At 36.4% G+C, this 72089-nt stretch overlaps 3 protein-coding genes, 1 non-coding gene and 1 pseudogene across 6 annotated transcripts; 3 read left to right on the top strand and 2 right to left on the bottom strand.

Moving 5' to 3' along the window:
- Positions 1–4122: 4122 nt before the first annotated feature.
- LOC105162328 (uncharacterized) lies at positions 4123–5930 on the top strand (annotated as a pseudogene).
- A 16594-nt stretch (positions 5931–22524) lies between these two features.
- On the bottom strand, positions 22525–25211 carry LOC105162279 (transmembrane 9 superfamily member 11). Its single transcript, XM_011080284.3, has 2 exons — positions 25055–25211; positions 22525–24794 (listed from the first exon to the last, which is right to left on the bottom strand). The coding sequence occupies exon 2, from the start codon at positions 24770–24772 to the stop codon at positions 22796–22798; it is 1977 nt and encodes a 658-aa protein (XP_011078586.1). The 5' UTR covers positions 24773–24794; positions 25055–25211; the 3' UTR covers positions 22525–22795.
- Positions 25212–44681: 19470 nt separating this feature from the next.
- LOC105162281 (adenylate kinase family protein) lies at positions 44682–56841 on the top strand. 3 transcript variants are annotated; one of them, XM_011080285.3, is made up of 20 exons: positions 44682–45020; positions 45149–45190; positions 45693–45794; positions 46736–46864; positions 46937–47071; positions 47908–48054; positions 48862–48936; positions 49026–49119; positions 49486–49535; positions 49656–49784; positions 50424–50459; positions 50531–50611; positions 50687–50825; positions 53197–53276; positions 53391–53456; positions 55439–55468; positions 55549–55658; positions 56033–56170; positions 56277–56306; positions 56565–56841. In XM_011080285.3, exons 1-20 carry the CDS (start codon positions 44826–44828, stop codon positions 56587–56589), a joined length of 1833 nt encoding a protein of 610 aa, XP_011078587.1. In that variant the 5' UTR covers positions 44682–44825; the 3' UTR covers positions 56590–56841. The 3 variants fall into 3 exon arrangements, with proteins under 3 accessions (XP_011078587.1, XP_011078588.1, XP_088736627.1); XM_088880501.1 differs by having other exon boundaries at positions 44933–45049; XM_011080286.3 differs by lacking the exon at positions 50531–50611.
- Positions 56842–59603: 2762 nt separating this feature from the next.
- Positions 59604–62682, top strand: LOC105162282 (sugar transport protein 7). The gene is made up of 4 exons (XM_011080287.3): positions 59604–59951; positions 60048–60367; positions 60538–61164; positions 62077–62682. The coding sequence occupies exons 1-4, from the start codon at positions 59807–59809 to the stop codon at positions 62524–62526; spliced, it is 1542 nt and encodes a 513-aa protein (XP_011078589.1). The 5' UTR covers positions 59604–59806; the 3' UTR covers positions 62527–62682.
- A 758-nt stretch (positions 62683–63440) lies between these two features.
- LOC148788144 (U6 spliceosomal RNA) lies at positions 63441–63543 on the bottom strand. Its single transcript, XR_016065648.1, has one exon. It is a non-coding gene; the product is annotated as a U6 spliceosomal RNA (small nuclear RNA).
- Positions 63544–72089: the final 8546 nt, after the last annotated feature.

Genomic DNA, 72089 nt, shown 5'->3' with positions numbered 1-72089 from the left:
TCGTGAACAAGGAGTGGAGGTGGTCTTTCACTTCCTGAATAGCGACCTGAGAAGGACCAGTGATCAATATGTCATCCATGTATACCAGCAACGCCATTGGTCCTGTGGGTGTATCTTTCACAAAAAGGCAGTGATCATGCGCTGACTGACGGAATCATAGGCAGTAATTCGAAGAGTGAATTCCACATTCCATTGACGAGAGGCTTGCTTCAACCCATATAGCGACCTCGTCAGCTTGCAGCTCAAATGTGGTTCCACATTGTACCCCTCAGGTGGGGTCATATAGATGTCCTCCTCCAAGTGTCCGTGCAAAAAAATGTTGTTGATATCTAACTGTTGTAGAGGCCACCCACGAGCTGCAGCAACTGCAAGAAATAATCGCACCGTCACAGTTTTACCAATTGGAGAAAAATTGTCCACATAGTCAACCCCTTCGACCTGCGTGAAGCCTTTTGCCACTAATCGAGCCTTATAGCATTCCACTGTCCCATCAGCTCACAGTTTGGTTTTGAAGACCCATTCGCAACCAATTGCTCGCTTTCCCTCGGGCAAGGTGGTTAGATGCCAAGAATCATTTTTCTCCAAGGCATCCAGTTCGTATCACATCGCATCTCTGCTTTCTTGATGCTCAACTGCCTCTAAGAACGACCTAAGTTCCTGCAAAACAGAAAACGAAGCCAGAAAAGACATATATGCAAGGTTGGTAAGATGAGGAGTGGAAGATGATCTAGTATTGCAAACGAAATCATCAAGCCAGGCAGGTCTCTGGGTGTTCCGAGTGAACCTACGAGTAGATTGCACAGGAGGTGTGGTAGGCGAAGTTGGAGTAGGGGAGTGATTAGTTGGAGTGGATGAAGTAGAGGGTGGAGGAGATTGAGGCTCATCGATCAGGAGATCAGCATGAGAAGGTATGACAGGGAGTGGACAGGTCGTTGAGGTCTTTTTGAGACGGCGTAAGGGCATTGACTTTCATAAAACTGGACATCTCTAGATGTAAAAATGCATTAATTCTCGAGGTTGTATAACTTGTATGCCTTTTAGGTTGTGGCATAACCTATCATCACACATTTGAGAGCTCTAGGTTCAAATTTGTGTTTATGAGGATTAGTATTGGTGGCATAGTAAAGGCACCCAAAGGTGCGAAGATGATTATAAGAAGGTATGGAATTATGAAGAAGTTCGAAGGGAGTCTTCCAATGGAGAAGTTTAGAGGGCGTTCTGTTTATCAGGTAGGTCGTGAGAATGGACTCGCCCCAAAATTTTGTGGGTAAATAGGCTTGGAACAATAGAGCTCGCGCAACATCAAGCAGGTTACGATGTTTGCTTTCAACCCTACCGTTCTGTTGAGGAGTATAAACACAGGTAGTCTGGTGAATTATTCCAAAGGTACTACAAAGGTCGCGATAGCTAGAGTTGAGGAACTCAGATCTGTTATCAGATCGTATGACCTTGATAGTTTTGTTAAATTGGTTATGTATAAGGCTAACGAATGTTTTTAAGGTACAAGCAACCTGGGACTTATGGTGGAGAAGGTAAGTCCAAAGACTGCAACTATGATCATCCAAAATAGTTAAAACATAGCTACAGTTTGAAAGTGTGGGGGTCCTATAAGGACCCCAAAGGTCCACATGTATGAGGCTGAAAGGAGCAGTAGATTGAGGTTCACTACAAGTGAAAGGAGTTCGAGATTGCTTTGCTTTATGACAAATCTCACAAGATATGTTCAACGCATCACTGTTTAAATTTATTTCAGGAATATGTTTCGACACTTGCAATGACTGGGGGTGACCTAGTCTATGATGCCAAAAAAAAAACATTACAATTGTCAGAATTGGAAGAGGTGGCATTATGACAGTAGGTCGCAGGTTGCAAGCTTGGAAAAGGAAGCATGGTCAACGGCCAGTTGCCTGATAAGATACAAGCCTTTGGAAGGGAACCCTATAACCAAGTTTCTCTTAGTAACCTGGTCCTGCAAAACACAACTTGCCTTAGTGAATTGGAAAAGGTAAGATTTATTACCTCAGAGTTGAGCAACAGAGAACAAATTAACGAAAAAGGAAGGTATGTAGAGGATATGCGTGAGTGCGACCTCATTGTTCAAGTGCACCTCACCAATATATAGTGCATTTTCTTTGTGCCATCAGGTAGAATAAGAACAGGTAGATTAGGGTTTGTGGTCGAGGAGAGGAGAGGTCGTTTGTGGTTGAAGAAGAACCGGTAAGTTTAAACTTTTTTATGTTTTTTGAGAAATTGTTGTAATTCTTGCAGAGATTACAGAAATTTTTCTATTTTAGTTTGCAGAGATTACAAAAAAATTAATAAATTAGAAACTTCAACTGAATCTACCAAATTTTTACATGGTTTTCTATCTCTTCCTCAATGGGTATCTTTTTAGATTCCTCCTCCAACAGCGCCTTCATTTGAGCATGCTTGCAGTGGCATCTTTACCACCATAATAATTTCAGTGCATGAAATTATTATGAGGAAGTGCATGCCTGTAGTGGCATTCTTTACCACTATTTGGGCAAATCCAAAACCAACCATACTGCTTCTTTTCAATTGCTTCCAGAAACAATTTGCATACCTGCAAGAAAATGAGAAGAATAAAAAGAAAATTTCAGTTTGGTTTTGAGATAAAAAAATAATCATGGAAGAGCATATGTATGTTTTAAATAACAAAACTTAATTAGGAACCTATAAAACAAGTATATGATAGAGCATGCCACCAAGCTAAAGTGAAACAGGAACAAAGTATTCTAATAATCAGATAATTATCTTTCCTATGGGTGGAAAAACTGCTAGTTAGCATGCATATTGACTATATGCGAACTTTTTATTAGGTATTCTATTTGCTCTTCCAGAATTCATTTGCTATTCTCACTGTTTGGTATTCTTGGTCCCCCCCATTGTTTGCGTAATACTGTTTTTGGTCCCCCCCTCCCCCAGTGTTTGTGTATTACTGGTTTTGGACTCCCCCTCCTCGAGTGTTTGTGTTTTACTGTTTTTTATCCCCCCCCCCATTACTGTGTATTACTGGTTAATCATAAAAATTTTTACAGTTTCTATAATACTTCATTGTTAATTTTATGTATTATGACTAAGTTAATTTCTTAATTAATTTGCAGAAAATGGTTTTGGGAGAACTATGCAGACTTTTTTGTGTGGTTAGGTGGGCTCATAGAATGGGTACCAACCATTAGATATGTTGGGGGTATACTGTCTTTTTTCCAGGGGTTGATAAAGAAAGATTATTCTATGATAACCTAAGAACAATGTACACTAAAGCTGGGGGTAAGGGTAGTAATGTAGTAATTTATTATTCACTTCCTCAACAAACATTACAAATGTCCATAAAGAAGTTAGAAGGGGATGAGGGTATTAGAGAGTTATTAAGAGATTATAAAGGTTGTAATGTTATATCAATTTACATTGAAGAAAAAACAGGCTCTTTGTTGTCTATAGATGTTAGTGGTGATGTCCTTCATTGTGAAGAACTTGTGCCACTGTTACAATATAATGTTGAACAAACAGGAAATCAGGAAGGGATTGAGGCTGAAAATGAGAGTACAGCGTTTGTTTTTTAGGGTGTAGGGGTTGAGGGTGATAATGAAGGTGTAGGGATTGAGGAAGGAGTTGAGGGTGATAATGAGGATGTAGGGGTGGAGGATGGGGTTGAGAGTGACAATGAAGGTGTAGAGGGTAAAGAAGAAGGGGTTGAGGAAGGGGCTGAGGGTGATAATGAGGGTGTAGGTGTTGAGGATGGGGCCTATGGTGAAAATGAGGGTGCAGAGGGTGAGGAAGTAGGGGTTGAGGAAGAGGAAGGAAATGATGAGTCAGATTCTATTCATCATTAGTTTTTGATTGCCCTTCATAGATGTTAGAGGATTTAGAGGGTCTTTGGGATGATGATATTTTCACTAGTAGGCCTGAAAATTACACAAGAACAATGCTAAAGACTCTAAGGTCTTTAATGAGAGAAAGAAGGAAAAAAAACAGCAAAAGCAACAAAATGAGAGGGATGAAGGGACTAGTAGGGGAGATGGACAGTAGTTCACTGATTGTGAAGATGAAGAGTTGGGTGATGAGGGAGATGGGTGTCCAGTGTGGGATGAGGTGATGAATATGGCTGAACTAGATTTGAAAGTAGGTATGAAGTTTGAGACAAGAGCCAATTTTAGGGATGTGCTGAGGGATTGGGCTGTGAGGAGGGGATGGGATTTGAAGTTGGTGAAAAATGAAAAACACTTGATAATTGCAACATGCAAAAATGGGTGTAATTGGAAGTTGAGGGCATCTTCAGTCATGAAATCCACAACATTTCAGATAAAGTCTATTAAGGGAGAATATACCTGTGCACGTAAAGTTGAAAATAAGCAAGTCAATTACAAGTACATTGGTAAAATAATTAAAAAGTTTGTAAAAGACAATCCAAATGAGTCTTTTCAATCATTGAAGAACAAAGTCAGAAGAGAATTGCAGATTGATGTTTCAACTCATAAAGTTTATAGCGCCAAAAAACATGCTCTCAAATTGGTAACAGGTGATGTGAAAGAGCAATATGCAAGACTTTATGACTACTTTCATACAGTAGTCAAACATAATCCACGGAGCTCTATAATAATGAAGCTGAACAAAGAAGTGAATCCACCTGTTTTACAAAGAATGTATTTTTGCCTGAGAGGCATGAGAGATGGTTTCATTGAGGGGTGTAGACCATTAATTGGATTGGATGGGTGTTTTCTGAAGGGGTTATTCAAAGGGCAGTTGTTGGCTGCTATTGGGAGGGATCCAAATGACAACATTTATCTAATTGCTGTTGCGTATGTAGAGGTTGAGAAATATGATAGTTGGGAGTGGTTTTTGAACCTTTTGCTTAGAGATATAGGCTTACAAAATGAGAGGGGATGGGCCTTGATTTCAAATAGGCAGAAGGGGTTACTAGAGGCCATTGCTGAACTGGCACCTAGGGCTGAACACAGATTCTGTTTAAGGCACATGTATAATAATTTTAAAGAAAAATTTAAAGGGCAACAACTAAAAAAGATGTTTTGGAAAGCTGCATCAACTTACAGTGTTAACCAACACTTGAAAACAATGGCTGAGATTGAAAAAATGTACCCAAAAAAAGATGCTGAACAAACACCATACGAATGGTTGGCTGAAATACCTCCAGTGCATTGGGCAAGATGTTTCTTCCCAACTAAGACAAAGTGTGATGTGCTTATGAATAACATGAACGAATCCTTCGATCATATTATCCTGGAGGCAAGGGAATTACCAATAATTCAGATGTTTGAATGGATAAGAAATAAGTTCATGGGAAGAATTCAAGTGAAAAGAGAGGGGATGGAAAAATACGAGGGGGTTGTTTGTCCTAATACCATGAAGAAAACTGAAGTGCAAAGGCTGGAAAGTAGAAACTGCTTTCCTTATTGGGCAGGGGAAGACAAATACGAGGTAATGCATTTTATGCAAAACCACATAGTCTACCTCAAGGAGAAGTTTTGCAGTTGTGGCATGTTTCAGCTTGTGGGATATCCTTGCTGTCATGTCATTGCTGCAATTGATTATCATAGGCTGAAAGTAGAGGATTTCATTGATAATGTTTCAAGAAGGAAGTGTATTTAAATGTATACAGCCACATGATCCACCCAGTGCCAGGGATGCATGATTTTGAAGATTCAAAGATGGGAAAAGTAAAGCTCTTAGAAAGCAAAAAAAAACCAATATCTTCTTCAAGTAAATTGCTTAAGAGACAACAACAAGATGCTCCAAATCAGTCCTCCCAATTTAAGAGAAAATGTTGTGCAGAGAGAAATCCATCTATTTTTTCACTGATCAAGGGTTTGGCTAACTCATATAGGCCAGGACAAACCAAGAAAAAAGATGGAAATACTGATGGAACATCAAAGCCCATAGGAAATGTATGAGGTGCAATTGTGGTTCAATTTTGTCCTTTTTGTGATGTTTTGGTGATGGATTTTGCAAAACTGATGGTTGCAAATTAGGATTTTTGGATGTATAGTTGTTGGCATGGAAATCTAGTTGTAAAATGCTTCAGTGAATGCACTTTGTCCATTTTGAAGTGAAATGAAATTCATGATGGTTGTTTTTTTTTTATGTTTTTATTGTCGGAAAATTGTGATGATGCATTGATGCATTTGCTGTTTTTTAATTGTATTATAGGTTCATTAACATTACACTATAAATTGTCTAAATTTTTAGATTATTGACATTAATATGTTAATAAAAAAGAATAAACTAATTCTTTTGTTATTACATAAAAAATTTAATATTGGAAAAATTAGTGTAAATTAATTTTTTGATTATTTACATTATTATGTGAAGATGTTAGTATATATTCTGCATATTGTTCTAATTTATTTTAATTTTTTTGATTGATATGTAAAATTATTAAAATTTTGGAAATTGGTCTAAATTAATTTTGTGATTATTTTACATTATGATGTAAAAATATTATGGGAATATTGTTGTAATTCATTTTCATTATTTTTGTTAATATGTAAAAGTGTTAATATTGGAGAAATTGGTCTAAATTAATTTTGTGATTATGTACATTATTTATATTTATTAATGCATTATTGTTAATATTGCATTAAATGATCTAAAAATCTTTATTAATGTGATTATTATGTAAAATTTTATTAAATTACATAAATAATTTGTGTAATAACACATAAATTTCATAAACTACACAAGTATTGCGTAAATGAAAAATAAATTGAATGAGTTTGTGTAAATTTGTTAAATTGCATAAATTACCACAAATAGCATAAATTACATATAAAATTTTAAAAATTACCAAATATTACGAAAATTTCAAAAGTAATTTTTTGAAAATATTTTTAGAAAATTTTCAAAAAATATTCTGAAAATATGCTCAAAAAATATTTTATGTGTTTTTTCTGAAACTGTTTTTTAGAAAATATTTTAATAAAATTATGCATAAATTTCAAAAAATACAAAAAAGTTATAGAAGAACTTTAAAAAATACCAAAAATTTAAAAAAAATTATGAAAATTTAAAAATTAATTTTTTGAAAATATTTTAAAATAACAAAAATTCGAAAAAATACAAAAAAAAAAATTCTGAATTTTTTTCCTTGAAAAATTGAATTTTTTTATGAAATATTTTCAAAAAAAATTCAGCAAATGTATTAAATATTTCTTGTTACATTTCAGAAAATGTTTTCAAAAAGATATTTTCAGAAAAAAATTTCAATGAAAGAAAAAAATAAGGTGGGGGGTGGATATGAAAGAAATGGGGTGGTGGTGGTGGGGGGGGGGGGGGGAACAGCAAAAATAGGAGGAAATTGGAATAATGTTACCTTAGGAGGTCGTTGACGGCGGGAAAAGGGCAGAAGGGGGGGGGGGGGGAAGGCGGTCTCTAGAGGTGAGAGCAACAGTCGCAGAGGAAGGGAGAGAAAGGGAGGAGGAAGGAGAAAAGGAAAAAAATTTGCCAAGTGTTCTATATATATTGATTTTTGGAGCGGACTCTGGAACAGTCGTTTTTAAATAAACCGTTCCCACGCCCATTGCTAATATACAAAATGATGACGTTTTTGTTGACGATCATTTACTAAAAAATCGTTCCTATTTAGTAACCGTGCTAAAGACCCATTTCAAATAGAACAAGACGATGTCATTTTTGTAAATTAACGAGACCATTCCTAATTATAACAAACCATTCCAAATTGTGTCTCAAATTTAATTTCTCAAAAAATTAAGAAAAGTAAAAAAATATAGAAAAAACCGTTCTAGACATTAATGATCAGGAAAAAGTAGACGAACAAGCAATTAAGGCAATTGAAAACATATATTGTTACGAATAAAATTTGACAGCTGTTCAAAAGATCAAGTATATTTGTATGTACAAAATTGTTAGTCTTACGTAGATGCAAATAACATCTTATACTGTTGTATTGGATCGCGTAATCAGAACATTAAAATTTTATCAGACTGTTGGATATTATTAAATCGACAGAATAATACATTCAATGATGTTTCACATTTTTGTTATACGAGTCCTAAGATATCGCATCTGATACACAATCAACGATGTTAAAAATGATGCAACTGTCCATCAGACCATTTGATTTTAGATCGGACCGCTAGAAATGTTCACATATGGTAAGTATTGTTATACATTTAAATTTAGAACTAATCGGGGTCTCAAATGTAGAGATATCGTAATTGGGAACAAAATGAACAAGATGTGGACATTCCTAGGCACAGACATAGAAACACATTTAGGAACGGGTCTAGTAAAATGTTTTAGGAACAGAGTTTTCGACACATTTAGGAATGGTCCTAAGTAATGTGAAAAATAGAAAAATCGTTCCTAAATTAATTTTTCCTCCAGTTTTTCTTTTAGCACGTAATTAAATTTCTTGGAACAGCATTAGAAACGGCCAAGTTTAACTAACCGTTCCTACGTTTTGGTTTTTCCTCCATTTTTTTAAATATCCTCCATAATGAGGAATAGTTGTTGGGACGGGCTATTATTTTTTAACTGATCCTAATTAGAAAAATGTCAAACGTAGGATCCGTAATAGGAACAGGTTTGGAAATTTTGTTTGTTCCTACATACAAAAATATCTTACTTAGGAATAGTCCTTGGAACGATTATGAAACTTCTAACAGTTCCTAAATGGAAAAATATTGTGTGTTTAAAAAAAATAAGCTTGAAAATTATACTTCTATAAGTTTAAAAATACGTAAGCAAACACTAATTAATGTCAATCATAATTACTGTCTCCATCAGTCTCATATTCTCGTCAAAGCTATCTTCGTCAAAGTTGTCATCAGTCTCGTTGGCCACTGGTCGGGGTGTACCTTCTCCTTGTTGAGTAGCAACAGAAAGATCAAACCACTAATTGAATACCATTTGGGTCATGCAGGTCAAAATTATGGTATTCCATCGCAACTTGTGGAGTAGGTATTGCCTCATCCTCTTGAATGACTCTTCTTGCTCTTGTTTTGCAAACAATCATCCAGTCCACTTTGTCTCTTTTCATGCTAGGGTACTCTGTGTAGTAGACTTGTACTGCTTGCTGTGCCAAGATGCATGGTTCGTTCTTTTGGTATAATTTCTTGAAGTTTACATCAATGAGGTGATGACGAGGATGTACCTTCGTACCTCTCACGCGATCAACCTAGCAGCATCTAACCAGAATATCTGCATGTTTGGAATAAGTGGGTAATTCAATTGAATTATCTCTTCGAGAATCCCGTAGAAGTCCCAGTCCATGTCGGTACATGAAGAGCTTTTGACGTACACCCCACGGTTCATAGTGGACTTCCCTACGTTGTGCACTTCAGTGTAGAAGTTGTAGCCATTTACAAAATAGAACGGGAACATTGTGATCTCAGCTGTAGGACCGCAATAGTGCAACTTCAAAAGCTCGTTGTCCGTGTAATTCAATTCAAATTTAACCTGTGTTGAGAATATTATAAGAGGAACCATATATTAACAAAGTACAATTAACACAATTAAAAACACACAACTTACACAACATTTGAACTAATCCTTGAACTGAGATGCTACTAGCTCATCAATAATAGGGTCCTCCGCATGATGGTGCTCGTATAATTCATTCAAAAAGGACCTATTCACATATCCAAAATTAATAATAATTAATGTGAGTACGCTACATCGAAAAAATTTACACTTGTAGTATAGCTCGTAGTATAGCGTGGCTACTTCACAGTTGGTCAATATGTACGTCTCAATTATGTTGTGTTCTGCACCATTGAGACATCTCTTCTTTGATGCACCACTAGCTTGACCAGGGTAGTTGAAAATAGACCATTGGATACGAGTGTCGTCCATACAAAGGTCGTCATTTCTGTGTGGCCTGTTCCATTTGCAAGGAATCTGGGCCTCAAAGTAGTGAGTAGTGAAGAGGTTGATTTTTTCTATAAGTAAGCCTCTAAAATTGATGCCTCGATGTGTGCTTTATTTTCAACCTTCATTTTCAAGCCTTGAAGGAATCTAATAACCAAAGAGATATTAGAAACATAATGACACTATAACTATTTCAAAAAACTAGAATAACTCGTGTAACAATTACCTTTCAAATGGATACATCCACTTGTATTGCACAGGTCCTCCCACGCGCACTTCATATGATAGATGAACAATTAGGTGCTCCATTGAGTCGAAAAAAGCTGGCGAAAATATTTTTTGAGATTGCACAAGATGGTTGCGACACTACCCTCTAATTCTTGTACCTTGTTCACATCGAGCGTCGTCGAACATAGCATCTGGAATAGAAGGTTGACCTCGGTCAATGCACTCCACACCGGCTCAGGAAGCATTTCACGAAAGACAATCCATATCAACTTTTGCATGAATATGTGAAAATCATGATTTTTCATGCCGTGAAGCCTCATCTCCTTCATGTCGACATAACGGGCCAAATTAGATACGTAGCCATTAGGAAACTTCATATGATTAATCTATTCACATATCCTTCTCTTCTACTCTTTGGTCAGGGTATATACTGCTTAGGGCATCACGTTAGGCCTTCTTTCATCCACCTCAAGCTCCGGTTGACTACATATGATCTTGAGGTCCTTCCGTGCATTCAGAGTATCCTTCATTTTTTCTTTTATATCAATCAAGATATTGAATATATTGTCAAACACATTCTTTTCAATGTGCATGATATCAAGATTATGTCGTATCAGATGGGTTAACCAGTACTCGAGCTCCTAGAAGATGCTTTTCTTTGTCCACTTATGCTCTGTACCGTATCAGTCCAGGAGTGACAACGGCACCTCAATTGCAGGACTGAACTCTTCAGCCCATTTGGGGAGCTGTTCTCTTATCAATCTTGGTCGTGCAACCTTCCTCTCTACTCAATTCTTAGTGAATGCTTTCTTGTTCCGACGGTAGGGATGGTCCGGGGGGAGGAACTGTCTATGGAAGTAAAAGTAACACGTCGTCCCTGCCATTCTGTAGGTAGAATGCATGTGTATCTTCCATACAAACTGGACACCTCATAACACCTGGAGAACTTCATCTAGATTCAATCCTGTAAGTGGTTAGGTCGTTCACAGTCCATATCAACGTGGCGCACATTGGGAATGTCTCGTCCTTCACAATATCGCGCGTCAGTACACCACATGCCACAAATTCTGCAACTCCTCGATCAATGTCTCTAAGTAAACATCGATGAGTGTTTCAGATTAGAGGGATCGGGGATCACCATCGTCGGAAATATATACTCTAAACTCATGCATAGTCCTGAGGGGAGATTGTATGGTGTAAGTATAAGGAGCCAACACGAGTACGTAAGCTTGTATTGCCCGTGCGATGCGAACCCATTTGTGCACAAATCCAGTCTAATATTACAGGGTTCTGCTGCAAAATTGGGATATGTCCGGTCAAAATGCCTCCATTCCTCTGCATACAACCTTTGCAGGCGAAGGGTAATCTGCAGGTACCTAAGAATGATATATTGTGTTCTTGCAATTAGGATTTCGTTCCCTGGTCGGCTTGTACCTAACTTCTCACAAAACTTGCAGTAGTCCAGATCAATGCCGTCCTTCCAATACAACATGCAATCATTCTTACATGCATCAATCTTCTCAATAGGTAAGCCCAAGTCTCTTATCAATTTCTTCGTACTATAATAATCCTGGGGCAGGGTGTGGTCGCGCAGCAATATATGACCAGCCCATTGCGATATTCGATCATATATATGCTGAGAAATATGGCCCTCTACTTTGATATTCACCAACTCAGCTACAGTCCCAATTGAGATCGGGTGCAACTGTTCTACAATGGCTGCTCAGCAGCTTGCACTACATCGTGAAATCGATCTGCCAGCCCAGATACATAATCATAGGGACCCCTACCATAATATGTACTAGGTCTTGCATCAGTAGGATACGACCTCATATCATCCTAGTTATAATTTGAAGACCAGACAAACAACCCAACGGCATCAAAAACCATCCTCTGCGCCTAATCCATTTGCATCGCATCACCCCAAGGCGTACTCATCCCCTGCATAACATGAGAAATGGGAGTTTGCTCCTCCCATAATGGGAGCGCCATTACGGCCTCAAAATACTCCTGCACCCTCTCCTCGCCATGAGAAGTCCAATTATAAAATTCTGGCATAAAACCTTTCATAAATAGGTTGAAATTTACCTCGTCCGTGGTTTTGAAAATTTTATTTTTGCACTTTTGACAAGGACACATAATTTTCTCACCATCCATATATGAATGTTGACACTTCGCCCATTCTATAAATGTACAACACCATCCTAAAGCTCCTGAGTAAGACCCGCCCTATTCAGGAGGTTCTTCTCATACATCCATCTCCTCAACTATCTCAACATGATGATTAGTCCTACACACACACAAATATATATATATATATATATATTATTATAATATTAAATTTAATTAAATATAACAAAATTACAATAAATATATAATCAACTGACAAATAAAGGGTTGCAGTTATTACCTGATCAAAATAACTCAAAATTATCAATGATAATTCAAGACATAATTTACAAACAAGAATTAAAAAATATTAGTAAGAAGAAAATTTCAAAAGAAATTTAGAAAATAAAGAGAGAATAAGAAGAATTGAAGAAGATAATGAGATTAAATAGAAAATAGAAAGAGAAGAACACATTTATATAGAAGAATTTGGAGCCAGCTTAGGAATGGGTATAAGAACACATATCTAGCCGTTAAAAAGTAGCAGATTCTTGCTTTTGGAGCGGTGTTGGAGACAGTCTTTGAAATAACTTTTCGACCGTTGAAATATAACCATTGATGATCAGTTGGAACGGACTCACCAACACATAGAAAATATAACTCATTTTTCTGAACAGGTTTTGGCATATTCTATTAACAGTGTACAACGACTGTTCCAAATTATATCTCATTTAAGAATACATTTTTGAATTGTCAATTTTGGGGCATATTTTCCAGCGGATATCGAAGTGGTTAGATTGTTTTCGTTCCTAAATCTAATATAGTGTTCCAAACTGAGTTCCAAAGATCTTCCATTACCATTTTGGCACGGAATGTGGAACGAGTGTAGTAACTGTTCATTTGGAACTCAACTTGGGACAGTTGAACCGTTCTAAATTTATAACCCAAAAAAAGTATTTCACCTGATCTCATCTTTTAATATCCATTCCTCAAGTGTTCCAAAGACCATTCCAAGATGGAATGGGTGTCCTGACGGTGCCAAATCCCTCCTTTTTTTGTAGTGTTTATATATCTGCAAAATTTTCAAACACATAATATTATTTTTTTGTGGGGTGGGAAATTTGCAAAAAATCCTAAACTTAGATATGTAGGAGGGCATAAGAAAGTATATGAGAAAGTGGACATTGAATATCTGGGTATGTAGGAATTAGGAGAAATGCATCAATAATGTGGGGGAGAAAAGTTATTGCTTAAATTTTATTACAAAGATCCTAGCTTACATTAGAATGGGACATAAGACAAACTAAAGAAGAATATCCTGACACTTGTTTGGTTGATTTACAAAATTGTCAGAGAGGCTTTGATGTTCCAGTATATGTTTATGTAAAGGAAGAGGATGTTGAACTTCTTCAAGTCATAGGTAGTCAGGGTAATCCAATTGAAAAGGAACAGGGGAAGAGATTATATACTTATTAGAGGGAATAGACTTTGAGGAATTGGGTGGAAATGAGATTGAGGGTGATGTGAGGAAAAACTATAAGGGGCAAGGATGGGGGGATTGAGTTTGAGGGAGTTTAAATGAGGAAGGACTGTAAGAGGCAAGGTATAGAGAGTTAAGGACTGGACGGGTTGATTTTGAGGGAGGGGGAGGATTTGGGGATTGATGAGAATTTGGCTAGCTCATGTAACAATGAGGTAGAATATGTGGCTAAAGTTCCAGTTGAGAATTTCACTTAAATTCCAGAACAAACGTCTGAAAACATGACTAAGAATTTCACTAAAATTCCAGTTCAACAAAATGCCGAAACCATGACTGAGAATTGCACTGAAAGTTCAAATTCAAAAGATGACTAAAAACATGTTTTCTGAAATTCCAGTTGAAAAATGTACGGAAAATTTTTGGATGAGTCCTCATCAAAATTGATGATTCATCTAATGAGGACTATGTGAATCTGATGAGGGAAGTGATAGTGAGGCCCTAGTGTGGTTTTAGAAGATATTAAATGTGAAAATCATGACATTTTCTTGTCCAAAAACCCAAGTTAAAAAGAATTAATGATGAAATTGAAAAGAGTGATGAAAGATAAAAAGAACAAAAAAAATCCCTAAAATATTTGGAACTGGAGAACATGAATGGGCTAGTGATGATGGGAATGAAGATGGTTTGGTGAGCTAGGAAATTTTGAAGAATCTGATACTGAAAAACACCCTGTTTTCAATGAATCCTTTTTAATGAAAAATTCAAATTCAGTAGTTGGGATGAAATTCCAAAATGCTACATAGTTTAGAGTGGTTTTGAGGGACTGATGCATAAGGAATGGGGTTGACAATGAGTTCTTAAGAAATGAGGTTGCAAGGGTGACTACAAAACGCAAAGTAGAGGGTTGTGAATAGAGGATCCATGCCTCACCAATAGAGGATAGACCTACAATCCAAATTAAAACATTAAAAGCAAGCATACATGTGCAAGGACCTATGAAATAGGCTTGCCAATGCATCATATCTCGCAAAAATAATTGAAAATGCAATAAGAAATCATCCTACAAAATTCTGTTCAACAACTGAAAAATAGAATTCTCTCAAAATGCAATGTGGATGTGAGCAGATTTAAGGTGCATGAGGGTCAAAAAAGAAGCTTTAGAGAGAATAATGGGGGATGATGCCAAGCAATATGAATTGTTGTGGGACTACTGTGGAACAGTCAGACAATGTAATCTAGGGTCTAAGCTTATACTTACAAAACTGGAAAATTATGATCCTCTTGTTTTTGAAAGAATGTATTTCAGTCTCTGGACATTAAAAAAAGGGGTTTATGGAAGTGTGTAGGCCAATCATTGGCCTTGATGGCTATTTTTTTAAAAACAGTTTATGGGGGCCAGTTGCTTGTGGTTGTGGGGAGGGATGAGAATGATAATATGTTCTCAATTGTTATGGTTGAAGTATAGGTTGAAAACAAGGACACTTGGGGTTAGTTTCTAGGTGAGCTTTTGGATTATATGGGGAGATGGACACTAGTAAATGGTCTTTCATATCTGACAGACAGAAAGGTCTTATTGAGCTCTTAAAAGACTTACTGCCAGAAGTTGAACACAGATCGCATGTATGAGAATTTCAAAGTAAAATTCAAATATGTTGAATTAAAAGAGTACTTCTGGAAAACAGTCTCAACTGCTAACAGAATGGAATTTGAGGGTTCAAGAAAAAAATTGATGAAATTGATTCGAAAATCAAAGATGAAGTGGAAACAGCTTTTGAATGGCTAAGAAAGATAAATCCACAACATTGGGCAGGATCAGGTTTTCCAGTTCAAAGCAAATATGACATTTTGGTGAATAGTTTATGTGAAAGCTTTAATAATTACATAATTGAGGCAAGGGACAAATTAATTAGAAGTATGTTTGAATGGATTAAAACAAGGTTGATGTCTAGGTTGCAAATAAAAAGAGAGATGGAAAATTATGAAGAGTCAATTTGCTCTAACATCTTAAAAAAGAAAACAAGTAACAACATGCTGCAAAAAAAACTGTTTCATTAGGTGGTGTGGGGGTGCAGAGTATGAAATTGACCATTTCTTGGACAAGTATGTGGTTATTTTAAAGGAAAAAAAACATGCAGCTGTGGAATGTTTCAGTTAACAGGTTACCCATGTTGTCATGCTTGTGCAGCAATTGGGTCAAAAAGAGCTAGACTAGATGATTATGTGGATGAGCTTTATAAAAAGTCAGTATAATTGAAGTGTATAATGACATGATACATGTTGTTTCTGGGGCAAACGATTACATAAAAACCAGATTTGAGCCCTTTAAACCTCCAAATATTAAAAAGAAAATGGGAAGACCTAAGAAAGTTAGGAGAAAGGGCTCTAATAAGCTGCATCAAAGGCATCAACAAGTGACACATACCTGCAGTAAATGCCTTCAAACGGGCCACGAAAGGGAAGATGCAAGAATCAAATACATCCTAAGTCTAAGCTCTTCAAGATTTCTGCCAGTTTTTTAATTTTTTGTACAATTTTAACTTTACAATTTCAATTTGTTATATAACAAATTTGTTTTTTGCAGGCAAATGTTGTTGAATCTGAACCTGAAAAAATCCCATAGGGATCTCAAGCTTCCCCCCTTCCCCCCAAGCCAGGAGCAACCAGGTGCAAAGGTAATTTAAGCTCTTTTTAGCATATTTACTTATTTTCAACTGCATTGTGCTCTTTTTAGCAAGCTGCACCAAGAGAAACAAGACAAAGCACATTACAACCACTTGCACCAAGATCTGCAACCCAGGTGTGTTTAAGTTTTTTAAATTATTGAAATCCAATTGAAAGAAAAAAGGAATAACAGAATTTAGTGAAATTGTGTCAATGTTTACTGCAGCAGCAAATAAGCTATCAAGGCCCCAGAAATACATCGTTATTCGGGAATGTTACTCCAACAAATTCTTCAATACCTGCAATTAGAAAATACAACAAGAGGTTAACTATTTCACAAGTCTTAGTGAAAACGAAGGAAAGACAAAAAAAAAAAAAAGACAACAAGAATAGTTTAGAATTCTGAAGAAGATTGTAAATGTCCTGCCTTTCGTAAATGGTCCATTTTTTTGTAAATGACCTATTCTTTTTTGAAATGGCCTATCTTTTGTAAATGTGGATTTTTTTAATTCACTCAAAACTTGTTGTAATATGGCACACAAATTTATATCCGGCTGCAATCTGTTCTAATGGAATCCAATTTTATGTTTTTGTCAAATTTTTTTTAGTGTTTGTGTTCAACTTTTTGCACATTTTCTAGGGAATTGACATGTTTTAGCGCTTAGTGTTTGTGTTCAATTTCTGGCAATGAAATAGCTTCTGGATATTCAAAGATGAAGTGTTTAGTGTTCAATTGTCAATTTTAGCTTCTGGAACTGACATGTTTTAGCGTTTAGTGTTTGTGTTCAATTTTTTAATTTTATTTTAGTGTTAAGTGTTTTTTTTTTTAATTTCTGGCAATGTAAAAGTGTCATTTTGTAGTTATTCAAAGATGAAGTGGAAACAATTTCTGGATATTTACTTTTATTTTCTTGTCACCAAAATTCCCAAAAATTAAAATACTACAAATTAATACATGACACAACATACATACTACAATAAAGGTCAAAACAATTCATTCAATACTTAAACATCAGAGTTTTACAAATTTAATTTACAATGTCTTTATTTTAATTTCATCAACAAAAATAACACTAACACAAAAAGAACACTGCTAACTCTAATACAAAAACTGTCAGATGTTTCTTTTTTGACATTAACATCAATAGATGCACAGATCTGCAATTCTACTTCCTCACCATCACCATCTTCTAAATCACACTGCTCCTCAAAGCCATGGAAAAATTCCTCATCGCTGTGTACTTGAGCATAAAATTTTAGAAGAAACCTATTTGGTGCTCATGTAACTCTTTCAGGCTCCACCCAGTGAAAAAATTTACAAACTTGATGTCTTCAACAATAATATAACTTGCCTTTTAAGGGATTTGTTTGTGACTCCACTACTCTAATTTCAGTCTTCAAATTGTACCCATATAAACGCGTAGTTGAAAATCTCAAATCTAGTAACTGTGTTCTGCCTTGCTTTGCTTTTTCAAAATGACGAGCTTGACATTTTTTCTCTTTTTTTGAGAAAAAACCACGAGAAACAAGTAGAAGGAGGACATAATTATAAAAACACAATATAAAAATAATATACCAGCCGCAAGATTCACGCGTGTGACACACCTTAGACATACAGAGATCTAGTTGCTATACTAAAAATTCCACAAAGAGATAATTTGATATTGTTATGAGTACATGAGGGTAACATGTACATTCCCCATATAAAAGGAGGGCCTGCATTTTTCTCATTATCAATATAGATAGATGGGTCTCTGTGTGTCTCTCTATATAGAAGAAACACATACACACACATGGAGATAGAGAGAAAGGGGTGAGGTTGAATGCGATGCAAATACACACACACATATATATATATATGTAGTAGTTGAATATATATTTACACATGTGTCTACCATACCAATATATAAAATGCACTACAAAATAATAATATTAATCTATGTCTATATTATTATAATAGTTATAATTTGCTGACAATTTAGGTATATTAATATAAAAAAAATATGTACATGATAAGGGTAGTTTACAAAACATTCATATTTATAACCCAAAATTTATCATACAATATAAACAACACTTTACATATTTTTTAATTACTCAAATCATCTATTATACTAAAAGCTTAATTGCATTTACTGTCCTATATAAAGGAGGGGTGGTAAAATAAGAACAATATATTTGGGGTGGGAAATAATATTTCATAATTAAACTCATTTTGGCAATAGGAGGATTCAAGCCATCGAATTTTTCAAAGTGATCGAAATTTATTGAGGTGCATAAAATTAGATTTTTTAGTTTGGTATTTTTTATCTTTTATCCAGCAAATAAGTGCTGACATGGAATATTAATTATCTTTTATCCGCCACATAAGCGTTTACATGAAAAAAAGTGAAATTACATGAAATTAAGGATAAAATACATTTTGCCCCCTTGAACTATTCGTCATGTAACATTTACTCTCCTAAATTAACAAATGTAAAACTTACCCCGTTGATTGGATAAAAAGCCCCTCATGCCTTTTAACAATTATATTATTTTCAATATATTTTAGTATTTTGCACATTAAATCATCATCAAATTATTTTTTAATTATTTTTATTTAATAAGTGAAGAATTTACATAAAATGTGGAGTATAAATTAATATATATATATATATATATATAGTAGTACACAATAAATAATATAACCAACAACTCATATATACTTCTTTAAAAAAATTGACAAATATATATATGCTTAATAAAAAGTTAACACTTTTAGAAAAAATTGAATAAATATATTTTATCATATTCTTTAAAGAAAATATGTCAAAAACATCGATACTTAATTGTTCAGTTTTATCTAAAAGAATAAATAGTTAATAACTTAATTTTATCACCAAATTAATAAAATCTTTTTATGAAAATTTCTTGTGTATTCATTATACTCATTTATTAGTTAACTTTGAGTCTGTAAAAAAAAATTAGAACTATTTAACTCACTAATTATATTTTACTTTATTATAAATAAAAGATATTTTCCAATTAAAATATTTTAATTAAACTTAAAGCAAAAAACTACTAAAAACAAGAAATTTTTTAAACTATATATATATATATAATATAAGGGCATATTGTCTAAAAATTTAATCGTGGGGGTAAGTGTTATATTTGTTAGTTTAGGGAGATAATTGTTATATAACAAATAGTTTAGGGGGACAAAATATATTTTACCCTAACATTAATTTTGAATTAATATTATTTTATATAATTATAAATTATAAAAAAAAAGTTATATTTTTATATAATATAAATTAAAATAAAAAAACTAAACCCCTGCCCCTCGTCCCCAATCTATCCATCCCTCAACAGTGTTGCCACCCCGTCCCCCTAGAAAAGGAGGCGACGATGGCAATTGTCCAAATCTATAAATCTAGAAGATCATTAACTATGTTTGTTTTTATTTTCAAGTTTTTTTCGAAATAAGTTAAAACATACTCAATGTTTGTCATCATTCAAAAACATCTTATTTAAGTGTTCTTTAACTGTTTTAGCATAAATACATACATATATATACACATACATATACATAAATATATATAAAAAATACATGATTTAACAATGAATAGTAATTTTTGTCCCCCAAATACAACATTAGACATATAATACTTATTTTAAATTATCTCCAAAAAACAAATCTAAACATACATACTATCTCTAACACACACTTATTTATCTTTGTTTTTCTCTCTCTATATCCACAAAATACAACAAAACACTTTGAAAATAAATCCAAAAACATTATGATTGTCATCCAAAGTACGTTGGGTGACAACGATGTCGCCTCATCCACATCACCCTCCTTTAGGGGCTGCGGAGAGGGGGGAGGGGTTGGCGGAGGTTTGATGACGGAGTGAGGGGTGGTGGGGGGTAGGTCATTGGTTTTTTAATTAAATTTATACTATATAAAGGGATAAATTACATTTAGGCACCCACTTTTCATTAAAAATAAAATTATACTTATACCTTTTTTTTAAAAATTTCGATTTACACTTGATCTCTTTTCGTTAGGGTTTGGATAAAAAATGCTGATGTAAGTAAAAAAAAAATTATATAAATTTTTTATTTTGTCCCTTATTTAATATTATTTTATATATTTATATTTATAAAAAAATAAATTTAATATATATATATATAGTAAGGTTAAAAAAGGAAGAAGGAACAAGAGAAAAAAAAAATTACCTAAAAAATCTGAAAATGAGATTTTTAAGAGAGCCTCTAATCTGGATCTAATTTTTTTACTTTAAAAATCCAAATTTAACTTTATGAAAATTTGTTTTGCATGCACTCCTGACAACTTACGTGCTTCAGGTTCTAGAGTTTGAATATTAACAGTCTTTTAAATAAGTAATTAATTTTATCAAATTAATTTATATATATAATTTTAAAAAATTAAATAATACATATTTAATAATTTGATTTTTTTGACGCTTCTTTGGTTCGAGTGAGAGGAAAGAAAAGGTGAAAGGGAGAGGAAAAGCGAAAAAATAAAAGGGAAAAAAGGAATAATAGTTTTATTTTAAGTTGTTTGGTATGATTGGGAGGAAAATATATCTCGAATATTTCCTCTTGTTTGGTAATTTTTATCATTTTATAATTTTCCTAATACTAATTTTTATAGCACAAAAGGGAAGAAAAACAGATGAGAAAAAAATACTAATTCTTATAGTTTTACTGATTAACCTTTTCTCATTGTTTTATATTGGCAAATAAAGAAGTAATATACTATACCAAAATAATTTTAAGAATAACAAATTTAAAATTCGTATTAATAATAATATTCGTCAAACAATAACAATAAATTTTTTATTAATAAAAATGAGGGATGTGCATTTATTTTAAACCATTCAATTTAAATAAAATAAAAATTAGTATCAATGATCCACGACGTAGTAATTTTCCGACAATTTGATATTTTTTCACAAAAATTATGTACAGACATTAACAGTAGGAAGAAAGAAAAAAAGAATTGAAAAATCTTATGCATTTTCGTAATAGAGTATAGAAAAGTAAATATGTAACTTTTTTTATCTTTTTGGTCTTATACTTATACTTTTCCGCTCATTTAATCCACTTTTCATCCAACCAAGCAACCCTAATTCTAAACCAAAACCAAACTAACAAGTTGATGTAGTCGAGAGTTTTACGATGGGATAAAATTCGAAATTTTACCCGCGGCACGATAACTCATCAGGTGAAAATACGATTTCCGAGGGAGTTTTTTAGTAAGAAATGGTCATTACCAATGAATAGTAGTTAGATTTTAAAAATAATATTTTCAATATTTATAATAGTGTTGGGAGTTATATTGTTAAGTAAACAAGTGCTTCATATATATTAAATTACTTTTTTACCCTTATAGATTAATATTTTTTTACCAATATACATCACAAGTGTCAGTGCTATTTTATTCCAAATTTAAAGTTACGATTTTTTGGTTTAATAAATCATAATAGACGATTCGACTCATTTTGGTTCCAACAATTTGAAAAGTTTTAAATTATTTATTTATTATAGTCACTCATAACATCGATTAGTGACTCTCTGAAGTTATCACAACTAAGATATTTTGAGCTGGCTCTCAATATCCTATCATTCCACATTAATGTTGCAAATATACAGAGTAAAATATTACCAAATAATTGACAATCAAACGATCAAATAGGATTTTAAACAAATTAAATCAAATCGAATATATTATTCCTCAAACTTATTTATTTTAAATTAAATTAAACTCGAACAAGTTTTTGAAGCATCACTTTTGGCTATGGAACTCCAGCTTGAACACAACTTAATATCTCATCAAACGGAAGTATAAGCAATGATTCTTTACTTATAATTCAGCGAATCAAGTTCAAGCAAACTTTTAGGCATGCATTCGGGTCGAGTATCGAACAGTTTGATTTTTTTTTTTTTTTTTTCATACGGTACCAGCAGGCAGCAACATGGAAGTACTCTCACTGTTTCCTCGACAGTTTTTAACAGATTTCAGCACTTGGGCTCTCCATCAACCCACTTGAAGCTGCTGCAGATCAAGGAATGGCAGCGAATGTCTCAGGATTATTTGGCTTGGACTTTGCAGCACAACACGAAAACGACGATCTGTGCTACGCGTAGAATGATAATATCAACAGCAGATAAACAACAGAATGCAGACTAGTTCATGATATTAACGCCCAATGGTGCACAGTAAACTCTCATAACTACATCTTGTCCAGCAAACATTCTGCCACTTATAAGACTAACAAAGAATTGCAGAACTTCATAGGGTTATTTTTGTGGGATCTAAATTCTCTAGGAAGAGGACATCCAAAACAAGAAACTAAGAGCAAATTTCAAGAGTTGCTTCCTAGTCGCCCAATGCTTGTTACCATTCTCTGCTGCATTTGGCTTTTGAAGGCCAGAGTTGTTTTAGTCTAGCTTCACGGATGAAAACAGGTAATGCACGAACCAGAATGATGAAAGGAACCCAACCGTACCAGTGGCGAGCATAATTGCTAGAACCATGAAGAGGGAGTAACCAAGGTAGAGGGTTGCAGAGACAGGGCCGCTCAAACTCTTGAGATCGAATATTAGATAATTGACGGAGTACAGGAAGATGTATATGGCAACAGAACCAGAAGCAAAGAAAGATTTCCACCACCATCTCCAGTCCTCCACGCAGAGGTGCATGTAAGTGAGAACAAGGGATACCTCAGCACAAACGACCACCAAAAGCAGCAGAACGATTAAGAGGAACCCAAAGACGTAGTATACACGACCCATCCAGAGACTGGACATGATAAAGAAGAGCTCAATAAAGAGAGTCCCAAAGGGAAGGGTACCGGCCCCAAGAACCAGAAGCCAAGACGGGTACTTTTGAGGTGGAATTTCTCGTGGAATTTGATTAGTTCGAACAGGATATTCGATATGAGGTGCCTTTGCACCAAAGTAACCACCAACAAGGGTGAGGGGAACGGAGATGCAGAACCACAGCAAAATGAGAACGACAAACAATGAAAAGGGAATAGCTCCCGTGCTGTGACTACCCCACAATAAGAAATTCAAAGTGGTGAGAATTACAAAGGCTATACCAGGGAAGAAGCAAGCCACTTTCCATGAGACTCCAACCCATCCCTTGTGATTCCCACAGAAGATAGTCCTCCACAACCGAACAGCAACATATCCAGCTGCAATTCCAAGAATCATGTAGAAAAACAGCATACCTGTTACCAGAGTTCCACGGGATGCTGGTGACATAAATCCAAGGGCAGCAAATAGAATTGTCACAAGAGCCATCCCGAGAATCTGAACTCCATCTCCAACCATTACGCACAAGAGTGCTGGATTAGTAGGAGCACGGAAAACATCACCCACAACGAGTTTCCATCCCGACAACTCCTCGTTCATCTGGGCTTGAGCTTCCTTGTCAAGCTCCTCATACCGAGTAAGATCCCGCCTGACAGTCCTCAAAAAGATCACAAGCACTATTCCAGCCAAGAAAGTGATCACCATAAGAGAATTCAAAATTGAAAACCAGTGTACTTTTGCTCCCTCCATCTTCAAATATGCATCCCACCTCGATGGCCATTTGATGTCCCTCTCCACAAAGGAGACCTCATATGAGAAAGTCAATGGCTCATTCTCCTTAATAGCCATCGCCACTGTGCCTGGATCACAGTTAATCCGAGCCGGGTACTTATCGTACATATTCAATTTCTTTACAGAGTCCGCATTGTGCTGGAAGCTACAAGGCACTACCTCAAACCCCACAACCATGTATCCAGGTGCATCTGACCCTGCACTTCCAACAGTAGGAATTACTTCAGCAGCATCCCCGGTACCCATGACACGAGCCACGTTCGTCTCCTCGTACTTATGAACAAGAACTGTAAACTTCAAGTGATTAAATATATAATAACCATTCTGCACCTTAACACCGACAGGGTAACCCGTCCACCTCATCATAAACCCATCTTTCTTAGTATACCGGATCGCAGGCAAGTTATCCAGTATCACATTCACCTGATACATCTCATCAATCCTCTTCTTCAAAAGCTTAAACTCCTCACCTGACAAAGGCTTAGTTTGGCACAGAAAAACCTCAGTCTCGTTCGTGTACATCTTGAACCTATAGGGGGAATTCTCAATCCTATCACCCATAAGGAGCTCACCCAGATTTTCGGCACTGTCCTTAATACCCTCTTTTGGCTGACAGAACGGCAGACTATAATAGCTAAAGGGCATCTCAGTGTCGATTGAGGTCAGAGAATTCACCTTCACATTCAAGTAATCACCCACTGCATATTTGTGAGGGTAACTACCAGGGAGATAAAACCCATGCCCAAGTTGAAAAATCGCCAAGAAAACAAGCAAGGCCCAGATCTTCAATTTGTGAAAAGAATCCATCTTTACTGTTACCACAGCAGATCTGGATGGCCCAGATCAGGAAATCAATGTTAAATGCCAGAAAATAAAAAAACAGTTCTTGATGCGGATATCAGAACTTATCAAGATCTGGTACAAACAGTAACACGTTTTTGAGGGCTCCTGGCAGGTTTTGCTCAGATCAAAATGAAAGAAATTAACACAAGACAGTGCACCGTGGAAAACAGAAATCTTTCGACAAATGATTCTCAACGAAGAAGACAATAAACGCATTCAAGTACGCAAAAATTACAGAGATCTAACCTGACGTTCAAGTAGAATCAGGATTAAAGACCCTGCGAGAATGGGACATCAGCAGCGGCACAGAACGTGTTGATGCGGAAACTGAGAGAGAGAGAGAGAGAGAGAGAGAGATGAGATGAGCAGGAGATTGGGAGGCGCGACTCAGCACTTATAGTATGTATCCTTTTTAATGTCGGTGACCGACGTCAAAGTGAGATTCTTGGCATTTTTATCTAATTTTATTATGTGATGAATTTCATTTTGTGATTTTTAACTATTTTTTTCTACATTTTGTAAGGAGTAAGATTTATTTTCATCCCTGAATTTTCAAATCAACATCATATCATTCTTATTTCTTAATTAACTATAAATTATTCATCTAACGATTCTTTGATATTAATTTTCTGTCGAATTATATAATTTCTCTCAACTACCATTCATAAAATTTTACCTTAATATTTTTGTCAAAATAGTTTTACATAAAAAAATTTAATACTTTGCAAGGAAAAAATATTTTTCTAAAAATTAATACTTTGATCAAAATACTTTTAGGTTTAAGAAATTATTTTTGTTAAAAGTCAAAATATATATTTAGCTTTATTTATTTATTTACTAAATAATATATTCTTGTGACATATTTATATATTTTTTTTTGGTAACTCTTTTTTATAAAAAAAAATAAATTTTAACTTATTAAAAAATATTTATTTTTAATCACATTTCAAAAAGATGTTGTAATCTGTTTTTCTCAAGATTAACTTTTAACAAAATATATTGATGCGTAAATTATATTATTGTACTTGAGAACTTCTATATATAATGTTATACCAAATAGTCAATAATTCAAATAATTTATCAACTAACAATTAAATAAATACATATTTCTTAATTCTACTTCTGATAAATGGGAGCTCTTATATATTGATCGATATAATGACATACTAAATAAATTCAATTCAATTCAAAATTAAATAAGCATATAATTTTTAGTTGCCTCTAACAAATTATCATTATCTTTTTATTGAACTTGAGGACTTACGTATATTGAAAAATAAATATAGCTAATAATTTAAATAATTTATTAACTTAGAATTAAAGAAGCACATATATTTACTAATACTTGGCAAAAATATTATTTTTTTACTTACAATTTTGTATGTAAGGGATTAAATTGTAATTAAAATTAAAATACAAGGGACCAAAATGATATAAGATAAAAATTTTAGAATGATAATTCAGAAAAATCATTGATCGGAATTGATGCCAAAAACTTGTTCGAGGAACTAATTCAAAAAATTGAAAAGATATGGATGATTTTGAAATTAGCTTTGATAGGTATGGCCCAAGAGCAGTTACCCCAAGAAGAGATTCAAGCCCAAATCAGGCTCGTCAGGCCATAATGATGACAACTCATCATAAAAACGTCAGGTTTAGCGCAAGAATGGATCCCACTATGTCAGGCCTATCCTAAGAAGGGATCCCACTACGTCAGGCCTAGCCCAAGAAGGGAGTCCACTAGGCTCAACCTAAGAGGGAGCCCACCACACCAAGTTCGACATAAGGAGGCTCAGTTCGAAAGATTGCTACACACTTCCAAGGCCAACCCAGGGAAAGAGAGGTGCCCTCAAGAAGCAAGATTTTTTAGCCTAGAAGGTCTCCTTGCAGAGCAAGAGTCTTCGCATAGAGAGAGTCCTTCCTCATACAAAGATGTGCTGCTGAAGAAGGAGATAAAGTTGTACCTTATCTCTGAATTTTCGCCTTCCTTCTTAGACACACAACTCTCCCTAGAGTCCTTGTGAAGAGGGGCTCCCCCTCTATAAATATGGACGGCACACATCAACAGACTTCCCTTCAATAATTTGAAAACTCTCTTGCGATCTCTCTACTACTTTCAACTCGTGCATTTGTTATACTTTACTTACGAAATTCTTATTTCTATTTCTCGTTATAATTTTTATTCATTTCTAAATCCAGGACTAACTTAAACATCAGAGTGCTAACGTGTTGTTTTATAAGTCCTTTTTCTTAACTTCTTTCACTCAATTAACCTAAATCCAGCATCAAGATCCGAGTACTTTGGACCAGTGCATAAATCGCACGCATCAATTGACGCCGCCTGTGGGAAATTGAGTTAAAGGCGTGAGTTACTATGGAAACCCCCAGCAATCCTGCTAACAAGCAGAAGGTCGTGGAGGCACCTAGCAACAATCAACCTTTGTTGGTTGTTACGGGAACCTCCCTAGTCCCGGTAGGAGGATCAGCCTCAGCTTTGCCCTCGCCGATGCCACCCCCAAGGTGATGGACTCGTTGGTCGACCCTCCAAGGTGGAACACCTCCAGGGACACCATATCAGGAGAACTTTCCCAGTCTTGCTGGGTGCAATTCAACAGGTGGTTGCAGCAACCATTCGGAAGAAAATGATGGTACTAATAGTTGCCCGCTCAGCCCCCGTGGTGGAAGCAGGCATCCCTCAAGGAGGAATAGAAGGAGGCCCACCAGAAGTAGACATCGCTGTAACTAGGGCTCCCCTAATGGGGATACGATGGCTCCCTCCAGCAGCTCCCCAAAAGATTCCAAACAATGACTGGCTCAGCTGGAGTGCTTTCAAAAGGACCTCCAAGACGTATAACACCAGATAACAGGAGTCATAGGAGAAGAACAGTAGGGTGTCCCCTTCACGGATGCAGTCATGGCGGATGAACTCCTTACGAACTGCCGTACCCCTACTATTGTTGAATATGATGGGTCGACTGACCCTCAGGAACACTTCTCTATTTTGAGAGCACGGCTCTTTTGCGCAGGTAAGCGTACGGGATTAAGTATCAAGTTTTTTTCACTGCCTTCGCCAGGTCCGCACAATAATGGTTTAACCAATTGCCCATCGGAGCAATAGGAAGTTTCCAAGACTTCATATCCCTCTTCATGTACCAATTCGCCAGTGGCCAGAAGCTTCGGAAGACGAAACTTAGCCTTTTCACCATACGCCAAAAGGACAACGAGCCATTAAGGGAGTACCTACAAAAGTTCAACACTACGGCTGTAAAGGTGCCCTCTGCCACACAAGAGGTGAAGGCTAGTGCCTTCTCACAAGGGCTCTTGGATAGGGACTTCTTCAAATCCCTAGCCAAAAACTCTGTTTCAAAGTTCGATGCCCTCCTAGCTCGCAAGGCCAAGTATATTAATATGAAGGATGCCCAAGCCGCCAAGAAGGAGATTTGCGAGGAAAAGTGGAAAGAAGCCGGGAGGATGCCCCCTTCAAAAAACAACAAATTGATTTTAGGGACAAGAAGACACCCTTCCAAAGGATCAATGCAGTTTACACCCCTTTAACGGTGCCTATCGCCCAGGCCCTCATGGCGGTCGAAAGAAAAGGCTTATTAGCTCGTCCTTGATCGTGGAGTGAACAACCTCTACGTCCCAAGTCTGAAAAATTCTGATATTTTCATAATGATTACGGCCATACCACCAAAGAGTGTCAGCACTTAAAGAATGAGATCGAGAGGCTTATAGAAAATGGATATATGCTGGAGTACGTCTGTTGAGAAAAGGCTCGACGAACAGGACCATACATCAAAACAAGAAGCCAATAAAGGAACAGAAGTAAAGACTTCTCCACGTAATCTTCACCAAATGAAGAACGCAGGAATGCATTTGAAGGGAAGACTGAAACCAGAAACCCTCCTCGAGAAGGAGTCACAAGAATGATAATAGGAGGACCAAATGGAGGCGTCTCCCATCATTCTAGAAAGACCCAAGTTAGAGAAGCATACGACGTAACTATAAAGGAAATCTTATATGTCAGGGCAGTGGAGGATAACCCCCCTCATCCAGTTTGGAAGGGGGGAACGTTTAGGTGCCAAGAACCCCCACAATGACATTCTAGTAATCACCGCGTTACTAGCCAACTATGAAGTGGGACGTATCTTCATAGATTTGGGAAGTTCTGATGACATATTGTTCGGAGAAGCCTACAACCAAATGTAGCTAGGAGACATCCTTTTGGAAAAGGTGAATACCTCCCTCTACGGGTTTGTAGGGGAGGTGGTCAAACCTAGGGGCATGATTTCACTTCCTTTGACCCTAGGCACTGGCACCACTCGAAGAACATGCCTGTTAAAATTCCTAGTAGAGGACACCCTTTCTGCCTATAATATCATCTAGGAAGACCCACCCTTAATGCCTTCTAAGCCGTGATCTCCACCTACCATGAAGATCAAGTTCCCTACTTCAGAGGTGTAGGAGAAGTGCAAGGAGACACCATTCAATCTCGCAAGTGTTATGTGGAGGTTGTGCGCAAAGGACAAAAGAGAAGTAGAGTTGAAGTTCCTCAGGAGGCATCCTCCAACAAGCGTGAAAAGCATTCCATTAAGGATAAAGAAAGTGAGGGGGCGTTCCCCAAGGTCCAACCAACTAAAGAGCTAATGAATGTTGAGATTGTGTTTGGAGATCTAGACAAATTTACATGCATTGGTTCTCAATTGGAAGATGCAACACGCGAAGAAATAGTCAATGCATGTCTACGTCGCAATGCAGACATCTTTACATGAATCCCTCAAGACTTAGAAGGGGTCGACCCTAATGTCATAACCCATACCTCAATATCGATCCTAACATTGAGCCAGTGAAACAAAAGAGGCACTCTAGGCCTGAAAAAGACAAAACAATCCAAGCTAAAGTCAACAAATTATTAGGAGCTGCCCATATTGAAGAAATACAATTATTTGAATAGTTATCTAATGTGGTGTTGGTACCCAAACCAAGAGGAAAATGGCGAATGTGCATCAACTTTAGGGACCTCAACAGGCATGCCTTAAGGATTTTTATCCTCCCCTTCGGAGTAATCAACTAGTAGACTCCACATCTGGATATAGACTTTTAAGCATGATGGATGCATCGCAAGGATACCACCAGATAATGCTGGCCCCAGAAGATCGCAAAAGAGTTAGCTTTATCACGTCTGCTGGAACATTTTGTTACATAGCCATGCCATTTAGTTTAAAAAACAATGGAGCCACCTATCAACGTTTGGTGGATAAAATATTTCACTCTTAAATTGGAAGAAATGTAGAAGTATATGTAGATGATATGCTTGTAAAAAGTGGCGAAACCAAGGATCATGTGGCTGACTTGGAGGAGACATTTGTCTTTTTGAGAAACTACCAACTAAAGTTCAAGCCTGGGAAATTCGCCTTTGGTGTGAAAGGAAGATGCTTTCTAGGATTCATGGTCACCTAAAGAGGAATCAAGGCCAACCCCATTAAGATCAAGGTCATCCTAGACATGAAGGCACCCTCAGATATTAATGAAGTACAAAGCCTAACTTGGAGGATAACAGCATTTAGCCGTTTTATCTCCAAATCAGTAGAAAAAAGCCTACCCTTCTTCAAGGCGAAAGATTGCAACTGGGACGACTCCTGCCAACAAGCCTTTGAAGGACTCAAACAATACCTAGCGAGGCTCCCTCTACTGGTGAAGCCATCTGCAGGGGATACACTCTATGTCAATCTATCAGCCACCCTCAAGCGATCAGCTCCGTCCTGATTCGGATAATGGGAAACAAATGCCGATCTATTACGTCAGCGAGGTCCTTAATGCAGCAGAAGGGTGATACACTCTTATAAAGAAGATGACACTCGCATTTGTCATCACTGCAAGAAAGCTACATCCATATTTCCTTTCACATACCATTGGGTGAAGACTAAACTACCTTTGAAGCAAACGCTGGGTAAGCCGGATACCTCAGGACGAATTGGTGAAGTGGGCGGTAGAATTGAGTGAGTATGATATCACTTATCTACCTCGAACTACCATCAAAGCACAGGCCTTAGCCGATTTCGTCCCCGAGATAGCAGGGGTATCTGACCCCCTCAAGCCGAAAAATGGTTATTGCATGTAGATGAGTCATCCATGACTCAAGGTAGTGGTTCGGGTATACTCCTCACCTCTCCCCAAGGGGAAGACCTGGAGTTCGCTGTCAAGTTTGCATTCAAGACTGCCAACAACGAGGCTGAATATGAAGCACTCGTAACGAGACTCAAAATGGTGCATGAAGTGGGAGCTAGACATTTAATAGCTTATTCAAATTCTCAATTGATAGTCACGCAAGTAGAAGGCTCCTACGAATCCAAGGAAGGAAATATGATTCAATACTTGTAGTAGATAGCAGAACTAAAGATGGATTCGAGAGCTTCCAAATTATCCAAATTCCAAGAGAAGAGAACGTCAAATCCGACTCCCTCTCCAAATTAGCCAACGCCTTAGAAGATTGTAGAACGAGGAATATCACCATACAATACCTCCCCAAACCAAGAATTCCAATTCATATTCAAGTTGTATCCTCCTCAGAAGATTGGAGGACCCCTGTTATCCAATGGCTTGAAGAGGGATGCCTTCCAGACAACAGATGGGAGGCTGAAAAGCTTAAAGTTCGAGTTGTCCGCTTTCCACTACAAGGAGGAGTCATTTATAAGAAATCCATTACACACCCTGTACTCTGATTTTTATCCAAGTCAGAAGAACTCCATATCCTTAAAGAAATATACAGTAGCTACTGTGAAGCGTATGCGGGCACCTGGTTCTCGCCAACAAAGCACTGCGGGCTGGATACTTCTGGCCTTCCATGAAACAAGGCGCAAAGCAACTGGTGATCAAATGCAAGAAATGTCAAAAATATTCCTCCCTCATACATCAACTTGCGGAGCCCCTTAAAACTATGCTATCGCCATGTCCTTTTGCACAATGGGGAATAGATGTCGTAGTTCTTTCCCCTAGCTCCTGGACAAAGAAAATTCCTTCTAGTGGCCATTAACTACTTTATCAAGTAAGTGGAAGCTGAGCCACTCGCTCGTATCATAGAAATGAAGTTTATTTGGAAAACCATTATCTGTCGCTTTGGGCTCCCGTGAGAAATAATCTAAGACAATGATTGATAATTCTAAGGCCATAAAGTACAAGACTGGTGTAAAACGTCTGCATATCAAATAGAGATTCACATCAGTGGCGCACCCCCAAGCCAATGGGCAAGTTGATGTTACTAATCGAATCCTCATTGAAGGGATTAAAAGACGATTAGAATGAGTTGGTGGGAATTAGACAGAAGAACTTACCAGTGTGCTATGCGCGTACCGCACAACCCCTCGATGATCTACAGGGAAAGTCCCTTCACCATGGTGTATGGGGCCGAGGCAATCATTCCAGCTGAATTGGAAGTACCCTCCCACAGAACTTTGCACTTCTCCGGAAATACAATATGGAGTTGTTAAAGGAAAATCTGGATCTTATAGAAGAGTTGAGAGAAAAAACTTTCATTCGCATTCAAAGATACTAGAATACCGTGATCTATGGCCACAAAAAACACGGAGCTTCCAAGTTGGGGACCTTGTATTACGAAGGGTAGACATATTGAACCAGTGGAAAAATTAGACCCCACTTGGGAGGGACCCTTTAAAATCACAGTTGTAATAGGACGAGGAGCATATGAGCTTGAAGATCTTGCAGGACGCCCTCTATCACGTCCTTAGAACATCCATAACCTCAAAAAATATTATGCATGAAGAAAGGCGCCCGTATCACGTTTGGAGTATCCTCCAATAAGTCCTCCTGAAGACCCTTTCTGAAAATGTCAGGGCATCCTTCAATAACTCCTCCTAAAGGACCCCTTCTACAAATGTCTTCTCGCAGGGCATACTTCAATAAGTCCTCTTGAAGGACTCCTTCTAAAAATATTCTCCCACAGATAATCCATTAATAAGTCCTCCTAAAGGACTCGTTTTAAAAATATCCTCCTGAAGGACATCCCCCAAAGAACCCTCTTGAAAGACTCCCTCTACAAAGTCTACACTTGTAGGCATCAAAAGCCCTCATTTCTCCCATTTGGGACATCCCTCTTGAAAAGGTATAATGTATTATATTTTTTGAGGTGAAACACAAAAATAATACAAGAATAAGCCTTGCCAGAACTCATGCAGGCCTCCATCATCAAAGGGACCTCTGGGGCTCCCATTTTAAGCCCTCATACGCCTTTCATTCATTATTTCTAACGCAAATATATTTCATGATATAAATATTTAAGTACCTAGATACACGAAAAGTTGGGGAAGCATCCCTCAAGAAAGTTGAAGGGAACCTTCCTACCAAGAAAGCTTAGGGAGGCATCCTTCAAGAAAGGTGAAAGGAACCCCCTGCCAAGAAAACATGAAGAAAGTATCTCTCAAGAAATCTGAAGGGAACCCCTCACATTAATAAAGCCTGGAGACCCCATCATACCAAGAAAACAGAACCAATCTAAGGATAGATATCAAGCATATGAGCAAGGATTAAAGACATCGCATTTCAGCCTCTGGCCTAAAACCATGGCTAGGGCCGAATCAAAACAACATCCAAGCAAAGCAGGAAAATTAAATTGTCTCATCCCCATTTCAAATGGGGGTAAAGAAAAAGCTAAAGCAAGAAAGTTAAAGATTGTTCCATCCAGCAAGCATAAAAAATTAGGCATACTACAACATCAGTTTTCTCCCCACAGGGGGAGTCTTCCTTTTCTTTCTCGAGGGGCGCATCAACAGGAGGCACTGGGGTGGTAGGAGGATCAGCATCAGTAGACAAGGGAGGTCCTTCTTCGATACTGTGGCGCCTTCACCCTAAAGATCCCTACTATGGATTCAATTGTTGCTTCATTGAGGGGACTCCTCACTTCTGCCTCAACCTCCCCCAATAAGTTATCTAAATCTCCTTCTGTAAAAATGTTACAAAGATCAATACAAAGCTAGGAAGAAGTACTAATAGAAAACCAAGGAGTAAACTAACCTAAATTTTGGGGAAGACCTCCTTATCCTGGGATGGAGGGATCGACAAAGGGATTAGACGCGTTGTACGATGCTGTGCTGAGGTCAAGGAAAGAAGGCTCCTCTCCTGTAAGGGGGTACCTTTGAGCCTGAAATTGCTCTTTGCAGGCTGTGAAGCCATGCTCGGAGTAGGGTCCCGCTATCTTGGGCACCTCCTGCTGATATCCTTCAGACATCTTAAACTCTTTCAGACGGTTCTCCCAATAGGCCTCTAAGAAATTCTTGCCCTCCTCGAAATTGGAAAAGTCCATTATTGTTTTCTCCACCTCCTTCTTTAGTGTGCTCTCGTGGTTGGTTGCTTCCTTTTGTAACTTCCTCACCTCCCTCTCCAATTGCTGGCAGCGGCTCATCACCTCCTTCTTTGCCTCCCGTAATATGGCATTTTCACTTCCTAGGCGTCCCACCTTGTCCTCTAACTTCTGCTTCTGAGCGTTGTTTGGAGGAATAGGAGGAACTCCCTGGGGCTTAGAATAAAGTTCGTCATAAACAAAGGCCACCTACAAAAAGCAAGAATCATCAGAGGAATTGACACAAGAAAGGAAGAAGAATATGGAAAGGATGGTACCTTTAAAATGTAAAGAGCTCCCATCCCTTAAAGTTCTTCCTTGGCATAGAGGAGAAGAGCTGCTTGTCCCCAGGAGATAAGACTCCTTCCTCAAGTCCTCCACTAAGGAGGTCTTCCCCCTCTCTTGATCAAGTAATTGGCAGTTGTGGAGGCAGATAGAAGAGGCGTGGGAAGACTTAGGAGCGGTATCCATCTCTTTCTTGGAAAGAGGAAGGGGATGAGGCATAGAGGAGGTATGACAAGGAGGAGTCCCCATAGAACCTATGGGAGGCTTCTTTGAAGAACTCCCAGCCACGAAGTTAGGAGAGAAGGAGGATGAATGACGTTGACCTTTTGAATCACTGGAAGCAGGGGCTCCTTTGGAAGATTTTGGAGTCGGGGTCCCTCCAGCATGACCCCGAACACGTGATCCCTCATGAGCTTGTTGAACATTATATTCTCTACACATAAACAAGGAAGGTTAATTCTGCAAGAAAGCATGAAGAAGGAGATGCAATAACAGACAGAAACAAAAAAAAATATACCCAAAGACTCCCCCAAAAGTTCTATTTTATGGGCCAGCCAGAAGTGCCCCAACAACCTCTCATCAACTAAAGACCGACAATCATAGGGGGATGCATTCAACTTATTCAACAAGGAGGATAAGGCCGCTGTCCTTGGTCCTAAATGTGCAGGGGGAGGGGTCGTAGATCTATTGTTAGGGAAAAGGCTAAGTATGAAGCGGGAGGACGTAAAAGTAACTATCTTCCAATATTTGGGAGGATGGGGAGGAGATAAGGACACCCCTTTTCGGGAAACAAAACAAAAGAACCATTTCTCAACCTTTTTAGGGCGATAATAGTCAGCAAAAAGATATGTAGTTACAACATGACCATGAAAGCGAAGGACTATAAAATAACCAGCCAAAATCTTGAAAGAATTTGGAACCAAATGGTTTAGGGGAACTTGTAAAATTCTTGCAACTTTAGAATAAAAAAGAGGAACAGAAAAACATAAACCAGACAGTAATTGTGCAACAAAAAAATATAAACAACTGGAAGGGGGATGCACAGGGCGACTTATTGGGGAAGGAGTATATACAACAAAGGTGGGAGGAACATGACATTCCTGCAGAAGCTGGTCTATGGCAGAGGTTCTTAAAGTGGAGGGCCCCAGTCTATCGGTGACTAGGGAACCCTCTCCTCCTCTCCCTCCTCCCTTTGAGAGACTGTTCTATCTTCCTCTCTTAGAGGAGACCCATACGCCTCATCCTCAGAAGAAGATTCGGGAATCCCTACCTCTTCCGCCGTGGACCTTTACCTCCCTCTCCTCCTTGGGGAAAGAACCCTCACCTTCGTTCTCCCCCGCCTCCTCATCTATCAAGCGTCGGGCAGCAACAGTGGTATGTCTCAAGCTCTTCCTCTGGCCCTTTCCAAAACGAGGCAGAACAGGGTCTGTTCTCTTGGATATCGCTTTAGAGGGATCATCGCTTAGGAAGGTCTCCTTAAAGAAATGCACAGATTCACTGGAGGAAGACATTTTCGAAAGAAAAGATGAAAATGTAAGAGAATGGAAGGAGAATACTTACAATAGAGGACAAATCTAGAGACCCTTGTGCTTCGAAGAGAAGTTTTGGAAGAGGAGGAGAAAGGAAACTAAAAGCTACTATGAAGGAGTTTTAACCCACGTTCCTTTGGTAACCGCTGGGCTGAGGGCGGTTACCACGCATGTGGGAGAGGGGTTACCAGACATGGTTACAACAGTTACCAAAGAGATGTGCCTCCTTGCCATAATCACAGTAGTCAAATCGGCCTAACAAAAAGTTGGGGATACACTTTCTCCAAAAAGCTGCAGAAGGCGGTAAAAAGGACAGGCGCCAGACTAATGATGACGGGTTCCTTCTTCTCGTGCTACAAGGACCCCTACTCCAAGGAGTTAGGTAGCAACCTTCCTCCTTACAGGCGCCAGGCTGATGAAGACGGGTCCCTTCTTCCCGTATTATCGGGACTCCTACTCTAAGGAGTTAGCAGGCATCCTTTCTCCTTAGAGTAGGGGGGACTGAATGATGGGTATGGCCCAAGAGCAGTTAGCCCAAATAGAGATTTCAAGCCCAAATCAGACCCGTTAGCCCATGATAGAGGCAGCCCGTCCAAAAACGTCAGGCTTAGCCTAAGAAGGGATCCCACTACGTCAGGTCTAGCCCAAGAAGGGAACCTACTACAGTAGGTTTGGGCCAAGAAAGGAGCCCACTAGGCTCAGTTTAGCCAACAAGGAGACCCAATTCGAAGGACTGCTGCATCCTTCCAAGGCAACCCATGGAAAGAGAGGTGCCCTCAAGAAGCAAGATTCTTTAGCCTAGAAGGTCTCCTTGCAGAGCAAGAGTTTTCGCATAGAGGGAGTCATTCCTCATTCAATGACGTGCTGCTTAAGAAGGAGATAAGGTTGTACATTATCCTTGAATTTTCGCCTTCCTTCTTGGACACACAGCTCTCCCTAGAGTTCCTGTGAAGAGGGGCTCTCCTTCTATAAATATGAACGACACATCTCAATAGACTTCTCTCCAACAATCTGGAAACTCGCTTGCGATCTCTCTATTACTTGCAACTCGTGCATTTGTTATATTTTACTTACGAAATTTTTATTTCTACTTCAATTTCTCATTTATTATTTATCTTTATTTTTATTGATTTCTAAATCTGCGACTAACTTAAGCATCAGAGTGCTAACGGGTTTTGCAGGTCCTTTTTCTCAAGTTCTTTCACTCAATTAGCCCAAATCCAGCATCAAGATCCAAGAACTTTGGATCTGTTCTGAAATCATACGCATCAAGCTTGAAAAGTTATGAATGAAGATAAATTTACCCTCTTTTAAGTGGATCGATTACCACATACACATAAATATTTATAATTAATCAATAATTACTATTACAATAGACCAAGTACTATTATTAAAGTAGTCTGCTACATATATATTGATTTGACTTCAATTCATGATCTGTTGCTTATGAGACCTTAATTTTGTCAATTAAATTAGACCTTGTTTCTAGATTAAAAAATGATGATCACATAGTAATAAATTCCAAATTTGGGAATAATTTACCTGAAGAAATTTAAAGAATTTTTCTGCATAGGAAAGTTCATATTAAGATTCATATCTATTTCAAGAATAAATAGATACAAAAAAAATCAAATTATTCTATAAAAATTCTAGGAGTATGCTTATGTTTTAAATCAAAATTACCAATAAAAGTTATGGTCAAAGTAAATTTATTTATGTATTATCCACTTAAAAATAAGTTGACATAATTTAATTAGCTCTAATTGTTTTAATTCTATTAAAGTAAAAAATAAAAATTGAAAAAGATTCACTTAATTAATGAAAATTTGAAGGGTTGTTCTCATAACAAAAAATGCAAGTCTGGCACGTTAAAGAGAAAGAGTTCTTTGCAGTTTGGAATGCTTTTAATGGATTCTATTTTTACTTGTTAAAGAATTCACATTAAAATTAGATAATACTAATATTAAGGTTTTCTTCAAGAATAAATTAGAATCTAAAATTGAGAAGGCATGTATTATCATATGGCAAGCTGAACGCTAATATTATTGTTATAATATTGTCGTTATAAAATTTCATGACAATGTTCTTGTGTATTTCCTACAAGAGATGGAGGCTTCTGAAGCAAATTCCATTATATTGAGGCTTAGGCACCTCAAAGAAAATCTTGAGAAGCTTGACAAGAAGTTTGGACGGCTAGTAGTGAATGCCCAGGTAGCTAGAATAATTCAAAGAGTTAATCTTGACACTGTCCAGATCGCAATAAGGAGTACCATGATGGCTTCAACCTCGCTATGAAACAACCTACAAGAACCAATTCGAAAGGCATTGCGCTTGGGGATGACTAGCGAATTGAGGGAGCATGGGCCTAAAAATGCCCTTAGAATACAGGGCTCTAGACCTGTAGCGTTGGATTCAAGTACTGGTTGCATAAGGTCATTGCTAGACTTTGGTGAAACGACAAAAACTGGATCACATGAAGTATAAACTCCTGATGACGCAAGTCAACCCAACGCCTTTGGGGTAATAGAGAGAGAGATTAACCTTAGGCCGATGACAGGCACCTCTAAGGTTAATACTAACTAGTTGATACTTTCTTCTTATGCTTGGCAGATTTACCAGAGAATGTTGGAAGATTAATTTCTAGCAAAGTAGTGAATCTAAGCAAGACCATAATTGAAGCATTTGAAAAATATAACAGTGTCTGGATGTTAGAAGGGTCTAAACCAGAAGATGTCCGAGAATAGTATGATTTTGCAGCTCTGGCTTCAGTTCATACTATATCATCAAGTTTTTCGAAAATTTCAAAGCTTCCGGAATGGATTAGTGGGTTGTCTATGACTCATAACAAAATAATCCCCACTGAAAATAAGGTGATATTTTGGAGTTAAAATTCATATCAGCAGCTCCAGAAACAACAGAAAAGGGGTCTCGTCCATCATTTCATCAAGTTGCAAGATCAGAAATGGTAGCTTTCAACAAAATTAAGCTGCCTCATGAGAAGCTTCCCTATTATCAGCATAAGTGAGTATGATATTTCTACCAGGAAAGCTTAAGGTTTATGGGTCTATGTCACCTAGATAGACAAAGTAAAGTATCTATTTAAAATCTTCTCAAACAAGTTAAATGGATCATTCCTGTTAAACTCTGTGACAGGAAAAAATACCCAGTTTGCAGGAAGCTTGTTCGAGAAAAAGAGAATAATTGTATGGGATAACAAGCTGCCTGCAACCTAGGCCACAAGGATGAAGACATGCAATATGTTGCATGTTTGGGCAATGGAATAACCATATATGCCAGTGTTGTGAGAAACAAGAAATGCCCTTGTTTGGGACTAAAATTCATATCACCTAAAAGAAATCGGAACTGAAATAGGATGATGGTAAAAGAAATAATGTTACAAAGCAAAGTAAAACCCACAAAATGTAAAAAATTCAAAAGTAAGATTGTTGGTAGAAGATGACAAAGGCCAACAGTTAGAAAGCCAGCTAGCAATCACATGGCCGACAAACCATTATGGACAACAGTTGGAAAGGACGCAGAGATAACAAACTCAGTGACATCACCCGAAGAAGACAAGAGGATGACGAACGCAATGGTGTCATCAACAAACAAGTTAAAAGTCCGTGTTTGAAGTCCATGGACGACTATAAATAAAGGGGAAATGAAGCAAATGGAGATCATAAAAAATTTTCTCCAACTCTTCAAAGTATAATATTTTTAGTTTTCAAATCCTTGTAGTTTTTATTTTTTAGTTTTATGGAGTTTTCCTAGTAAGTATAGTCCTTTATATGAGAGGCTAAACAGTTGTCTCCTCCTATAGAGAAAAAAGTATCATATTTTAAATTTTTCTGCAATAAAGAAATGGCTTCTGTTCCACTTTTTATCTAAAATTTTATTCCTGACAAATTTTATGGCAAAACATCAATACAATATTGTAACAGACATCCCGCTGCAAAAAGCCATTGTAAAAATGAGTCAACTTTTGGGCGGCCCGCTCTCATTGCAAGTCATTGTAAAAGTCGCGGCAAAAGTTACCATGGAAAATTTATGTTGTTAATTTACAATGGTTTGTACAACGGTTAATATCCGTGTCACCATTTGCAACGGTTTTCAAATTATATCCGTTGCTAATAATTTACAAAAAAATATTTGAAAAGAATCCGTTGCAATTTAATTAATTTTTTTGCAACGATCTTCAAGTTACATAATTTTCACGAAAAAATGTATTTTTATCACGAATTTATTAGTATTTTTTTCATTGCAAATTAAAGAGTTAAGTGTTGCAATGGTTTTTACCTCAGACATAAATTCGTGGCAAAGTTTGAGGATAAATTTGCAATAGTTTTGGTAATGGACATTTGATCAGTTGCAATCCTTATAAGGTAGTTTGAGGCATTTAACTTTTAAACGTTAAACTTTCCATGGTTTTTGCAACGGTGATTTAGTCCATGGCAATCCACACAATATGGTTGGTGGCATTTAGTATGTAGATGTTACATTTTCCATAGATTTTGCAACAGATACGTGTTCGGTTGCAATCGGTACAACACAATTGTAATGCATTATTTATGAAAACGACACTTTTGCCTCAAATTTTGCAGCGGGTGTGAGGTTGTTACAAAGTCCGTTGCAAAAATGCGATAAAAGAATAGGTACACTCTTCTTCATTCTTGTTTAGTTATCCATTTTTTCACCTATTCTTATTTCTCATTTGTTTTACTGTACTAGAAGTTTAATTTTCTATGTGAGATTTAACTATTTGTGATCAAATTGATGCAACAAGTCACACGAATTCTTTTGCATGTATCTATATATACAGTCATTTTAATTTTAAATTTTTTAACTTATTATCTGTATGTTATTGAATGTATATATTTGTTGGTTTTAGAATAAAAAAAATTGAGAGAGTTGAGAAAGTGGAGTATAAGAAGAATCTACCTCGTAATGTCGTGTTAGAAGAGAATTTCAAGACGGAGGGACCGAGTTTATAAATTGGAACTTTTATCGGTAAAGAGAAAATTCACTGTCCATGTAGTAAATATAGGAATGGTAAATACAAATTCACAAAGAAAATAACGTACGACCTTCTTAGAAAATGCTTTGTAGAAAATTAATTGGACATCTCTCAATGAGCCACAATATGAGCTTTCAATATCGGGAAATAACCTGTCAGATGAGATAACACATTGAAATAACTATGAGCAATTAAATTAGTATTAGAGAATGTTATTTTGGTATCTCACTTATTGGACCACAAATATGATTCAACACAACCTTCATGTCATGCACGTAGAGAAAAATATGTTTAACAATATATTCAATACTATAATGAACATCAAGGGGAAAATCAAAGATAATTTGAATGCAAGAAACAATGTCAGGATTATTTGTGACCGACCAAAAATTGCTATAAGTAAAGACCTATAGGGAAACATGGCTAAAGCAGTGTATATGTTGGAAAGAGATCAGAAAAGAAAAATATTTGAGTGGATTACAGCTCTGAGGTTTCCAGATGCGTATACTTCTAATCTTGGCAGATGTTTGAACTTAAACGAATTAAAGTTGCATGGGATGATGAGTCCTAATTTTCACATCTTCATGGAGAGGCTCATACCGACAGGATTTAAAGAAATGTTGCTAGAATCTATTTGGAATATATTGACAAAAGTAAGCCTCGTTCAAGCCATAAGTTCCACTACACTAAATATAAATAAAATGAAGGAATAGGAGGAGCGTTTAGCTATAATTGTATGAAAGTTAGAGAAAATATCCCCTCCTACATTTTTCGGTTCAGTAGAGCATTTCTTGGTCTACTTGCCGTATGAGACTCGAGTAGGAGGTCCAGGACAATATAGCCATATGCATCCCTTTAAAAGGTATTATTACTCTTGAATTTTTTTTTACATCTACGTAATTATATTTATGTAATTAGTTTATGCCATTATATTTCTTCTTTACAATCGGTTCCTCTGTAATTTGAAGAAAAAAGTGATGAACAAAGCTGCTGTAGAGGCTTTAATTTGTAGAGCCTACATTGTTAAGGAAATCTATATGTTTAACTAAAAGCCATGAACTATTAACTTAAAAGTTCTAACCAAACTAATTTAACTTAACCACCTATCAACTTAAAAGCTTCAACATAACTTAACCAAACTAATTATGAACTTTAAAGTTACGACTAAACTAATTTAAGTAAGTTACCTATCAACTTAAAAGTTTTAACTAAGCTAATTTATCTTAGTTAACTATCGACTTAATTAAGCTTCAATTAAACTAATCTAACTAAGCTGACTATGAACTTTAAAGTTTCAACTAAATTAATTTAACCAAGTTTAACTGTCTACTTGAAAGTTTCAACTAAAATAATTTAACTAAGTTAACTTTGAACGTTGAAATTACGACTAAATTAATTTAGTTAAGTTACCTATCAACTTAAAAGTTTCAACTAAGTAATTTAATTTAGTTACCTATCAACATGAAAGCTTTAATTAAACTAATCTAACTAAGCTAACTATGAACATTAAAGTTTCAACTAAACTAATTTAACATAGTTAACTCTATGAACTTTAAAATTTCAACTAAATCAATTTAACTAAGTTAATTATGAATTTAAAAACTTCAGCTAAACTATTTCAACTTAGTTAACTCAAACTTAAAAGTTTCAACTAAACTAATTTAAGTAAGCTAACTATCAACTTAAATGACACAACTAAACTAAAATAACTAAGTTACTTTTCTTTTCTTTTTTATTTAATATGTTCATGTAGATATGGTACATATAGGATCTAAGGGAGGTAGGGTCTATAGGGTTGCACTGTCATCTACTCCACCACCTATTTCACCTTCTCCTATAGCTCGAGAGGCACCCTCCTCATCCCCTACTCTACCCCCTTCTCATGTTCGGATGGAAAACATGCATGTAGCTCTATCACCAGCACCAACAATATCCTCATCACAGCACCACCACCACCACCACCACCACCATCTGCATCCATACCTAAAGTTTCGTCTAATAATGTCCCTTCAATAACTACCCCATCAAATTTCATTACCCCAAATTTTGTCTTGTAAGATAATTTAAATGTTGGGATGTTTATAAAAGTTTTATAATTATTATATTATATTTGTTATTAATAGTTATTTATTTATTACTTTATAAGGATTCGGATGTAATGAAAGTCATTAAGCCAGTTATTACCGGCTACCATTTAGGGGCATGACGTTGCTTCAAAGATATTCCACAAGAGACTACGAAAATCTGATTTAAAAATTTAGTGTGATTTAAATTTTTAATTTTTTTTCTTTTTTAATTAGTAAAAATTTTGGTTATGTTATCATATTGATGTATTATATCTTTTAGGCACACTATACATAGAATCCAATTGATGCATCCCAAATTTGCAGTAATTTTAATTTTAAGGTCGAAAAATGGATTAGGGTTGTGATGGGGCGATGTGGGGAAAAAAAAATTAGAAAGCCGATTGGATTTTGATGAAATTTGGCCGGGGTTGCAGAGTATGTGGGTTGGTGAGAAATTTCAGACCATCACACAAATTAATAAGACGAATCGCCAAAAAGAAATTCCATCTGCATCTACCATCTATCGAGGTGGTTCCACTTCTATTTCAATCACAAATGAAAGTTGGTAGCATATAAGTATTTATTTATTTATTTAGATTAAAGTAGTTTTCTTACTCAAATTTAATATATCTTTAAACTTTATTAGGAGGAATTGCTTGGTCACCGACCTTCACTTATTAAGCAGTTGGAGAAGTGTTGGAAAATAAAAGAAGGCAATTGGGCTGGCCCGAGAGCTGAGAATGTAGTTGTAAGTTTATATTATTTAAAATGAAATCTACGTAAATAGTCTAAATTATCTTGAAGTTATTTGCTAATTATATTTGTCTATGATTGTACAGAAAAATTTTCAAAAATTGAATGATGAGCATAACATTACTTCTCAATATCTGCGCGAGTCATCGTCGATTACTCAATTATAATGAGCAATAATTGTGGTTGGAGGCAATTGGAGGAGTAAAAAAATGCAAAATTTCGGGTATGAGGTCGGAGGCCAGGTTATCCACTTTTTCGAGGCCGAATCATGATAGATCAGACACAAGTTATTTTGTAGTGTTGGTTACTAATCTTTTCGAGGCGTGATTTTAGCGCCCTATTGTTTATAAATTGTTATATTTTTTGTAGAAATAATTTTAACACTGACGACATTCAAAAACATGACCATGTTGAAGCTACTGTTAAGCATTTGTTTGCACGGCCACATGAACACACATTCATTCTCTCTCTTCGTCCTCTCATGATGCTCTGTTTTCTTGTACAAGCCCGTTTCATTTCTAATCCCCAATGTTGCGACACGGTCGTGTTCTACAAACTCATTGATTTTAACCTTAATTTTAATGATTCAACTAAAAACATAATAATTTGTAAATATATTACGGATCAAAATCATGTTTTAAAAAAATTAAAGATCAAAATGAATGTTGGAGCAAAGTATTGGGATCGAAAATATAATTTATCCTTCGAAATAGTTAAATTGTAATCTACGTATCCGTGCTATGGAAAATAGACAAACAAGTCTTTTATAAAGAATAAAATAATATTTTATTTTCTATAGTTCTTAAAATTTAGCAATTTATTTATTTATTTTTTATAGGAATAATTTGCTATTTATTGCTGGATAAATTGCTATTCTTCCAATCATTCAGTGGAAATCTGGATTTGCAGCTTCTGGCGGCAGTTTGTCCGTTAATTCCAGCCGTTGTTCTTTCTTCCTCTCACCAGAGGCAGAGCAACCCACACACACTCACACCTCCATTTGTGTGAGTTGTCCACCATGTTGAACTACTCTCCCTCTGCAACTCACTGCTGCCATTTGCCTTTAGCCCCTAAACTATCTCTTCCTTCAAGTCCCTCTCTCTCCCAATCTTTTCCTTCTTCTCTCTATGTTTCATTTCCTTTTCTCCCTCAGCAACTTTCGTCTCATTATGTGTACGGGCATTTGGATATCAAGACCGAACCCGTGAGAAGGGTCTGATTATTCTTACTTTCTCTGTTATTGTATGTGTGGGATCTTTGTTTAATTGTTTTTAGCGTATGTTTGGTTCTGTTTTTGTTAATCAAGAACTGAAAAGATAGATGACGCAATGGGATGAACAGGTGAAGCAGAGGAGAATTATCAAGAGCAAACCGGTGCGGAAGGTCTGATTCCTACTCCATCTTTTGTGTATATCTGGGGTCTTCATTACATTCTTTCAGTGGTATGTTTTTGTGATCAAGGATTTTAGATGAATTACACGACGGAATCGACAGGTGAAACAGGGAACAAATAGACGCGTATGAGGTGTTTTTGGAACAAACTTAAGTGCATTTCTTGAATTTATGATCATTTGCCTAGTTAGCAGTTACCATTTGGTGTGATCTAAGTTTTCTGTTGTTTTGTGGAATTTTAGGCGAAACTTGAAGGTGTTGATCCCCTAGTTCTATATGTATGTACTTCAGGTTTTGATTAATGGCTGCATCAGGCGTTTACTGGAGTATCTTTAGAATGTGATTTTCATCATTTTTAAAAGTTTATCACTCTTCCAAATATAACAGAGAAAACAAAAAATTGAGGCATGATTTTGGCTGAAGGAAGTATAACTTATTTTTATCAGGTTTATGTGTTGAAATCTCTTGCGGTTTCTGATTATATGTGGAGCAGGGTCTCAAGATTGTGAACTCAAAAAGTGAGCCACTGAAAGTGATGATTTCTGGTGCGCCAGCTTCTGGGAAAGGGACTCAGTGTGAAATGATTGTTCAGAAGGCGAGTTGATAGTATTATGTTGATGTTATTGAAGTTCCTACAATCACCTTCATATATACATTTCAATGTTTTTGGGGTAAGCAAAGAAATGCGTGTCCATGCGAAGACCATAATGACAAAAGAATCCTGGACATTCATATCAATTTGGTATCTTAAATTACTGCTGTCGGAGTAGGAAATCTCAAAGTTCACTGCTAGAAACAGAGTAAAACATACACATACGAAGTTTTCTGGTAACTCTAGAGAAATAGATTCATAGATTGAAATGTAAAATCGTTCTTGCCAAATTAAGTTCATTCCCTAAATCCAAACTTGATGCTGATGCAGCTTGATATGGTATAATTACATTGAATCTGTTGGAGAAACAATCAGAAATTGTTGATTTACCTGAAATTCCCTCTCCACTCCCCACACTTATTTCTAACTCTAACACACAGCTCACAACAGACCATCATTTTTACAAAATTGACATCACTGCTTGGATTGGGTTATGAGGTGATCTTGAGTTGGTGTCTTCATAGTCTGCTTGGCACAATTATTCTTGATATATTTTTCCTTGACGTCTTTACCTAGAATCAGCTTATGGATCCTTCAAGTTGTCTTCCTTTTCTCGATACTGTTCCCTTTTTCTGTAACATTGGCATTGGAAACTTGCCCTGTTGATCAGCTGTTTACCATTTCATTTCTTCATATGCTATATCTAAGGAGTTATATTGCTGGTCTTTTTGCCTCGACAGAAGATGGCGCCGTAATGTATAAAGGATTCTGCTCTTGCTTGGCTTATTGAATTACAAAAAGATATCCTGACTTCCCAACTTATGATTGACTGGTTGAGGCTTCACCAGTTTTTATATATCTACAGTCATCAGATATAGCAAATTTTTCTAGAAGTTTCTTCTTTTATGTTCCCTTTTCATGAATGCCCTCCTTGGCTTCTTCAGTTTGGAGTGGTTCACATCTCAACTGGAGATCTTCTGCGAGCTGAAGTATCAGCTGGTACAGAAATTGGAAGGAAAGCAAAGGAGTACATGAACTCTGGTCGTTTAGTTCCAGATGAAGTTGTGACAGCTGTATGAAAATGTTCTACTATATATTTTCCTTTTTACTTTGTGAATGTGCTACATTAACACTTCATTTTATAGATGGTGACAGCACGGTTATCACTAAAAGATGTGAAGGAGAAGGGATGGCTGTTAGATGGATATCCACGAAGTTCTGCCCAAGCTGAGACTTTGGAGAAACTGAATATTAGGCCTGATGTATACATTATGCTTGATGTATGTCAGTATGTCTTTATGCCTTGGCGATGCTAGGGTCTTATTTTCTCAAATAACTTGGCTGAATTGCCTGAAACTTTGTTCAGCTTCAGTATTAAAGAGATTGCCAGACTGATAACAAGTTAAATAGTCCACTAAAGAACAAATGAAACATTTCTTGAAATATAATTCTTATACATGATATTTCACTATACTTTTAGGTTTGTGGATTTATTTTAATAGTTTTGATATATAAAGCTACAACTCTGGAGATATGCTGGTTTTGCTTGCCTGAATGTTTGAAACTCATTACAAAAGTAAGTGTGTTCAGTTGGAAGTTAGATTATCTTAAGTATTAGTGTTCATGCAGAGTTCTTGTATTATAAGCCCACATTAGCAGAGTATTTCTGAAAATAATTGTTGCTTAGGCAAAGGTTGTCTTTGTTTGCTTTGCTAGGAAAGTCGAGGTGAATTAACTGGAATAGATGTCATATCTATTGCATTCTAAAATCTCTATGCTCATCTTGTGTGTGCATGTGTGTCTAAAAGTTCTCCTCATAATAATCCTCATTAGTATTTGTAAACAATACTTGAGAAGTGTCATCATTGTTCGCATGCAGTTGCTTGAGACTTGAGTATCAAGAGGAAAATCTATCATAAGTTGTCTTTTTCGATTTCAGAGGATGTATTCTTTTAGACATAATTCCTCAGAGCAGTTTTTACGTCCAAAAATAAAATGAAAATGAAATAAAAATCAGGACTATAGGATTATGTCCTGACTACTAGCCTGAGAAGTTATCTCTTTAGGGAAGTTGCATTGTACCAACTTTTAACAAGGGACATTATCATTTCCTTAGGTGCCTGACGACATTCTAGTCGACCGATGTGTTGGTAGAAGGATGGATCCTTCAACAGGAAAGATCTATCATATAAAATATTCTCCACCAGAAAATGGGGAAATTCAAGCAAGGCTTGTTACTCGTCCTGATGATACTGAAGAAAAGGTATTTCTTTGCCCTGCAGTTAGAATTTAAATATCTTCTACTCGCATATACCTTTTGATCTTTATGGAACTATATGTTGTGCTCCATTGTGAAAAATGAGGACAATGTTGCTAAAACAGACATGTCGTATCTTTACTCTGACCTATGTCTTCCAAGATGCATGGAAAGTGGAAACTTCTAAAAAACATTATTTCATTTGAACAGTGGTTCAAAATTTCTACTTGGCAAAATTTAGGCTAGCTCTGCAAGTATTTCCATGAACAGTCTGGAAAAATTTGCTTGCGCACTTACATTAGTTCACCATGTGCAGAGAGATATAGCAGTATTTTAAAATTTCTACTGGGCAAACTTTAGATTAGTCTTGCTAGTACCATTTCCATAATAGCAGTCAGGAGAAACACTGCACTTTAATTTACCCATGTGTAGAGATAGAGCATAGGTGAGAATCTACTCCAAATACTCTATTTTTGTCATCTTTAGACCTCAATATTATCCATGCAGAGAAAAAAGTTGGCAAGTTATATGTTTAATTAATAAGACTCAGATAAAGGATTACTTCCAATTTAAGATAGCAACAAAATGTTTTTCTGTAAACAAAAAGGAAAATCAATCTTAAGGGACATGCAATCTGGTTTCTTATGGCTACAATAAAATTTGATTACCTGTTTCATGTGGTAAATAAGAACAATTAAAATTCAAGAAAACATACAGTTGGTTCAGAAAGATGTACAACTCATATCTGGAGATCTGTTCTGTACTGAGATGTTTGTAGTCTTGTTAATTGCCAAATCTTCAATTATTTCTCAGGTGAAATCACGCCTACAAATATATAAGCAAAATGCGGAGTCAGTCTTATCAACATACTTGAATGTAGTGAAGAAGGTATCGCAAGACTTGATGATTGTGTTACTTTTACTTTTAACTTCAGAATAAAGATCCCTTCTGAAGAACTTGCTATTGATTGCTTGCAGATTGATGGAAACCGTCCTAAAGAAGTGGTTTTTAATGAGATAGATACTCTGTTGTCGAGATTACAGAAAGATAAAGAAGAATCATCAAAATCAGGTTCAGTTTCTCATTTCTTTCATATGGAGTTTAGGGTTTTTAGGAATTAAATAAAAAAGAACTTTTGAAAGATTGCAGTCTCTTCATGTTCAGTATGTCAATTGTACGTTAAACTTGTCAGTTTTCAGAAGCATAAAGTGCATGCACGTCTTCTCCTCCTTATTTTGCCTCTTTTTGTTTCTCTGGTGAATAATATTATTCGGCTGATGTATTTTTCACCTTTCTCACAGAGAGAGTGGGCATGAGACTATATATACTTCAACTTGTTTTCCATGTTCTCAAGTAATTTAGCTCAAGCTTGAAAAATTTTGGCAAAAGTTTCATACTTGTTGCTATCTGCTTCTGATTGCTTGTAACTTTTCACAGGTAAATTAGCAAGAAGTGAAATCCAGCTTGATAGGTCATCCTCAGATGAGGTTATCTGAATGAAACTGGCTTACAAAGTTTTTAATTGTTTTAAAACACTGTGATTGGGGAAAATCAGAAAGATAATCGTTCGTACATAGTTTCATTTGTTTGGCTGTTGGCATTTGCAGAAAAATTGGAGAGGCATACCAACGAGACTGAATAATATTCCTCATTCAAGAGAAATCAGGAAATATTTCTATGCTGATGTGCTGCAAGCAACTCAACGAGCAATAAAAGATGGGAAGACTCGATTGAAGGTCATATATCTTCTTATAGTCCAGCTTATTTTGAGACGAGATGCAGTTAATAAATTTTCTTGCTTTCTTAATGCTACGTTTATTACATCATTCAAATGAAAATTTTCTGTGCCTACACATAGGGACTTTTGAAATATTCCTCTGTCAAGTGTTTTGTTCTTTATGGTCAGTAATGTCCTGTTTGAAATTTTTGTGAAATGCACATAGGAAATGCTTGTAAGCATATGAGAGAGGGAGAGAGAGAGAGAGAGAGAGAGAGAGAGAGAGAGAGAGAGGACATGTTTAACTCACCTTATGTGGGAAGGCATATATAAATATCTTCTTGCAAGGCGTGGTAACATTTAATGTGGCAATCGATGAACTTGAACCATCATGTTGCTTGGTTGTAAAATATCCTTTTTTTGTTAATTACGCACACCATGGTCTGTATTGTGCGGATAATAATTCAATTGACCAATTTGCTGCAACGTATATATTATAGTTCACTTCTTCTTAGGCACAACATTTCTGATTCACTTTCTCTCATGCGTACTTATTCTGTAAAAAATTATGTTCCTTCAAACTTTAGTATTTTGAACTTTTACCCATGAAGATTTGTTTTATGGTAATATATATTGACTTGTCCATTTTCGACTGAAGGTGGAGATCAGTATTCCAGAGTTGAACCCAGAAATGGTGAGCAACTTCATGGTTTCTTTTCCTCCATTTCTTCTTAAGATTTTTGGAGTAAACAATTTCTTGCTCAGGATGTTTATCGAATAGGTACCTTAATGGAACTTGTCCGTATTCTTGCTCTTTCCTTCGCTGATGATGGAAAGCGTGTCAAGGTTCCAATCAATCCCTACCATTTATGGACTTATTTGTTTGGCAGCTGCTTGTGTTAATCTTCTAGTTTCTTGTAGGTTTGTGTGCAAGGGTCTATGGGAGAAGGAGCGCTGGCTGGAATGCCACTGCAGCTTGCTGGAAGTCGGAAGATATTGGAGTTCATGGACTGGGGTGATGATGGTGCCATGGGTACCTTTATCAAGATTGGTTCTATAGGTAAGCGAATTTTTATTATAATTATGTAGTTATATAATTATATGTTAAGCTTAAGCTTTTTGGCAATTTACTGCCCTTTAGACGTTGCATGTCATGGGAATTGTTAATGCATTTCACTACTTCCCTTTATAGTACATAATTAGATAAAAGAATAGAATATGGTAAAAGTTAGTAATGTTGTTAGAGTGACAAACCTGAATATCCATCTTCGCTAAAATGCATGTACACCCTTGTGTTTTCATGAAGTTGCACATGTGCTCATTCCATCAACAAACCATAAAACCCTTAAGCTTTTGGATAAATAGTTCGTTATGTACTTGCTTATTATTATTTTCTCTATTTTTAATAACTCTTAAATTTTTACTGATAAATGAGAATTGTTGGTTGTGAACAACTATTAACAACCATTGGATGTCAAATTTTTATAGATGAATGATCCATATTTTTAAGAATTTTTTAACGTATATGTTATTCTTTTTATATACATATATATGTATTTTTAGAAATAGTATAATAAGTAAATAATGAATACAATAGAAACCATTGGATCTCAAAATTAGAGATAAAAGGTCCACATTTTAAATTCTTTAAAACTAATATTATGCTTATATATGCATATATTTCTTGTATTTATAAAATAACATAAACTATATAATGATGAATATATAGCAAGCATCGGATCGAAAAATTCGTAGCGATGAAGGGTCTATATTTTTAAAAAATAAAATAATTCACATGCTTATACTTCCTCAAAAGAATATCTTGCAGAAAGTTCTTTACCACTTTCAACATCCAATTTGTAAGTCAACTCTACCCCTCTTCCTCTTAATTTCAAATTATCCTCCAAGATGTCCTAGGAATGAAGAGGAAAGGATGAAAATCTCTCAAGTATTGTATATAGCAGCAGTGGGGAAGCTTAATGTTTAGTGCAATGTATGGAAGATCAGATGGTTGGACAAGCAGTGGAACATTCATTACATGATAGCAAATTCTAGTCAAGAGTATTGAGACACTGTCAACAAAATCCTGAGATACATAAAGGGTACCTCGTCAGATTGGAGTTTTCTGATTGGTATATGGATTCAGATGTTGCAGGTGATATAGATAGAGGAAAATCCAGTACATGCTATGTGTTTATACTGAGGAGTTTTAAGCTTGGTTTTGAGACTGTAGACAATTCTGGTGTTATCTACAGTAAAAGCATAAAATACATGGTGGCTAAACAAGCTGTGCAAGGAAGCAATTTAAATTAAAATGCTATTAGAGGAACTTAGAGACAAAGAAAAACGATTTTTTTGTTTTGTGACAGTTACAGTGCTTTGTATGTTGAAAGGAGTCCAGCTTTTATTCCAGGATAAACATTAGGAGCTCAATTTCACTTTGTTTGTGAAATTGTTGAACTGTGGACAAGTAGTTCACACCAGGGAGAACCAGACCTCCAAATACTGAAAAGTCCAAGTGGTGTACATTCTCATATGAGAAATATAAGCAGCATGTTAGTAATAACATAGAGAGGAGGCTTGGGGTTTTGGGGGGGGGGGGGGGGTTGTTGACATGGTTGATTCTCAATCAAACCTTCAAGTGAGAGAAATGTTAAATTGTACTTGTAAACTAAGTTTAGACAAGTGACTAAATGATGACCAAGTAGAATGAGTAGCCACAGACTTGCCAACTTTTAGCAAAAAAATTCTTTTGGGTCATAATTTTTTCGTATAGAATACAATAATGAAGTTTTTCTATTTTGCCTGTGTTTTATCCTGATCTATATAGGGTTTTCCCATCAAATTGTTGTCTTTATCTTACCTTCATTTCATTTTCATTTCGTATTTCTAGTTGTAGCACTACGCCCAACAAATCATGCCTTCAATTCTTGGACTTGATATGTGTTAACTGCGACCAACATGTCATCCACGAGTAAAATGATAAAATCTCCATTAACAAGCACCTTAAATAGGAACAAGGATTTGCGAAGTCTGTTGTACTCAAGGCTCATGATATATAGGAGTTTAACAACACATCACTGCCTGTTTGAGACCTTACAGAGATTTATTCAACCTACAGACCAAGTTCTCACCATAAAACCTTTTCCCCATCGAATCTCTTCGTCAAGATCACCATGAAGGAGAGCAATACTCACATCTAGTTCTATTTGCGACATTTCCTTCCATTCTTAAATACAATCTACTCCATATCTAATCCATTTCTATTGTTGCTATTTAATTTAATAGCTTCTGCATAGAGCACACCAGCATAGCAACATTGCAGGTTTCTATTCAACTGAATTTATATATGCCTTATGTCCTTTGACCATTGGCTTCATGAGGATCTCATCCATTTATACCAGCATGAATATGTATAATGTGTTCTGCAGGTGGCAAAGAAGTAGAAGAGCAGGATGACATGTTTATCTTAGTGGCTCCTCAAAATGCAGTAGGAAACTGTATTATTGATGTAAGGAACTTTAGACTGAGTTTTGCATTTTGCTTATTTCAAGTTCACCTTGTACAGGTGGTTTATTGCTTTACAATTCACGTTCTTTTTGGAGTCTAATAAATAATAATGCAGGATCTAAGAGCTATGACTGATGCTGCTGGTCATCGTCCAGTCATTCTTGTCAATCCTAGACTGAAGGTTAGTTTTCAAATTGTTAAGAATGAGTAATTGATTATTTAATATAATTATACAATCATAATTTATGATTTGATTTTGGATTGGTTTCCTTCTTTTTCAATTATTTACATATGTAATTCACCTATGTTGTTAATCTGAAATCAAAAGAGAATAACATAACGTCACCCTTCGGGCTGTTTCATGGACATAGGCCATACTCTGAACCATGTAAATTCCTTGTTTTCCTTTGATTCTTCACGTAGCTAAAGTTTTTGACAGAAATCAAAACCTGGATTTCTTATTCAGTGAGGAAATGAGCAAAACTGAGTGAATGCCCATAAAATCTTGAGCAAGGGCTTGTGCTAGTGTGCAGGACAAGGTTAATTGAACCGAATACAATGATCAGTGTGCAAGCTGAGCTATGAACAGGATGTAGTTTACGTGCTTTTGAGTTGAAATTAAACTCTGTGTTCTTAAAAACTTAGTCAGTTTCTAAGTAAATTGCATAATGAAATTTAGCTAGGTTTATCTTGTTTATTATTTTCAACATGTTTTCAACCCTATTTCTGAACCTGTTCTGAAAAATTCATAAAAATGTTAGACCTTGTTCAAAAGAAAATAACATGCATTCAACCTTACTTCTGAACCTGTTTCAAAGACTTTATAAATCAGCCTTGTTCAGCAGAAATCAGGAAATTAGAACCTTTCCTTACCCACCAGACTAGGTTGACATTGACATCAGCTTATGCTTTTTGCGGCCCTACTTTTCGAGGCTTGATCATGCATCAAGATTCGAGTTGAATGATGGTTACATGCTAAGGGTTTTGGCAGCCAAAAACAAAATTATATAATATTCTAGTCTGTGAAACAAATTGTCAAATTTTGACTTAATAGCTCCCAACACAAACTTGGTATCATTGTTAAATGGCTATCAGCCACTCCTCTCCAAGCTTGACCTCTGCTCAATCGATCCTTTAGCTGGGTCAAGTTCAACGATATCAAGGCAAACCTACGCATCGGTGGAACTCGGCTTGCACCTCTTATGACCATTCCAGGCTACTGTCCATATTCGATTAACATACCAATTTCTACTAACACCTTGATATCATTTAAGTACAATCTCCATCTCATCTTGCAAAATAATTCTAGCATGTTGAAAGACTGATTATTGATTCCAGAGTTAGATAAACATGTTTTCAGCGAGTTAATACATTTCTACTATAATGGATACTGTAGTTGCTATAAGTAAAACTAAGGGGTTTTCTCAAGACTTTTCCTTGATAGCATTCAGAATGCATGCATCGACATAGCCGATGCATAAAAGGCACCTAAATTTGAAACTGTAGCTTTATCAACTAATTTCCTGAGATCTTTACCAACCCTTTGGTTCACATAGTGTATTGTATAGCTGATTGCTCATCAAAATTCAGGCAACTTGGGATCGACCACCCTAATTCTACGCTGGTCTTTCAGCAATATTGTATCCGCGCAGCATCTTTCACTCTTTGTTATGCTGGAAAAATTTTATTACCTGATATTGACATTGTGAATGAGTACTCTATCAAGCTGCAAGTGCAAGTCCAAGTCCAAGTCTTACACATCTGCTGGGAAATTGGATTCTAGTTATTGTGTTAACCGGCTTACGATATGAATGTGAGCATTAAGAAACCTGAAAAACGAAGATGCTGGACTAACTGCTAGAAATTAGAAATTGGAATAGAAGACATGCAGAAAATAGTACTCTAAACTAAAGTTCCTTTTTCTACAGATTGAATGTTGTCACATTGTTAGTGTAAGAAACGTGGTCTTTCTAATAGCAACAATTCTAACAAATTATGTATTAGTGGAACAGCTAGTATGTTAGCTTGTAGCTTCCTTGTATCAGAGAATTAATATCATACAAAAAAACTCACACACACACCTTGTTCTGCTACCCGTCGAATATGTTTCCTGCCAATTGTCTAACAGGAAAACTGATGTACTTGCATTTCTGAATTGTTTAGGATTTACCAGGTTCAAGTGGTATCATGCAAGTAAGTGCTGACCATCCGTAGCTGTGATTGCATATTTCAGCATCTTTGAATGAAGTTCTTATTTATGATTTATATGCAAGACGATGGGTCGAGAGAAGAGATTAGAATATGCTGCTTCCTTCGAGATATGCTACTCCTTCCGCTTACTCTATTATGCCGGCACTCAATATCCTATCATGGGTGCCCTCAGGTTAGATCTTCACTGATGTCATAGCTTTCCTGAACAGTATGTCTCTTAATAATGTCTGCCCATCATTTCCATCTAACTTTCTCCTTCACTTGAGATTACTAACATCATCATGTACTTCTCATTTTGACCTGTGTTTATTATCTTAAAATACAAAGAAAAAATAAAATACCAAGTACCAAAAGTCTAACAGCGCTTGTCTTCATGTGGGGCTACAAGAATGAAAATGTTTTCAGGCGTGTAAGCGCCAGCGGAACTAACAATATAATTACTTCGCAGAAATTTAAGGAAAAACTAATTGATGCTAGTAAATTTTACTCGAGTAATCTGAATAGGTTTTTCTTGCTCAAGCTTACAAAGAGTACTTCTCTTATCAGGATGTCTTACCCCTATGATTACGAGTTATACAAAAGGGTAGATGAGTCTCCTAAGAAGGAGAAATACGTAATCTTGTCAAAGTTTCCAAAGAGACCTAGTGGTGAAGAAATCAATGATGCATTCGAAGGAAAGACTAGGTAATTCATAAATAATTGCATTTATATACATCAGAAATTGACTCCTTAGCTTTCAAGTTTGAGCAATGTGATAGATCATTACTCATGCTAATGTTGTTACTTGCAGAGATAAAGCCAAAAGAGCAACAGGAATATGGTAAGAACTCCTTGAAATTTAGACGTTGAAGAATCATATTACACTTTAGGTTCATGTTTTACATTGTAAATTTCCTCCTAAAGCTCAAATGGTTATAAGGAATCTGTAATATAGCACATGAGAGAAGAGGTGCTACTGTAGCTTTCTAAACTATATGCACAAACCTGAAGGAGTGCATCTGTACTATCCATATTTAAACGATCATCGACCATATGATCATTAAAATGGCCTCTAGCACTTATGATTATTCCCTTGCAGGGGCTTCTTGAGCGGCATACTTTGAGATATCAGCAAACGAGTATCTCAAAAGCTTGTTCCTAAAGCAGTATCAGCACCATTGGTTGAAGATTGAATCTTGTTGGTTTACGGGCGATTCATGGTATCTGTTATTCAATATGTACATACATACGAACCTTTGTTAGAGTTTGTCAAGATTCTCTAGAACAGATATATAGTTAACAATCGGTTTACTTGTCCTAGAACTACCTAAGGCTTTTGAGTTTCAATCTCATCCTGATTCTGTTTCTTCTTTTCACGTAGTATAAAGAACTGCATGAAAAAGGATACTCAAGAGTTTGTGGTTTAGTTATGGCTTTCAGTGTAACTCATAACTCAACTAGGGACGGCAATTGGGACGGATAAACGATACCCTGCCCACAATCCAACCAGAATGGGGATGATTCGGGTCTAAATAATCGAGTTCAGGTTTGGGAGTAAGTTTTAATTTTTTTAAACCTAATGATCTTGTGTTTTCTGCAATACCGCCCCAGATAATGTTTATATACATGGTTAACTTATTTAAAAAAAATTATTTTTAATCAATACATGAATTTTGAAAAATAAACGAGTTCCTCTAAGATTCATTGTTCGAAAAATTACTTATACTTTCCTAATTTTAACGTAAATCTAACAACAGTTTATGGATAAGTGGATAATACAATTTTTCAAATTTCACCATTCATCTCGTTCGATTTTTTTATAATTTTTTAAAAAATAAAATAAAATAAATAAGGCAAGCACAAAGTTTGCAACTCCAGACTTTCATTTAGACTATATAATTTTATCAAACATCAAATAGTCATTTATAATTTTTCACGTTAAAAGTATTTGTGACCATAATATAATTTATTGAATATTAATAATCAACAAATTTATTTTTTAATTAATTAAAAATTCAAATATTACAAATTAGACCGATCACATCAAGCCTGAAGATGGGATGGGACGTGTAATGAGATCAAGCGGATTTCCCGTTGGATAAAATCCGTCCGATTGTCATTCCTAAACTCAAATCCAAAGGCAAAAGTGCCGAGGGATCCAGATTGTGAGTAGGAAGTGATTGATGAATATTTCATGATCACTTGAATTGAACATTTGAGTTAAAATCTGAATAAGATGGCTGAAATAAAATTAGTGAAAAAATGAGGGACCGAAATGCAATTAAAACTAGAGGTGATTAGACTTTGGTTAAATCCAAAAGAGAAGTGACAGATCCCAATCTTTCCAAAAGGCGACCAACAATAGCATGTGAAAGAAACCAGAAAAGCGCACTAGCTAGCTAGCACGTTTCTTCATTTCCTCCTTTTCAGCCTTTATGATCAAATTGATGAGTTTTTCTTTGTTTCTATCATCAAAAAGGGAAATTCCTATCTCTCCCTTCTCTATCACAAATTAATTATCGGGTAAATTATAATAATTTATTTTTAAAATTTTGATGTAATTATAAATATTTTTTTTTTATTTAAAAAATTATCAATAATCTTTTAATTTTAAAGATCGTATAACAAAGCTCAATTTATTAGATTTGGTTAAATTTTCGTTCATTTTTTTTGGTGAATTGACCAAAAATTTTTATGGACAATGAATTATAATTATCTTTATTTTTTAAATTTTATACAATTTTTTTTATGGACTACATAGATAATTTTTTTTACAATTTAAAAAAAAAATCATCCACCTCATTCGATTTTTTTAATAATTTTTAATTTTTTTAAATTAAAAAATATTGTAAGGGCAAAGTTGACTTTTGCAAACTATCATTCAAGAATTACATAATTTTATCAAACATCAGGTGGGTATTTGTAATTTTTCAAACAATGAGGAGGTATTTGTAGTTACACATAATGTCAAAGGAGCTCACTGTAATTTATCCTAAATTATATCGTGATAATTGATTCAAGCTCGATATTATTAAAGCCCGTCTTCACAAGTTATCTCCGTAACTTGTTGAAATCCTGAAGTTAAAAAACAAGACTAGAAAAACACTAAACAGGGCCCACTTCTAATAATATAATGCTTAAAGTTTAGACAGATCGATTCGAGAATATCCAAAGAGTGAATAAATATGGGCAACAATACCATACTTAATGTTCAGAGTTATGATGTATTTATAGATAAAGTCTATTTAAACCAACCACGTAAAAAATAACATAAATAATCGAGTTTCGTTCATCAAACGTAAATTAAACGGCTTCTATATATACATGGTGATATCGTGGATTTAAATTCAGATTAATTTGACCCGGATAAATATACGTGGATCCTTTAAATACCTTCAGAATTTGGGGTATTTTGATCATTTTCTTTTTTTTTTATAATTATATTATTGCCAACTTCACCATAAGTGGATGGGACATGTTATAAAACGTTCTAATTTTTTTTATACATTTCATTAATGTAATCATTTAGTATATTAAGTGGAGGTTTGGCAACCTAAAAGATCAAGCAATTAATTATATTTATTTAATAATAGTTTTTTCATATGTTAAGAAAATAATACTTTTGCTACTTTTAAAATTCAAAAACAGGTCTAGCAGTGTTCGATTTATTACCATCCCTAATAAATTTTATTTATTTATTTGGACCATCTCTATTAATAACATTTATGCAAGCTTGACACATGTATTAAATTAATTAATTGTAGTATAATCTAATTTCATAGAATCTAGAAAGAATTACAGTTAAAATTCGATTTTCAATTAAAAGAATCAATTATATAATAAATATATTATAATTATACTTGACAATACAACAAATATAAATCGGGATATGGTTGTTTAAATTCAATTAAATTGAAATTTTTCCGAAATTTTTCATGTACTAGTGTTTCCATGAATAGTGTAGTAAATTCGAGTGAATCTTGTATCATACTTTTGAGTTATATATTAATATCAATGAGTCATTGCTACACGTTCGTATAATTAAATTAAATTATAATTTAAAATTATATATGGCGGTACACAATACATGCATGAGCATGATGTCAGTATGTAACACGCAAGTATGATACAAGATTTGTTACTGGTAAAACTACTTTGATAGCAATAATAGGTTTGGGCCAAGAATGGTGGTTGGCATTTGCCTATTCACTTTCTTGTCTTCTAACAACTCACAGCTCTTGCACCTTTGATTAGGAAACTCTGATAATAAAGTGTGAAACATTCTCTCTCTCTTTCTCTCTCTGCACTGTGTGTACTGTGTGTTTGTGAGAAGTGGAAAAAATGGCAGGAGGGCCTCTTGCTCCTGGCTATGTAGCCAAAGAAAGAGCTGAGCAGTACCAAGGAAGAGTCACACCTTATGTTATAATCACATGTATAGTTGCTGCTGTTGGAGGATCACTCTTTGGCTATGATGTTGGAATTTCAGGTCTGCTCCATTTTTATGATCATAATCGTGAAGGAATTTATAGTTTATTCCAATCATAATTGATGAGGGCTTTTTTCGTTTACTGATTCTCAACAGGAGGGGTGACGTCGATGGACGAATTCCTCAGCAAGTTCTTCCACACGGTTTATGTGGACAAGGGCCGAGAGCAAGAGAACAACTACTGCAAGTACAACAATCAAGGCCTTGCAGCATTCACCTCGTCGTTGTATCTAGCCGGTTTGGCAGCTTCTCTGGTGGCATCCCCTGTCACGAGGAAACACGGCCGTCGTGCAAGCATAATCTGTGGCGGGATGAGTTTTCTAATCGGGGCTGCTCTCAACGCCTCTGCTGCCAACCTTGGTATGCTTTTATTAGGACGTATCATGCTTGGCGTTGGCATTGGCTTTGGGAATCAGGTACGCCTACTTGAACAAAATAATTTCTATAATAAGTTAGGTTGAACAGAATGAATTAAGGTTGTGTTTGGATTCATGGATTTACACTTCGGAATTCAAATTCATAATAACAAACGAACTTTGTGAGTGTATGCCCCGGCCTATATCTAAGTCTATCTTCACACTTGAAGGCAGTTCCGTTGTACCTGTCAGAAATGGCACCGGCGAAGCTGAGAGGAGGGCTTAACATGTTGTTCCAATTAGCAACAACACTAGGAATCTTCACAGCAAACATGATCAACTCTGGAACAGATAGAATCCATCCTTGGGGATGGAGGCTCTCTCTTGGCCTAGCTGCAGCTCCTGCTTTCCTTATGACTATTGGAGGTGTGCTCCTTCCAGAGACGCCAAATAGCCTAATAGAACGCGGGCTGGAACGACAAGGCAGAGAAGTGCTGGAAAATATCAGGGGGACTAAAAACGTCGATGCAGAGTTTGAAGACATAGTCGACGCGAGTAAGCAGGCAAACGAAATCCAGCATCCATTTCGCAACATTCTGAGGAGGCGGAGACGGCCTGAGCTCGTCATGGCGATCTTCATGCCGATGTTCCAAATCTTGACGGGCATAAACTCTATATTGTTTTATGCGCCGGTACTTTTTCAGAGTATGGGGTTTAAGGGGAACGCTTCTTTGTACTCGTCTGCTTTGACTGGAGCCGTGCTTGCTACATCAACACTAGTGTCGATGGCCGCGGTTGATAGATGGGGTCGACGAGTTTTGCTCATTAGTGGAGGCATTCAAATGATTGTGTGCCAGGTAAAATATTTGCTACTTTTGTTAATCTACGTGCTCTTTAGATTGTTATTAAAAATTACATAAACCACCAAGACTGTTCGAATAATTGAACAACCACCCCATGCCAACGAAGTTTTCATTACCATGAGGGACCCTTACTATAATGAGAACATAACCAATTAGGATATCTGTGTAATTATTTAAAATATAAGGGACAATTTTTGCGATTTTACCATAATCGAAGGGGTGTTGTTCTAATTATTCCCAAGTAACATAAACCCTTATACTATATATCTGAATAAGTGAGGGTGTTTGGGTGAACTTATACGCTTTTCAAAGTCTTACAAATGTTTGAAAACATATAAGATATTGAAATAGTTTAAAATTTAAAGAAGAAATTTATAAGATCCAAGAATAAAATGTTAAGAGCTTTCAAACTCTTTTTGAAATAGTAAGAAGTTCCCAACTCATTTATTTAAAATTTTAACAAACAGTTATAACCTTGATCATATTAATTATAAATTGTCATTCCTGGATCTTATAATCTCTATAAGCTTATTTTATCCAAACACTTTAAGAGCTTGTATAGAATAAGATTAACGTGCATGTGACCCAAATAAATTAAGGATTCTAACCTATAAGTATGGATGGAGGTATTTTTGGTCCGATTGGAAATCATTATTTACCATGATCCCCAATTTATTCGTGACAAGTGCAAAAATTGGCAAATTCCAATCAATTTTATCGTCATTAATGAACAAATTTTTTTTAGTTATTGGGTCGATTTGCAAAACTGAATTCCAACAGGACCAAAAATACCACGCCACCATACATACAGGACAAAAACTGCATATTACCTATAAATTTATCCAAACACCCTAGCAACTTCTCATAAAGAAGAAGCTTAGTATAGAATTTTTCTTCCTGAAACAGATCATTGCTGCAGCAATCTTGGGCTTGAAATTTGGCAACAACAAAGAGCTGTCGAGGGAGTATTCGATCATCGTTGTAACGACGATCTGTCTATTCGTGGCAGCGTTCGGATGGTCATGGGGACCCCTCGGCTGGACAGTGCCGAGTGAAGTCTTCCCGCTTGAAACTCGTTCTGCAGGCCAAAGCATAACGGTGGCTGTGAATCTGCTCTTCACTTTCATCATTGCTCAGTCCTTCCTCTCGATGCTGTGTGCTTTAAAGTTCGGGATCTTCCTTTTCTTCGCCGGCTGGATTGCCGTCATGACTGTCTTCGTGTACGTCTTCTTGCCGGAGACGAAGGGCGTCCCTCTAGAGGAGATGGTGCTCCTGTGGCGGAAGCATTGGTTCTGGAAGAGAATTGTGCGTGAGTATGAAGAAGCAGACGCTGATGAAACTAGGGAATGCATTTGAAATTCCTACACATGTGTGTGTTGTTTCAGGACAACCTTGATAGCACCTGATTTTAAGGAAATAATATGCCATGGTAATGTAGGACTAAACCAGAAAAATGTAATTTTGGTCCTGTAATTACAGTGGGTAGTAATATTTATCTTTTTTAATTTCAAATTTGGAATTGAGGACTGTAATTAAGAAAAAAATCAACGTAGTTAGTTTAGATGTCGCTGGAAAATGCTAAATTCGTCGGGAATTAAAACATGCTTGGCACGTGACCCTTTGATTCGAGGACCTGTTTGTTTGTCTTTTTTTTTTCAATTTTCAGTTTTCGAAACCGTAACTGAAGTGAAAACATGTTCATTTATACGTATTTATCGATATAAAACACAATCTCATTAACTAGTTCAGATCTATTCTCATTTCAAACAAAAATTTATACAAAATTAAAAACACTTATTTTCTACTAAAAACTGAAAATAAAAATGTGATATTTTTGCTTTAGTTGCATTTAGACTATATGTGCCATCCCCTACAGTTATATAAGACTAAAATTGCCTTTTTTTTCATATGTTTTATATGCCATGTCAGCAAAAGTAGCCGAAAAAATTAAAAAAGCTCAAAACTAATTAGGCCACATGCAAGATGTGTGACAATTTTTAGTCAAATTTATCTTTTCTTGATGAGATTTGGATTGATGTATCATTTTTTTTATTGTGATTTCTAAATCAACACAAGACTAAAAGTGTAGTTACTCTATACTTAATGGACCAAAATTTCATTTTCCTCGTAGTTGAACGTAGGCAATGATGGGCTCTGAAAAATTTACCCTATCGCATGAAACGCATTTTTAATTTCTAGCACTTTCTTCAAATGTCTTCTATTCTCTTTTCTTTTCTTTTCTATAAGTCCTCTTTTAATTTAAAATGAGAAGATATTTGTACCATTGCTCGATTTATGCGTGTCATTCTTGTGCAGGGACCATACTAATCTTCTCTGTATCGTTTCAATTTCATCGGATGTCCCCAAAGGGACCAAGATATTTGTAGCTAGTCCTTAAATTGATAGTTAGGTAGGGGTTTGCATTCAGTACAATTGAAGAAATTTTGGTAAACGAAAGTTGTGTAGCGAATCAAATTATTTGATTTGATAATTTACGAATTTTTTGTTAAATTCAATTTAATGCATGGTTAAGCAAATTTTGATAAAGAAAAAGAAAAAAAAATAAAAACAATGTATTAGGTATAAGAGAATCAGTATTTAGTTTAGTTCGATACTAAAAATTAAAATAAAAAATAAATCGAGAATTGAAATTTTCAAAAGTTTCAAATGGAATAAAGAATCGAATTTTATCCAATTTATATAAGAAATTTGGATTTTAATCTTCGAAATTCATATTTCAACACAATTCGATCAATTTATTGAACTGTGCATATCCCGATAACTAATTCTAATTTCTTTCAAAAAATTTATGTAATTAATTATAGCTATATATCTTAGAGAATATTTTTAAAAACTTATAAAATATTTTAAAAATTCAGTTTAAATACACAAAAGTAACCTTATTTCTTAATAAAAGAATAAGTCCATTTCCGCCGAATGTAGCTCATCTAAAGTCCAAATTTTGACAAATGCAATACCAAATTTATTCAACATAAAAACTAATTAAACTTTATGATATTTTTCATATATAAATGTTAATAAATATATAAAGTATTAGTGCGTTGTTGTATTGATAAACTAAAATTTCCATAACTTAGAGGTTTTTCCACTTTTCTTGTTGGTTACGGAATTATTACTTTGGGTTCTACAACTTTTAAAAAATAGCATTTTTTATCTTATGACAACTTTTTATTAGATATCTGATATAAAAGGCCACTTGGCCTAAAGTGTATGAGATAAAAATTCTAATTTTTTAAAAATTATCGGACCAAAGGTAAAATATTGTAATCAATTGAACCAAAACTATAAAGACACTTAATGTCACGTGCTCATTTTTTGTAAAAGTGGTTAGGGGACAAAAAAATAGAAATTTCATAACTAATAAAATAAAAAATAAAAAGATTCTAAATTATGGGACGAAAAATATAAATTTCCCAATATTCATATTAGAAATAAATGTGAAAGAATACTTCTAAATATAAATTTTTAAATAAAGAAAAATATTTTAAAAAGAAATTCCTTCTGCAATCAAATATATCAAATTTGACCACAAAATTTTATTCCACTTGAGAAACTAATTAAATAATGTGGTCATCTAGTTTATATTATAAGAATAAACAATCATAGAGATGCTAGTAAATATCATCTTAATAATATAAATATTATTTATATTACATAAATTTATACTATTATAGAAAAAAGGGTAAATTATAATTTGCTCTCTTGAACTATTCGTCGTGTAATATTTATCTCTTTGATTGGACAAAAATACCCCTCATGCCTTGAACAATTATTATTTGCAATATATTTTAGTATCTTGCACATTAAATCATCACCAAATTATTTTTAATTATTTTTTTTAATAAGTGGAGTAAGAATTAATAAATATATATAGTTGATATGTACGGCCCAAAAGCACTTGGACCAAGAGAGAACATGAAGCCCACGCTGAGCCCATCAGCTCATGATGGAGACGGCCCACTGGAGGATTACCAGACTCGGCCCAAGAGGCAAGTCCAGTAAAATGCTTGACAGACCCCAAACCTGCCTTCAAAGCCCAACCCAGGAGAATGGAAACGTCACCAAGACTCAGAACTCCTTAACCTAGAAGGATCCCTACAGAATAAGAGTCATCACAAGAAAGGAGCTCTCTCCCAAGCAAAGACGTGCTAATCAACTAAAGATAAGACGAAATTGTGCCTATCCATAGGTATCTTGCCCCTTTTTCTGGAAATACAGGTAACGTCCAGAGTCCCTATGGAGGGGGACGCCCCCTCTATAAATACAGGCACCATTCCCCGATGGGGACACCTTTCAAAATCTAAAAATTGCTTCTCTGCTCTTGCTGTAGCTATCTACTAGCATTATAACCATATTTCACTCACGAATTTATTAATTCTATCTCAATTTCTCATCACGATATATTTTTACAATTACTTAATCCTAATTCTGGGACTAACTTGAGCGTCGTAGTGCTAAAGTGTTATTTTGTAGGTCCTACTTTTCAAGTTCTTTTACTCATTCAGCTCAAGACCATCATCAAAATCCAAAATCGTTGGACCCGTGCTAAAATCGCATGCATCAATTAGTGCCATTTGTGGAAAATTGAGTTAAAGATGTGAGTTACCATGAAAAACCCCAGCAATCCCACTAACAAACAAAAGGCCATGGAGACACCCAACAACAATCAACCTTTGTAGGTTGTTGCAGGAACTTCCCTGACCCCGATTGGTGGAGGATCCACCCCAACCTTGCCTGCGCAAATACCACCTTCCAAAGTTTCGGACTGTATGGTTGATCCTCCAAGACAAAGCACTTCCTCGGACACCACCTCAAGAGAGCCTTCTCCAGCTTTGTTAGGTGCAATTTAGCAGGTGGTCACAACAGCAATTCCGCAGCAAATGGAAGTGCTGGTTCCTGCCCGCTCAACCCTCGCAATGGAAGCGGCATCCCCAAAGGAGGAGTAGAAGAAGACTTACCTGAAGGAGACATCCATGTATCCCACGCCCTATTGATGGAGAAACAGGTGCTCCCTCCAGCAGCTCCCCAGGAGATAACCCGACAATTGCTAACAACTGGAATACCTCCAAAAAGGTCTGTAAGATATCCAACAGCATATAGCAGGGCCCCCCGAAAACAAGTAGCAGGGTATCCCCTTCACGGACATAGTGATAACGGACGAACCCCCAGCGAATTGCCACACCTCGCTATTGCTGAATATGATGGAATGACTGATCCTCAAGAGCATCTCTCACATTTTGAGAATGCAGCTCTTTTGCATAGGTATACAGAAGGAATCAAATGTCGCGTTTTTTTCACCACCTTCGTCAAGGCCGCGCAACAATGGTTCAATCAATTAATGTTCGTGGGAGCGATAAGAAGTTTTCAAGAGTCTCAATCTCTCTTTTTGCCCCAGTTCGGTAGTAGTCGGAAGCTTCGAAAGATGAAACTCAATATTTTTTTCTATAAGAGAATCATGGGGGAAAAAAGAAAGAAGTTCAAGAGGAGGCCCCCTCCAAGAAGCACCGCATTGATTTTCGGGATAAGAAGGCACCCTTCCAAAGGGTTAATGCAGTATACAACCCTTGACGGTACCTATCACCCAAGTGCTCATGTAGTCGAAGGGAAAGGCTTATTAGCTCGCTCCTGATCATGGAGAGAGCAGCCCCAACATCCTAAATCCGACAAATTCTATCGTTTTCATAATGATTAAAGTCACACCACTAAAGAGTGCCAACATTTAAAGAATGAGATTGAAAGGTTTATCCAAAATAGATATCTGCAGAAGTACATCTGTTGGAAAAAGACCCGAGGAATAGGACCATACCGAAAGCAAAAAATAGATAAAGGAAAGAAAACAAAGATTTTCAGTGTCGAGTCTTTACCAACCAAAGAACACAGAAGTAACTTTGGGGGGAAGGCTGAAGCTAGTGATCCTCCCCGGTAAAGAGGTTATACGAATGATCGCAGGGGGTCAAAGTGGAGACGACTCCCATCATGCTAGAAAGGCCGAAATTGGACAGGCACACGGTATAACTATGAAAGAAATATGGGATGTTGGGCCGATGGAGGACACTTCCCTCATCCTGTTCAGAAGGGCTAAATCGTCACGTCCCAAGAGCTCTCATAATGATGCTCTGGTCATCACGGCATTGCTAGCCAACTATGAAGTAGGACATATTTTCATAGATTCGGGAAGTTCTATAGATATTATTTAGGGAAGCGTACAAATCAGATGCAGCTAGGGGGCACCCCTTAGAAAAAGTGAACACCTCCTTATATGGTTGCAGGCGAAGTAGTCCATCTTATGGGCATGGTTTCACTCCCATTGACCCTAGGTACTGGCGTCATTCGAAAGATTTGCCTGTTAAATTTAGTAATGGATACCCCATCAGCCTACAACATTATTTTGGGAAAGGCCCAACTTTAAGGGCCCGTTTGGTTGTGTTTTCAATGAGATTTTTTCCACTTTTTACTATTTGGGTAGTTGGGATTTTGTTTGGTCAAGCTATTTTCATTGAGAATGCATTTCTGTTTTAATTCTCAATTTTTTGAAATTATAGGTCACATGGGTTTGTCATACTTGTCTTATCTTGTCAACATGTCTTTTCTTGTTTCAAATCAATTAAAATTGTTTCAAATGGCAAGACTCACTTTGATTATTTTATAATTTTACATGTTCAATCAATTTGGTCATATGTCACATAAAAAATACATATACCTATATTCAACATTCTCACACCTATATACCTATATTTGAAAACAACTAATCCAAACATATTCTCAATTTTCGCACAAAAACCAATAAAGCATTTATACACATTTTCAATTGTTGGAAACTGAAAATAAAAATAAAAACACAACCAAACGGGCCCTAACGCTTTTCAAACTTTAATCTCCACTTTTCACATAAAAATCAAGTTCCCTACGCCTGGAGGTGTAGGAGAAGTATAGGGAGACCCCCTCCAATCTCGCAAGTGTACGTGGAGGTTGTGCGCAAAGGGCAAAAAAGAAATAGGGACGAAGTACCTAAGGAGGCGCCCTCAAGAAAATGAGAGAAGGGGGTTGTAGAAGACAAAGAAAGTGAGGGGACGTCCCACAAGGTTCAACCGATCGAGGAGTTAATGAATGTGGAGCTCGTGCCTGGAGATCCAGAAAAATTTACATGGATCGATTCTCAAATGGAGGATGCAACACGTGAGAAAATAATTCAATGCTTACATTGCAACATAGACATCTTTGTATGGACCCCTCAACATTTAGAAGGGATCGACCCTGATATCATAACTCACCATCTCAATATAGATCCCGACATCAAGTCGGTAAAACAAAAGAAGAGGCACTTTGGGCCTAAAAAGGATAAAATAATCCAAGCTGAAGATGAAAAATTATTGGCGGCAGGTCACAATGAAAAAATACAATTCCCCGGATGGCTATCCAATGTTGTATTAGTACCAAAATCAGAAGAAAAATGAAGAATGTGCATTGACTTCAGGGACCTGAACAAGCCATACCCTAAGGATTTTTAAGCATGATGGATTCCACACAGGATGTGGATTGTTAAGCATGATGGACGCATCTCAAGGATATCATCAAATAATACTGGCCCCAAAAGATCGCAAAAGAGTTAGTTTTATCATGTCTGCTAGAACATTCTGTTACCTAACCATGACATTTGGCCTAAAGAACATTGGGGCCACCTACCGACTTTTGATAGAAAAGATATTTCGTCCACAAATTGGAAGGAACTTCAAAGTATACGTAGACAACATTCTAGTGAAAAGTAAGGATACGAAGGACCGTGTATCGAACTTAGAAGAGATATTTTCTATTTTGAGAAACTACCAACTAAAGCTCAATCCTAAAAAATGCACATTTGGAGTAAAAGGGGGACACTTTCTAGGATTTATGGTCACCCTAAGAGGGATTGAGGTTAACCCCCTCAAGATCAAAGTCATTCTAGACATGAAGGCGCCCTCCAATATTAACGAAGTATAAAGGCTAGCTAGGAGGGTAGCAACACTCAGCCGTTTTATCTCAAAATCAGTAGAGAAGAGCTTACACTTTTCTAAAGTCTTACAGAAGGAAAAAAAAATTGAATGGAATAATGCATGTCAACATGCCTTTGAAGAGCTCAACCGATATTTAGTGAGACTCTCTCTACTGGTGAAGCCATCTCCAAGGGATACCTTTTACGTGTAATTATCAGCCACTCCCAAGCTATCAGCTCCATCCTCATTCGCGAAGATAATGGAAAACAAATGACAATCTATTGCATCAGCAAATCAGTCAATGAAGCGGAAGGGTCACCCCTTCTAGTTACCTTACTGAAATTGACATAGTGGGATAATTCCACCCACTTAATTCGCCTAAAGACACACATTTGGCAGGCGGATCTTTGGATAGACAATTAAGGCCTTCTTTTTCCCTTCCTTAAGACTACCTTATACATTCGGCCCACTTTTTTTTAGTAAAGTTTCCCTAGAACCTCCAGAAACCTAAACTCCGATTCTCATTGAGAGTCGGGAGGGAATTCTTGCTATGCTTATCCTGCTGCTATTATAAAAGAAATGCAGGAAAGGACTTAAGCTAGCGCGCCTCATACGAAAGGCTCTGTTCGGTACACCCCTATAGTAAAAATGGCCCTCGCATTGGTCATCACTGCTAGATGACTGCGCCCATATTATCTTTCACATCCCATTGGAGTAAAAACTAATCTGCCTCTGAAGCAAACACTGGGTAAGCCAGATACATCAGGACGATTGGTAAAATGGGCGGTAAAACTAAGTGAGTATGATATCTCTTATCTATCCCTAACTACCATCAAGGCCCAAGCTTTAGCCGACTTTATCTTCGAGACAACAGGGACGTTTGAAGGAAACACCCCTCAAGTTGAAAAATAGCTATTGCGTGTAGATGATCATCCACGATTGAAGGTAGTGGTGCAGGCATAGTCATCACTTCAGCCCAAGGGAAGATCTAGAATTTGCTGTCAAGTTCGGGTTTAGGGTCTCCAAAAATGAGGCTGAATAAAAAACACTTGTAATGGATCTCAGAATGGCGCATGAAGTGGGAGCTAGACACTTAATAGCTTATTCAAATTCGCAGCTAATAGTCAAACAAGTGGTGGGCTCATACGAAGCTAAGAAAAAAAATATGATACAATACCTACAATAGATAACGGAGTTAAAGACAGGTTTTGAAAGCTTTCAGATTGTTCAAATCCTAAGGAAAGAAAATGTCAAAGGAATTGCCTCTCCAAGTTGGTTAGTATTTTTGAAGACTGGCGAACGAGGCATATTACTATATAATACCTCCCTAACCCAGATCTCTGATCTATATTCAAGCCATATCCTCCTCAAGAGATTGGATGACACCTGTTATTCAATAGCTGAAAGAGAGATGCCTCCCAAATAATAAGTGGTAGACAGCAAGACTCAGGGCTCGAGCTTCTCATTTCCTACTACAAAGAGGGGTCCTCTATAAGAAATTTTTCACACACCCTCTACTCTGGTGTTTATCCCAGCTAAAAGGATTGCATATTCTTAAAGAAATACACAGTGGTTGCTGTGGAGCGTATGACGGGACATGGATTGTAGGTAGGATACTTTTGGCCTTCCATGAAGCAAGACGCGCGACAGTTGGTGAGCAAATGTGAGAAATGCCAGAAGCACTTCTCCTTCATATACCAACCTGCGGAACCCCTCACAACCATATTGTCATCGTGTCCTTAGTACAATGGGGAATAGATATCATGGGACATTTCCCCCAGCTCCCAGTTAAAGAAAATTTCTTCTAGTAGCCATCGACTACTTTACTAAGTAGGTGGAAGCCTAGCCACTTTCCCGTATCACAGAAACAGAGATGAGGAAGTTTATATGGAAGAATATCATTTGTCGTTTTGGACTCCCCGTGAGAAATAATCACAAACACTTTATCTATATTATCAGCCCCAGAGAGGGACTTGGGAACGACAAATATCCTTGTTCCCACAAACATTGGTAAATGATGCAACTTGTGACTCGATCCTTACCCCATTCCGCAAGCTATTGTCTGTTTTGATTTTTCGTATAAACCCCAATTGGTTTGTCCTGGAAATGCGTCTCGCTAGGGAGAAGGTCTTGGGGCTATAAGCCGCTTAGATCCTTATTTGCAACTAATGAGAGACGCTTTGCCTACAAAATTATGTGGCTTGCAGCTCGATCAGAGCGTTATTGCATGAGGTATTTTTCGCTCACAGAAGCCTCACGGGTTTGTCATGAATATGCACCTTTGGCTAGATGGTCGGCAGTGACTTGTGGAGGACGTGCAGGCGGCTAGGGGATGCCGGCCAGCATGCAGGTGTGCAAACGGGCTTCAAGTAGAGACTCTTACCGATTGTGGATCGCAATACTGTTAGTATGGGAAATTCCTTGACATGTGGGGATGCTATCCGCCTAGCATGAAGTCATTTCGAGGACGTTTGGTCACGGAGATATAAGGGCGATAATCGAGCGCCACCCTATGCACGAGCAGGAGAGAAATGTGTGAAGCAGAGTGCTTTATCCTTGGATCTTTGCAGAATTGTTTCAATGGCGAGATCCTTGGAGTGTTGGGAGAACCTCTAAGATGTTTCAGAGGTAGATGATTCCGTTTCGATACGGAACGACGACGGTGTTTAGAGTCTGCCAGTGTAGTGGCGAGACTGTAGTTTCAGAATATTGTGGAGACAATTCCTCAGCCATGGATGATCAAATGGGGCTGAAACTAAGTTATAATGTGGAAGTCGTAGGCTACGCTATGGTTCAGACGGGACGTGATTTGGACGTCGTTCAAAGGAGATGCAGAAAAAGTGCACTCCTCGGCCCTTTTAGTGGTGTACTCTTAGAACAAGAGAAAATATTTTTAAGCCTATTATAAAGGGGGCATGCAGTGGTGAG

The sequence above is a fragment of the Sesamum indicum genome, linkage group LG5 (genome assembly GCF_026168435.1).
Source record: "Sesamum indicum cultivar Baizhima isolate 11 linkage group LG5, ASM2616843v1, whole genome shotgun sequence".
NCBI lineage: Eukaryota > Viridiplantae > Streptophyta > Magnoliopsida > Lamiales > Pedaliaceae > Sesamum > Sesamum indicum.
Note: the sequence above shows the minus strand (reverse complement) of the source record. Positions and strands in the feature narration are given on the sequence as shown.

Excerpts from the sequence above, each read along its gene's own strand:
- LOC105162279 (XM_011080284.3), bottom strand. The coding sequence starts at position 24,772 with ATGGATTCTTTTCACAAATTGAAGATCTGGGCCTTGCTTGTTTTCTTG.
- LOC105162281 (XM_011080285.3), top strand. The coding sequence starts at position 44,826 with ATGTTGAACTACTCTCCCTCTGCAACTCACTGCTGCCATTTGCCTTTA. Across the intron at positions 49,536-49,655 it reads ATAGGTCATCCTCAGATGAG|AAAAATTGGAGAGGCATACC; the intron begins GTTATCTGAATG and ends TGGCATTTGCAG. Across the intron at positions 56,171-56,276 it reads GCATTCGAAGGAAAGACTAG|AGATAAAGCCAAAAGAGCAA; the intron begins GTAATTCATAAA and ends TGTTACTTGCAG.
- LOC105162282 (XM_011080287.3), top strand. The coding sequence starts at position 59,807 with ATGGCAGGAGGGCCTCTTGCTCCTGGCTATGTAGCCAAAGAAAGAGCT. Across the intron at positions 60,368-60,537 it reads GCATTGGCTTTGGGAATCAG|GCAGTTCCGTTGTACCTGTC; the intron begins GTACGCCTACTT and ends TCACACTTGAAG. Across the intron at positions 61,165-62,076 it reads TTCAAATGATTGTGTGCCAG|ATCATTGCTGCAGCAATCTT; the intron begins GTAAAATATTTG and ends TTCCTGAAACAG.